Source organism: Trichomycterus rosablanca, chromosome 19 (genome assembly GCF_030014385.1).
Source record: "Trichomycterus rosablanca isolate fTriRos1 chromosome 19, fTriRos1.hap1, whole genome shotgun sequence".
In the NCBI taxonomy this organism is placed as follows: domain Eukaryota; kingdom Metazoa; phylum Chordata; class Actinopteri; order Siluriformes; family Trichomycteridae; genus Trichomycterus; species Trichomycterus rosablanca.
Window position 1 is genome coordinate 27115922 of NC_086006.1, and position 72089 is coordinate 27188010.

At 43.5% G+C, this 72089-nt stretch overlaps 2 protein-coding genes across 3 annotated transcripts; one reads left to right on the forward strand and one right to left on the reverse strand.

Moving 5' to 3' along the window:
* Positions 1 to 9008: 9008 nt before the first annotated feature.
* LOC134333939 (cadherin-11) lies at positions 9009 to 32190 on the reverse strand. The gene is made up of 13 exons (XM_063016106.1): positions 31780 to 32190; positions 25589 to 25883; positions 25378 to 25497; positions 24126 to 24293; positions 20931 to 21112; positions 17372 to 17628; positions 16010 to 16146; positions 12959 to 13080; positions 11829 to 11946; positions 11424 to 11747; positions 10528 to 10702; positions 10183 to 10447; positions 9009 to 9920 (listed from the first exon to the last, which is right to left on the reverse strand). The coding sequence occupies exons 1-13, from the start codon at positions 32188 to 32190 to the stop codon at positions 9318 to 9320; spliced, it is 3177 nt and encodes a 1058-aa protein (XP_062872176.1). The 3' UTR covers positions 9009 to 9317.
* Positions 32191 to 51943: 19753 nt separating this feature from the next.
* LOC134333566 (fibrous sheath-interacting protein 2-like) lies at positions 51944 to 56666 on the forward strand. Of its 2 annotated transcripts, none has more exons than XM_063015598.1 (10): positions 51944 to 52000; positions 52765 to 52866; positions 52982 to 53140; positions 54684 to 54773; positions 54861 to 54976; positions 55080 to 55110; positions 55190 to 55285; positions 55371 to 55944; positions 56022 to 56134; positions 56216 to 56666. In XM_063015598.1, exons 1-9 carry the CDS (start codon positions 51974 to 51976, stop codon positions 56126 to 56128), a joined length of 1302 nt encoding a protein of 433 aa, XP_062871668.1. In that variant the 5' UTR covers positions 51944 to 51973; the 3' UTR covers positions 56129 to 56134; positions 56216 to 56666. The 2 variants fall into 2 exon arrangements, with proteins under 2 accessions (XP_062871668.1, XP_062871670.1); XM_063015600.1 differs by having other exon boundaries at positions 55374 to 55944.
* Positions 56667 to 72089: the final 15423 nt, after the last annotated feature.

The window sequence follows — 72089 nt, forward strand, 5'->3', positions numbered from 1 at the left end:
GTAAACTCCATGCCCAGGAGAGTTAAGGCAGTTCTGGGAAATAATGGTAGCCACACAAAATATTGACACTTCAGGAACTTTCACTAAGGGGTGTACTCACTTTTGTTGCCAGTGGTTTAGACATTAATGGCTGTATATTGAGTTATTTTGAGGGAAGAATAAATTTACACTGTTATATAAGCTGCACAAAGACTACTTTTCATTGTGTCAAAGTGTCATTTTGTCAGTGTTGTCCCATGAAAAGATATACTTAAATATCTGCAGAAATGTGAGGGGTGTACTCACTTTTGTGATACACTGTATGTATATAAGTGTGTGTGTCTGTATGTAAGTGTGTGTGTGTCTGTATGTGAGTGTGTATGTATATAAGTGTGTGTGTGTGTGTCTGTATGTGTGTGTCTGTATGTGTATGTATGTATGTATGTATGTAAGTGTGTGTGTTTGTGTATGAGTGTGTCTGTATGTGTATGTATGTATGTATGTAAGTGTGTGTGTGTATGTATGTGTGTGTGTGTGTCTGTATGTGAGTGTGTATGTATATAAGTGTGTGTGTGTGTCTGTATGTGTGTGTGTCTATGTGAATTTGTGTGTCTGCATGTGAGTGTGTGTGTCTGTATGTGTATATGTGTGTGTGTCTGTGTGTGTGTGTGTGTATGTGTGTGTTTATATGTGACTGTGTGTCTGTATGTGAGTGTGTGTGTGTCTAAGTGCTTTATCCTGGTCAGGGTCACAGTGAACCCAGAGCCAAGTGGAAACAATACACCCTGAGCAGGAAGGCAGTCCATTTCAAGGCATCACATACACTCACTCACTCACACACTCACTCACTTGATGGATCACTTAAACCTAGGGGCAGTTTACAGCCCGTTTGGACCAATGTGGAGCGGGTTCCGTTCCAATTCACACATCTAATTTTGAACCAAAAATAAAATGGTCCTTAATTGGGAACAAAAGAAACAAAAAATAGTGATTTATTCAGCAGAACTAAACGAGGCCAATCAAGCCCTACTTACAAACCAGGCTTACAAACCAAACTCCATTCAGTTCTATAAAAATCACGCATGACGCATCCCTGGTTCCATTTAAACTGGTGCGAGTGTGGGCCGGTTCTCTAAATAACACCATCCTGAATGGAACCAGTCCCACATCCAGAGTTATTCTGGTCCTAAATAAAGAGCTGTAGAGTGGTCAGGGTCAGTCCACCTACTGCATGGTTTTGGAAGGTGCAGGAAAACCAGTGCACTTTGAGGAAGCTCATCACAGATAGTGACTGGAAACAAGGCACAAACCCTGATCTGCAAACACCCACTCTACCAGATGCACCACTTTGGCTCCGGAAATGTTCCTCAAGTACCCAAAATTATTCCCATTTATTTCAGACAGAGAGAGAGTGTGTGTGTGTGTGTGTGTGCATGTCTGTATGTACAGTGTATCACAAAAGTGAGTACACCCCTCACATTTCTGCAAATATTTCATTATATCTTTTCATGGGACAACACTATAGACATGAAACTTGGATATAACTTAGAGTAGTCAGTGTACAGCTTGTATAGCAGTGTAGATTTACTGTCTTCTGAAAATAACTCAACACACAGCCATTAATGTCTAAATAGCTGGCAACATAAGTGAGTACACCCCACAGTGAACATGTCCAAATTGTGCCCAAATGTGTCGTTGTCCCTCCCTGGTGTCATGTGTCAAGGTCCCAGGTGTAAATGGGGAGCAGGGCTGTTAAATTTGGTGTTTTGGGTACAATTCTCTCATACTGGCCACTGGATATTCAACATGGCACCTCATGGCAAAGAACTCTCTGAGGATGTGAGAAATAGAATTGGTGCTCTCCACAAAGATGGCCTGGGCTATAAGAAGATTGCTAACACCCTGAAACTGAGCTACAGCATGGTGGCCAAGGTCATACAGCGGTTTTCCAGGACAGGTTCCACTCGGAACAGGTTTCGCCAGGGTCGACCAAAGAAGTTGAGTCCACGTGTTCGGCGTCATATCCAGAGGTTGGCTTTAAAAAATAGACACATGAGTGCTGCCAGCATTGCTGCAGAGGTTGAAGACGTGGGAGGTCAGCCTGTCAGTGCTCAGACCATACGCCGCACACTGCATCAACTCGGTCTGCATGGTCGTCATCCCAGAAGGAAGCTGACGCACAAGAAAGCCCGCAAACAGTTTGCTGAAGACAAGCAGTCCAAGAACATGGATTACTGGAATGCCCTGTGGTCTGACGAGACCAAGATAAACTTGTTTGGCTCAGATGGTGTCCAGCATGTGTGGCGGCGCCCTGGTGAGAAGTACCAAGACAACTGTATCTTGCCTACAGTCAAGCATGGTGGTGGTAGCATCATGGTCTTGGGCTGCATGAGTGTTGCTGGCACTGGGGAGCTGCAGTTCATTGAGGGAAACATGAATTCCAACATGTACTGTGACATTCTGAAACAGAGCATGATCCCCTCCCTTCGAAAACTGGGCCTCATGGCAGTTTTCCAACAGGATAACGACCCCAAACACAACCTCCAAGATGACAACTACCTTGCTGAGGAAGCTGAAGGTAAAGGTGATGGACTAAACCCAATTGAGCACCTGTGGCGCATCCTCAAGTGGAAGGTGGAGGAGTTCAAGGTGTCTAACATCCACCAGCTCCGTGATGTCATCATGGAGGAGTGGAAGAGGATTCCAGTAGCAACCTGTGCAGCTCTGGTGAATTCCATGCCCAGGAGGGTTAAGGCAGTGCTAGATAATAATGGTGGTCACACAAAATATTGACACTTTGGGCACATTTGGACATGTTCACTGTGGGGTGTACTCACTTATGTTGCCAGCCATTTAGACATTAATGGCTGTGTGTTGAGTTATTTTCAGAAGACTGTAAATCTACACTGCTATACAAGTTGTACACTGACTACTCTAAGTTATATCCAAGTTTTATTTCTATAGTGTTGTCCCATGAAAAGATATAATAAAATATTTGCAGAAATGTGAGGGGTGTACTCACTTTTGTGATACACTGTACATGTGTGTGTATGTGTGTGTCTCTGTATATGAGTGTGTGTGTGTGTCTGTATGTAGGTGTGAGTGTGTGTCTGTATGTATGTGTGTGTGTACATGTGTGTGTGTGTCTGTATGTACATGTGTGTGTGTGTGTGTGTACTGTATGTGTGTGTGTGATTTATATAGAACTGAATGGAGTTTATGAGCTTTGCTAAATGAGCAGAATTGGCTAAATTTAGCCTGGTGTGTAATTAGCGGAGCAATCTGGGTTTGATTGGCCTCGTTTAGTTCTGTGTGTAACGGACCTCGGCACTGTGAGAGAAAATGTTAATTCTCACTAGAAGTATTAATACATAATCAATCACTGCTAAAAAATGTAGATTTGCTTAGGGCATTATTGCCAGTAGTCATATTCCAATAATACTGCTACAGTAGAATGTTAGTGGATTGGTGGTGTATGTGATAAGAAGTGCGTCAATTACATCGTATTACGTCCAAAACCCAGTTCTAGCTGATTTAGACCTTTCCTTTTTTCTGCTCCCGTCTACAGGGGGTGCCAGAGTGGATCTGGTCCTCATACTTGACTTGGCATGGTTTTTACACTGGATGCCATTCCTGATGCAACCCTCCTATTTCTATCCGGGCTTGGGACCTGCACTGCTAGCGAACTGGCAAGTGCACCTCCCAATGGCTGGGCCGTTTCAGCCAATCATGTCCATATGCCGAGATTCGAACCCTGGACTCCTTCTAGCTGATTTAGACCAGTTCCTGTGTTAACTGTGGAATCTTCCACTGTCCTACAAGATCACCAACAAGATAAATAAGGAGTGCTGCACCACCTGAGCCCTGCTGATCAGGATGAAGCAGTTAGTGATGATGAATGAATGAATTTCATCACAGTGTTTAAGTAGTTTGATTCTTTTATTTATTAATTTTATTATTTAGATGCATAACTTTTCACTTTGAACTTTTTTATTCCGTGTGTAGTGTAGTGTGACTTTATAAAAAATACATTTATTATTCTCTCACTCACCCCGAACCTGAAACTTTAAATTTTTAATAAAGATGAAAAGCTTCTATATTCAGATTTCAGAAACACTTTATATTTTATGAATCATTTTTTTATATTTTAATAAATTCAGTGTTGGTGGTTTTGAATCAGTATTTCAGTGCTGAGCTGTTTGGTACTTTTGGCTCAAAGTCAATTATTCACGTTGCTGTAATGGACGATTGTGAAGCTCAAACTCGCCGTGAAATATTAAAGTGTTTGTACGAACTCCACCGTTCTGTTCAATATTCAACACAATTCTGATAAAAGATTCTAATCTAATAAATGAACTCTCATAGACCACTGAAGTCGTGTCGTCATTTTGTAGTCCACGCCATGTTGTTATGCCCATATTTGTTAACCCGGGTCTAAGAGAAATGTTGAATGGGAAAAATGAATGAAGATTTTGAAAATTGCCTCTCTCGCATCATGTAGTCATAAAAAATGTTCCAAAGCTGTTAGGTTTTGTTTTATGGAGATTCTTCTGTCTATTATCACTGGATCCTCTGAATTATGAAGTCGTTAAAGATCACACCGACTCGAAAGACTCCCGATTACAAGAGATCCAGTCGTGTAGTGTGAACCATACAGTGACCCGACGACTTGGAAAGTTGTGTAGTGTGAACTTGGCATAAGTGTGAAGACAGTTTGGTATCAGAAGTGTTTAGACCAGGGGTCACCGACCTTTTTGAAACTGAGAGCTACTTCAAGGTTACTGAGTAATACAAAGGGCTACTGGTTTAATAAACGTTGATTCCTCACAATAATTATTAACAAAGATTTTTAATGATTTTTGTAAATATCTTTCTTGACAGTTTTGTATGTAGGAGAGAATGGAGATGACAACGGGACCATTCTTCTCGTGAAAACAGTGTTTGTTATTATCATCCCAGACCGAAAAGCCTTTCCTATTCTTTATGAAAAAAATGCATCTCACTCCCCATCGCAGCTGCGCTCGCTTGCTTGTCTCAGCAAAGAGTGAGATGGACGTTTGTCTTCAGACAAGATCAACAACAAGAGTTCATATACTCTATACACAAAACATTTTTGTTTTTAAATTTTATATTCAGTATTATCATTTTCAAATCTACATTAATTCAAATGTAAATTATTCAAAAAGAACAGCAACACAAATATAGTTTTTAGACAGAGCTCAATGGAGACTAGTGCTATTTTTAGAACATGCCATGACCAGGTGCCCGCGGGCATCGTGTTGGTGACCCCTGGTTTAGACGTTTCTCTAGATGATACGACATAAAAAAGTGATTCAGACTTTGCTGAGCAGACGGTGAGACTTTAACATTAAAGGAACGAGGAGGAACTGAAGTCCCATGTGACCTTTATTATAAACGTACGATAATTTATGTTCTCGGCTCGGGACTGTAAACGTAAGTTATTAAAAGATAAAATTAATTGTTTCATTAAAATATTAATTGGTTTTAAATGAGCGCAGCAGGAACCAGCAGGAACCAGCAGGAACCGTCACCACTCACTGTAAAAAATTACCTCGAGCGCCTCACGATTTCCTTTTCATCCTTCTTCCCCCTCTGATTAGTGCCGCACCGCTCTCCGTTTTCTACTTTCTTTCTCTGTGTTTGTTTATCTTTCTGCTTTCATACGTTCTCTTTAACATGTTCACTTTGTTCTGAGCGGTAAAACATCATCAAAGTGTGAATATGAGCTGAATCTGCATCAGTGTGGAATAAGAGTCAGATCCAGGGTTACAGCTCCACATGTATCTGTGTTTATCTGGATTCTCCTCCCTGTTTCACTTTTAAACTTGTGTTATAGCTCGAGCTTCTGAGAAATGGTGAGAATCAGAATCAGCTTCTCCCAGAGTCTAAAACTAATAACAAAATAAAGCTTAACGTGGTTTAATGTAGTAAAAAAAAGGAGACAGGAGCACTAAACTTCTCTTCATTATTACTGCTCATAAGTTCCTCCACTAATCACATTCCTCACTCGCTGTTTTACTACAATCAGTCACGTTAGGCGCTGTTTGTACGGCCTGAGTCGCTTTTACCGTGTCGTATCAAACAGTTCGTCTCATTGGAGGAGCTTTGAGAAGGTCAGCAAACAGCAAACTGAGTCAAAGTTTAATCAGGTGAAGCGCTGATTCTTTTTGAAGATCCAGGGCAGTTGTAGCCTAGTAGTTAAGGTACTGGACTAGTAATCAGGTCACTGGTTTAAGCCCCACTACTGCCAGGTTGCCACTGTTGGGCCCTTGAGCAAGGCCCCTAACCCTCAATTGCTCAGACTGTATACTGTCACACTTCCATAAGTCGCTTTAGATAAAGGCGTCTATGTAAATGTAAATGTAAGATCCCTCGCATGTATAAAAGTCACTCACTTTCTTAACCGCTTGCTTATCCAGTCAGGGTCGTGTTGGCGGGGAGACAAACACACTTATAGGGCAATTCAGTGGCTCCAGTTAACCTGACTGCATGTTTTTAGACTGTGGGAGGAAACCGGAGCTCCCGGAGGAAACCCACACAGACACGGGGAGAACATGCAAAGGACCCACAAAGGACCTACACAGAAAGGACCCGGATTGCCCCGCCTGGGGATTGAACCCAGGACCTTCTTGCTGTGAGGCGACAGTGCTACCCAGTGCGATTATTATATATTATTATATATATTATTATTTTTTTGCACTTTTTTATTGTTATCCTCTCTACAGTCCTTCGTCGAAATCTGAACTCGCTGCTTCTGGCTAAAAATCTCCACAATCTTGTGATCCGAACACATTAAACCTTTATTTTCCTCCCGGTCGTTCATCCCTCGCCGTCTCTCCTCACACTGGCATCTATTTCCTCTACCCACTAATCCTGCGAGTCTGGAATCAGGATGCTGTTGCTTTTAAAAGTGCTGCAATCTGCATTTTCTGTTCCGTCGGAGCGAAACGCTTTCAGAAGTCTGAAAAAAAAGAAGAAGAAGTGCACCAAGTTTTTATTTATTTATTTTTGGAAAAGTGTCGAGTGACGTCAAGTGCATTTTCCTCCTCAGCGAGAAATTAGGATGCAGCTCACGAGGTCTCGGTGCTTCCTGGGTACAGATCAGTGTTAGTGAACATGAGGATCTTTATAATATCACAGATAGGAAATCTGTTCTGTCCTTCATCACAGCACAGTTCCTGTGTTTGGAGACATAATTAACAAGTGTTAATCATGTGTAGTGTTTATAAAGCTGCTATAACAACATTGCGCATGTAAAGTGAGCTTCTTCTTCCTCGTCTGCCTAGATCTGATTATTTACCCTCATTTTCCTTTCCTCCATCCTTTAATGCCAAGTTCACACTACACGACTTCGGTTCACACTACACGACTGGATCTCTTGTAATCGGGAGTCTTTCAAGTCGGTGTGTATTACACACTACACGACTGATCGGCGATAGGGGGTTTCACACTACACCATCTATCACCAACTGGAATCGCACTGCAGGTGAGCTTCTCTGCTCTCCCAAACTACGTTCTGTCACGAAAACAAACACGAGAAGTGACGAGGGGTTTAATGATACCACGTCCAAAAATGCACGTCAACAAGTAGCGAGCGATCAAAGTTTCTGCACTGATGTGCAGCGTAAAATCAAGGAGAAAAAATAAATGAATCAGAGTGGATTTGGCAACGCGAGCAGCATGGATTGTTCTATAGTGAGTTGGAGGTTAATAAATATTATTGCAATGCAGCGTGGGTGTTTTGTAGAGAATGATAAGGTCAGAAATACTGTAAAACTGTGTGTGTGTGCTGATGTATTCTGATATAAACTATATTATACCCCTGTCCCACCTTTTTACACTCCTCCCCTGCGTTTCCCCTCACACCGCATCTTGCGTTCTCATTGGCTGTTCGACATGGCACTCATTGCCAGTTGGGCAACTCAGATCCAGATATTTGACATGCTAGATATCTTGCTTCAGTTGCCGCATAGTGATTGAGAGCCGAGTTTCGATCGATGAGTGAACGCCAAGTTGCTCCCGACACAGCAAATCTAGAACCGACCAGTCGGTAAGCGAAAATCAGGGCAAAAATCGTGTAGTGTGAACCAGGCATAGGTATCGCTCCATTCTCTCCTATATTCAAACCATCTTCATCTTTAACCATCATCTGTTTTATTAAACGTCCTCTTTATTATTCTCTCACTCACTCCAAACTTGAAACTTAATTTTTCATAAAGATAAGAAGCTTCTATATTCAGATTTCAGAATCGCTTCATTTTTTATAAATCTTTTTAAAATATTTTAATAAATTCAGTGTTGGTGGTTTTGAATCAATATTTCAGTGCTGAGCTGTTTGGTATCTTTGGCTCAGAGTGAAATATTCACGTTGCTATAATGGACGATTGTGAAGAAGCTAAAAACTTGCCGTGAAATATTAACGTGTTTATACTTCAGCTTTCTATTCAATATTCAACAATTCTCATGTTGGCACAGAGGGATATTCCGCTAGCACACCAGCGCTGAGATTTTGAACACTGCGGTTTGAATCTCAGCTCTGCTACCGGTCGGCTGGGCACCGTCTAGCGGACACAATTGGCCACCGAGTCTGCTGGGTTGGGGAAATGACCAGACTATGTGGGTGGGGTCTTCAAGGGCAAGTGAGCAGCAATATACCCTCCTTTTGTTTCTTGCTAGTCTTTCTGTATTCTTCTATTTGCTCTTGCTGGCACCTCAAGCAGACAGTAGGTGTCACTGTAGCAGCAACGAGAAGGCGATTCGTTATCTGACCGTCCCTCCCTCAGACACATCAACTGTGACTGTTGGGCGCCCAGCCAGCCCGAGAGTTAAAAAAATGCTCTTTTTTACTTGCTGTACCTCCTGTTGTCTCAGTTTTTTGTACCTTTTAGGACACATTTATCTTTAAATTTCTATTTTGTTTATCTTAATTTAATGTGTCGTATTTTTACACCACATTTTTTCTTTTAATATCTATCAATTTGTAAATCATAGATCCTCACTGCTCACCTCTCTTTTCACCATTCTATCTCCTAAATTTCTCTAATTTTGTCTTCATACTATCATTCGCCTTATTTGAACTTGTTTTACTTGCTTTATTATTTTTAATTCTTTATTTTACCACTTCTCTTCACCCTTTATTCACACTCTTTCATTTCAGTATGTCCTCCATTCTTTTCCTTGATTTTACTAAGCAACTTGTTACATTTTATTAGGCTCACATTCCTTTCACCTCACACTATCAACCCCAGTTCCTTGTCTTCTCCTTGAAAATAATTCATTTTCATATTCTCAAATTTTTTACCCTCTCCACCTCATCTCTACGATCCACCTCCCTCCTCCCCCTGTACTTCCCCTTCCTCTTTAATGACTTTGTTTTCTTTTCCCTCTTTATTCTTCTCATCAGCTCTGAGGACCTCCAACAGTTTCTGAAATTTGGGTTCCCACTCTTTAAAAACCTCGCCCTCCATCCCCCCGTCGTCCTGGCTCTCTATGGAGCTGAGCGACGTGGCCTCCGACTCGGCCCCCTCGTACTCGTACATCCGCAGCGAGTCGTACGGAGGCTGCATGGGGTCGAAGGTCACCCAGTCCAGCCTCTGCCGCAGCAGCTCGTCGATCGTTAGGGTCAGCACGCCGGCCCTGTTCTTCACCTCCGGTCTGGTGTGGAGTCCCACAGGGTGCTGAGTGCAGTCCTGTGCTGTTTTCGGATATACAAAAGTAGTTCCGGTCAGTATTTCTGCTCCCGCTCGTAGTAGAGTTCCTTCCATGGTTCTGAACGGAGCCGCGCTGCATCCGGGTGTGGCTCCGTGTGAGGATGTGATGTTCTCAGGAGCAGCAGGTGATGAGACGGAGGAGTGAAGGTGATGGAGTGATGAAGCTGGAGGATCCGCTGGACGGCCGCTGTCGCTCTGGATTAATGAAGCCTACAGAGAGACCGAAGATGGATTAGTGAGCTGCCTCGCTGCCTCCTGCCTACCTGATCAGCTGCCTCAGTAGAGAGGCAGATTCAGTGCTGAGGAGGCGTCGGACGCTCCCTCGTTATTCAGTCAGATTATCACTCAGAATTAAGGCGCCTCAGTAGGAGCATTTTCAGGGATCTGAGGATTTAGACACGCCCTCTTCTCTGGAGTGTAGGATGACATAAAATGTGTCTATGTAAAGAGAGAGATAGGTCTTCAGACAGACCTGATTTTGGCTCGTGGCGACGCCCTCGTCCCCCGGCTGGCTCTCGGCAGAACCGTCGCACTCCTCTCTGGTTCTGTTCTGATTCGTCCTTGTGAGCGCAGAACCGGGTCGTAACGGCCTGGGGTTCAGTGTGTGTCCGCGCGGGAGCGTCTGTGTCAGCCTGTCCCGGTCCGGGCGGGACTCGAAGCGGCTGAACGGACCCTCGTTCAGGGCGTGGATGCTGTAGCAGAGCTGACTGTACAGCGGCGCGGCACCAACACATCGCCTGGAGAAGATAATAATAAATAATAACAATAATAATAAAATATAAACACGACCTGACGAGGTGCTGACACGTTCACTCACGCGTGTATGCCGTGTGGTACGCTTTTTAAAGCGGTGATGTCGAAAGCAGCCGTATCTTCCTCTCCTCCGCCCTCCACGTCATATCTGATGATGTTCTCTCTGATCTCGTCGTTTTCCACCGGAGACAGAGAGTCGCGCTTCCTCTTCCTCGTGGACAGAGACCACGCCACCACTACTGAGAGAAATTACAGGTCATTACGAAATACCATCAACATCACGGCTTCATTACAATACAACGACTTTCAAAGTGACTAAACTGAGCAGAGACAGATTGATAAATTAATGGATGGATGGAGGGTGTCATCTGGAGGGGGCACCTATGCTCTTACATTTATATTTAAAGTAAAAATCGGCAAATTAGCAAAATAAATAATATTTTGTAATAAAAACAATCATAAAAAAGAAAATAATATAAAAAATAATAATTAATAATAAAAATAATAAATTAACTGCATTATAATAATAATAATAATTAGTTGTATAATAATAATAATAGTAATAGTAAAAATAACAATTACAGTAATAATAATAATAATAATAAAAACAATAATCATAATAACAATACAAATAATAAAGATAATAATAATAATCTAATACAATAATAACAATAAACATAAATAATATTTTTTAATAAAAATAATAATAAAAAAGAAAATAATAAATAATAACATTATTGTAAATAGTAAATAATAACATTAATAATAAAAATAATAATAATGCTGATGATTATAATAATACCAATAATATAAAAATAATAAATTAATTAACTGCATAATAATAATAATGATTAATTGTATAATAATAATAATAATAATAATAATAATAATAATAACAATAATAATAATAATTAATAATAATAATAATAATAATAATAATAATAAAAGACTCTGTGGTACCAGCGAGGATGAAGGATGATGCCAGCACTGCCAGCATGACGGCTGAGGTGAAGCCCAGCAGTGTGGATGATGATGGAGGAGAAGAACACACAGCTTGTCTCTCCCACTCCATCATGTCCTCTCCATCCGTCCTCCTCTTCCTGTCCTCCACCCACATCCCTCCATTCTCACAGGGACACAGCGTCACGGTCACGGTCCCCATGCTGCTCAGCGCTGACTCTCCATCCTGCAGGATTATGGGTATTTTGACAGTTTGGAAGGCGGGGTAGGTGGCGTGAGGGAGGGGCTTCAGGGAGGACAGGAGAAGCAGATTGGCCGTGTGATCTGTGGGAGGAGAGGAGCATGTGACTGTTACCAGAATAGCTCCACATCATAAAGGATGAGAATAATGGGAATAGAACTCACCTCCTCTCTCCTGGATGGTGAAGTTCAGAGACACGCCGCTGTTTGATGGCAGACTGAAGCGTACAGGTGAACTGGAGCTGATCTGGTCCCTGTCTACAGCCCGGATCACCTGTATCACCTAACACAAACACACACACACACCTGTATCACCTAACACACACACACCTGTATCACTTAACACACATACACCAGACACACAGACACCTGTATCACCTAACACACACACACCTGTATCACTTAACACACATACACCAGACACACAGACACCTGGATCACCTAACACAAATACACCACAGTGGAATGGGTCTAGGTTTTATAGGCAGTTGATGCAATGCACACAACGTCCTTCTTTATCAAACACGTCTACATCTACTAGGTGGACCAACTAGGTAGGAGTGTCTAATAGAGTGGACAGTGAGTGGACACTGTATTTAAAAACTCCAGCAGCGCTGCTGTGTCTGATCCACTCATACCAGCACAACACACACTAACACACCACCACCATGCCAGTGTCACTGCAGTGCTGAGAATCATCCACCACCTAAATAATACCTGCTCTGTGGGGGTCTTTTGGGGGTCCTGACCATTGAAGAACAGGGTGAAAGGGGGGTAACAAAGCATGCAGAGAAACAGATGGACTACAGTCAGTAATTGTAGAACTACAAAGTGCTTCTATATGGTAAGTGGAGCTGATAAAATGGACAGTGAGTGTAGAAACAAGGAGGTGGTTTTAATGTTATGGCTGATCGGTGTATATACTTGATATAACTGTCCCGTTTGCAGTGAGACTCTGTATAAATTTGTGTTCTTAATGTAATGATGACGACGAACGTTTCTGTCGAACAGACAGCAAACGATCGAGAAACACAATCCAAGTAACGGCAGTCAGAGAGTCAGACAAAGCTCGCTCGATCTGCAAACAGTTTCCGATGAACGAGGTTCACAGGAACGGTCAAAAGTACAAAGCTGGGATCAATATCAGGGATAATCAGTAAATACAAACGATCATATACATGATAGAGAACAGAACTGAAAACGGGTGGGAAACACACACACACACACACACACACACACACACACACGCAGACCAATACGAGGTTCTAGCACGTGATATTTGTAAAAGTTCAAACCTGTCCTGCAGTGCCGGAGTCACACACCGCCGTGTCGTACTGTCTGTCCAGCACAGGCGGGTTGTCATTTACATCCAGCGTCTCTATGGCAACTGCAACCCTGGTAACTTGGTCGGGGCTGTCTACGAGCGAGAGATGAAAACATTGAATTGATAGCATCACGCCCGAGTGGCAGGACTCGGGGATTAGGCGCGTCGCACACAGGCGAACGGATCCGCCCCAAAAGAGGGCGGCTTCGGTGGCGGACCGGATTGAAGGCTCGCGGTTTGGGTTCGTTCGTCCTACAAGATGCCTTATTTGGACAGTGGTAGGCTAATGGATAGAGCTTTGGGCTGCCAATCAAAAGGTTGAGAGTTCGAATCTCGGCTCTGACATGCAGCCACGGTTGGGCCCTTGAGCAAAGGCCCTTAACCCTCTCGGGTCCAGAGGCGCGCTCTGACCCCAGCTTCCAAAATGAGCTGGCATATGCGGCTTTCTATGTATATTCAGTTGTAGCCTAGTGGTTAAGGTACTGGACTAGTAATCAAAAGGTTGATGGTTCAAGCCCTACCTCAGCCAGGTTGTCACTGTTGGGCCCTTGAGCAAGGCCCTTAACCCTCAATTGCTTAAGCAGTATGCTGTCACAGTACTGTACGTCGCTTTGGATAAAAGCATCCGCTAAATGATGAAAATAAAATAAAATATTCTGTTATCAACCGATTATTTCCAACCAATTATTTCCATTATGGATTCACTTCAGCGTGGGTCTACAACATCTGCCACAGATGCTTCACCTGCCAGCGCCCCTTGTGCAGCAACCCATCATTAAAGTGCCATTTGAGCACCCGGTTGGGGTCCTGTAACATCTGGAGCATGAGCACTTTCTAGCAATCATGGATTTTGTCAGTAACTTCGGGCATTCGTGCTGAGAAAGGCAACCGAGTCAAATCGGCTTCCTCAAAGAGGTTCTAGGGCAGGTATGTCCGAAGTCCACGGGCCGTGATTGGATTATATACGGCCCGCATCTTCTGTCTTAAATTGCATTACTTGTGGCCCACCAGCACCATCAAACAGAAAAAAATTAAATAAAAAAAGTTATCATCGCTGTCCGATAAAAAACACGTATCTCCACTTTTAGCGGTTTTCACTTTTTTTTTTACGTGTTAATTGTGGGTCACCACACAAGCACACATACCATGTATAACTCATAACTTGTACAATAACTGTACAGTACATCTCGGACTTATTATTCCAGATTTTATATATTTATATTCATTCACATTTAATCATTTTTGTACATTTGTACATAAAGAGTCTTAATCAATACCTGTATATATTGAACAAATGGTGCCAGTTTTATGTAAATTTTATATAAGTTTTATGTAAGTTAATGTGTATATTTTTTGTATATGCATATCTTATTGTTTAGAATAATGTCATCGGGGACTGTTGGCAAGTTTGGACACCACTGCTCTAGGGGGTTCCTGAGATTTTGGATAAACGCAGCACCTCAGAGAAAATGCAGAAGATTTTAGGCGCGCTGAGAAAATGAATAGTTCCGAGGGAAGTGGGTATGTTTAATTTAAAGAAGTGTAAAAACCTTTCCATTAGGATTATAACCTGGTGAGTGAAGTAGAAGTCGACAAAATCAAAGTTTACACGACACTGTGGACGATATATCATCAGTCACTCAAATAAGAAGGAAGTGGAATCGTTAGTAATAAGAAGCTCAGTTCTATTTTTATTTCTTTTATTATAAAAGAGTCTGTGGGTCGCTCAGCGGTAAAACACGCTAGCACACCAGAGCTGGGATTTCGAATACATCGTATCGAATCTCAGCTCTGCCATCCGGCTGGGCTGGGCAGCTACATGAACAACGTTTGGCTGTTGTTCGTACGGGGTTAGGGAGCTGGATAGGAACCTCATAGGGACCTCTGAGTAGAGGACAGAGTCAAGGAATAATGCTGATCAGGGTGTGGCTCTCCATGCACAAAGCTGATCGGCATATTAACTTGGCTGTGCAGGTGAAAAAATGCAGTCGGCTACTGCACACGTGTCGGAGGGGACGTGTGTCAGTTCGCTCTCCTCAATCATGGGGCGGGGATCGGCATCAGTAGAGAGGAAGCATAACGCTAAAAATCGGGAGAAATACATATTATATATAGAGTATATATATTTATATGTTTATATATTTATATTTATGTTTTTATATATTTTTGTTTTTATGCATTTTTTCCCTCTTTTCTCCCTTTTTAGCGCGTCCAATTGGCAGATTGCATCATGCTTCCTCTCCACCAATGCCGATCCTCGCTCTGGTTGAGGAGAACGAAGCTAACCCACGCCCCCTCCGACACGTGGGCAGCAGCCGTATGCATCTTATCACCTACACTTTGACGAGTGCAGTGCAGCTCAGCATTGTGTATGGAGAGACACACCCTGAGAGCACTCTTTTCTCATCTCTGTGCAGGCGCCACCAATCAGCCAGCAGAGGTCAGAATAGCAGCAGTCATGGGAGAGAGTCCCTATCCGGCTTAGTCCCGCCCATATCTGAACAACAGGCCAATCATTGTTTATGTGGCCGCTCATATGATGTATTCGAGATCCCAGCTCTGGTTCCAGCGTGTGTTTTTACCGCTGTGCCACCTGAGCGACCTGTGGTTGTGTATTTTTACTCCATCTAAACCCCAACAGTAAAAGTTTGGACCCTGCTTAAACCCGATAAAGAGTTCAAGCTTCATCACCACTAAGCGGTCACTACTGGGCACCTCATTAAGGACCTTTGCTCTCAGTTGCTTTGCTGAATGTAAATTTTGACCCTGGACCTAAAGAAGAGTTCCTCACAGGAGCCCATTGACCCTAAGGAACACTGTGAATACCCCTACTGACCTTCCAGCACACACAAGCAAGATAAGGAACATCTACTTAGGACCATGCCAATCCTGGAGATCCAGCATCAGAGGAGAAATCGAGCTGAGGTGAAATGATTTTTCTTGATACACTAATCACGAGCTCAGAGCCTCAAACGTCGCGCCTCATTCGTAACGATCGATTCAGAGTGTGATGGAGCGATACCTCTCTGAGACGCGATGACGGTGATGTTGCGCCACTGCTCGCGCTCCCGGTCCAGCTCGATCATGGCGGTGATGAGCCCGCTAACGGGAGAGATACGGAACGCAGCGCTGGGATCGGACGCCGGGTCGATGGAATACCTGAGAGAGATAAAGAGGAAGAGACGGGACATGAAAAACGAGGTGAGGACGAAGATTAAGACTGACAGGTGAATAACGAGGACCAGAAACAGGATTAGCCATAACATTAAAACCACCTCCTTGTTTCTACACTCACTGTCTATTTTATCAGCTCCGCTTACCATATAGAAGCACTTTGTAGTTCTACAATTACTGACTGTAGTCCATCTGTTTCTCTCTATGCTTTGTTAGCCCCCTTTCATGCCCCTTAGGTGGTGGATGATTCTCAGCACTGCAGTGACACTGACATGGTGGTGGTGTGTTAGTGTGTGTTGTGCTGGTATGAGTGGATCAGACACAGCAGCGCTGCTGGAGTTTTTAAACACCTCACCGTCACTGCTGGACTGAGAATAGTCCACCAACCAAAAATATCCAGCCAACAGCGCCCCGTGGGCAGCGTCCTGTGACCACTGATGAAGGTCTAGAAGATGACCGACTCAAACAGCAGCAATAGATGAGCGATCGTCTCTGACTTTACATCTACAAGGTGGATCAACTAGGTAGGAGTGTCTAAAAGAGTGGACAGTGAGTGGACACAGTATTTAAAAACTCATACTAACACACCACCACCATGTCAGTGTCACTGCAGTGCTGAGAATGATCCACCACCTAAATAATACCTACTCTGTGGTGGTCCTGTGGGGGTCCTGACCATTGAAGAACACGGTGAAAGCAGGTTAAAACAGTATGTAGAGAAACAGATGGACTACAGTCAGTAATTGTAAAACTACAAAGCACTCATATATGGTAAGTGTTGCTGATAAAATTTGCACAGGGTACTGTTTTTATTTAAAAATTTCAAATTGCACAACGTCTGTAACTGCACCTTCAGCCCCCCCCCCCCCCCTTTTTAGTTTCTTTTGTTCTTGTCCTGTTAGATGTTTTTATATTATATTATTATTTTTTATATTATTTTATTTTATTTTCTTCATATATGTATATTTTTAGATTTTATATCTTACTTGTATTTACATTTGTACAAATTTTTTGATTCTTTATTTACCTCATTGTAATGTCACTCTGTGATGTTTTTTGTCATAATTGTTATTGCTGCTGCGACACCACAATTTCCCTTCGGGGATTAATAAAGTACTCAATCAATCAATCAATCAATCAAATGGACAGTGAGTGTAGAAACAAGGAGGTGGTTTTAATGTTATGACTGATCAGTGAAGAGCGTACGTACTCTACATTGGTGCTGAGTCCTGTATCGGGGTCGACGGCATGAACCCGTCCCACGCTGCACGGCGCTCTGCAGTTCTCGCTGATGTTCAGATGGTATCGCGCGTGAGTGAACTGCGGCGGCTCGTCTGCATTCAGGACGGTGATCCTCACCACCGCTTCGTCCCTAAACACCCCGCCGCGGAGGAAGCGCACGTCCAAGCGGGGGTTCTGAACCTCCACCGAGAGCGTGTACGAGCTGTGAGTCTCAAAGTCCAACACCTGAGAGGACACACATGGAGAGGGTCACACTTATTTCTGCATGTTCTCCCTTTTTCTTCTAATTTAGTCATAGCCAATTACTTTTACCCCTCTAAAGACCCTGATGGCGTCTGAGGAGGGTATATTCTCCCGACACACATGTGCGTGCTCCACCGACCCCTCTTTATTCGCCCGTACTTCGGTGGATTGGCATGTGAGGTCAGTCTTGCACATGGAGAGTCACACACTGATCTCTACATTTCTCCACTCCCGTACAGGCACCTCGGGCTACTAACCAGGGTCCTTACAAAGCATCAAAGACCCCGCCCACTTTGTAGTCCAACTTTTTCCACCCAGCAGCCTGTTTTGTCCGCTGCACTGTCTGCACTGCCGATTGTGCCTGCTAGGGACGTTGTAGCCTAGTGGTTAAGGTACTGGACTAGTAATCAGAAGGTCACCGGTTCAAGCACCATCACTGCTAGGTTGCTGTTGTTGGGCCCTTGAGCGAGGCCCTTAACCCTCAATTGCTGAGACTGTATACTGTAACAGCACATCTGCTAAATGTCAAAAATGTGAATGTAGGCGGCGCCCAGCCGACCGGTAGCAAGGCGAGAGTTCAGAGTCCCAGCGCCCGTGCACCACCGCATCAAGGGGCAGTTTAAAGTAGCCAATCCAAGACAGGGCTTCAGCCTGCCTGTGTAGATGCCCATCCGGCTGATAGCACAGCTGAAATGTGAACCTGTTTTTGCATGAGAAGTCCTGGCTCACAATCAAGGTTCCAATTCTTCCTAAAGGTGTTTAATAGAGTTTAAGGTCACGGCAGTTCAGACCACCGAAGCCGGCTCATCAAACCATGTCTTTATAGACCTCACAGTCATGTCAGAACAGGAAAGAGCCTTCCCTAAACTGTTCCCCCAAATTCAATCATTATTCACTCACTCAACTCAATCACACCAACTCAATCGCTACAGACCTCCAGACTTCATGTGGCCTTCAGATGAGCTCAGGAACAGTGTGTAGAGCTTCATGGAACGGGTTTCCATGTCCGAGCAGCTGCATCCAAGCCTTACATCACTGCTGCGGTGGTGTAAAGCACGCCGCCACTGGACTCTAGAGCAGTGGAGACGTGTTCTCTGGAGTGACAAATCACGCTTCTCCGTCTGGGTTTGGCGGTTGCCAGGAGAACGGTACCTGTCTGACTGTATTGTGGGGTGTTTTTCAGGAGTCGGGCTCGGCCCCTTAGTTCCAGTGAAAGGAACTCTTAATGCTTCAGCATACCGAGAGATTTTGGACAATTTCATGCTCCCAACTTTGTGGGAACAGTTTGGGGATGGCCCCTTCCTGTCCCAACATAACTGCGCACCAGTGCACAAAGCACAAGCTCCATAAAGACGTGGATGAGCGAGTTTGACCTGCCTGCACAGAGTCCTGATCTCAATCCGATAGAAAACCTTTGGGATGAATTAGAGTGGAGACTGTGAGCCAGGCCTTCTCGTCCAACATCAGTGTCTGACCTCACAAATGCGCTTCTGGAAGAACGGTCAAAAATTCCCATAAACACACTCCTAAACCTTGTGGAAAGCCTTCCCAGAAGAGTCGAAGCTGTTATAGCTGCAAAGGGTGGCGACATCATATTAAACACTATGGATTAAAAGTGGGACGTCACTGAAGTTCATATGCGTGTGAAGGCAGGCGAGCGAATACTTTCGGCAGTATAGTGTAGCTGATTCCTCCTCCTCTGTGGTTTTGTACCCACATGCTGCTGAGTTTGGGTTATTATTCACTTTCATGCCTCGTCTCCCTCCTCGTCCTCTCCTGCATTATGTTATCAGCGCTGCGTGGTTCCCTCTTATCATAAACTCCTCCGACACACACACACACACACACACACACGCACGCACACACACACACACACAGCTGTCTCTATAGGCGCTTATCAAAGCGGTAAACAGCTCGGCTCATTCTGCATGGCGTGTATTTTTGTGGAGGTCTGAACTCGCCCCCGCTTCTCACTCGCTTCCAGAGGAATTAGGGTCGCATCGCTCACTCGCGTAAAAGCCGATTCATCGTCGGCGTGACTCGGTACGGAGCGACTTACAACTGTGACCATGTACGATCAGAGCGACTGAGGGTTGAGGGCCTCGCTCAAGGGCCCGACGGTGCCGACCTGGAGGGTGCAGGGCTTAAACCTCGTCTTATGCACTCTGTCTAAACTTGAAACGAACACAATAGCACGCACTACTACAGTTGTAGTCTAGTCGTTAAGGTACTGGACTAGTATTCAGAAGGTCGTTGGTTCAAGCCCTCCCACTGCGAGGTTGTCACTGTTGGGCCCCTGAGCGAGGCCCTTAACCCTCAATTGCTTAGACAGTATACTGTCACAGTACTGTGAGTCGCTTGGAAAAATAAGCGTCTGAAAAATGCCGAAAATGTAAATGTACTACACATTTGCTCATTCATTTCTGCTAACCACTTCATCCTGATCAGGGTCGCTGTGGGTCAGCGCCAGTCGGGAATACACCCTGGACAGGTCGCCGATCCATCACAGGGCAACACAGGCTCACACATTCACTCAGTCAGATCTAGAGTCAGTTTAGAGCAGCCAATCCACCTTCCAAGTGTTTTTAGATGCAGAGAGAACATACCAAACTCCTCTATTACTGATGGAGTTTAGAGCAGCCAATACACTTTATAGATGCAGATAGAACATACCAAACTCCTCTATTACTGATGGAGTTTAGAGCAGCCAATCCACCTTCCAAGTGTTCATAGATGCAGAGAGAACATACCAAACTCCTCTATTACTGATGGAGGACTGATTCCAGGTTTGTAATGGACATTATCATCCCACAATGTACATGTAACATTCCTACAATGTAACTAAGTGAAGGATAGGGACCTTGCTTAGGGGCCCAACAGTGAAAACCTGGCAGAGATGGGGCTTGAACCAGCAACCTTCTGAATACAAGTCTGGTATTCCATACCAGTGTATTAACCATTAGCAGAACATCTAAAGTATCAGCCTGTGTGGGTTCAGCTCTGTCCCTAATATAGATGAACACTCCTTTTATTTGATTTCATTTTCCTCATCGCTGTGTGTGTCCTGGTCAGGGTCGTGGTGGGTCCAGTTTCACCGGGAAACGCTAGGAAACCACAAGGCAGAAAGTTCTGTACTGCCGAGAAACTTCGGCTCTGTTTCTGTTCCCAAATACCACCTCATTTTATACTGGTCATTTCTTTAAAAGGTCAGTCAGACCTTTAAAATACCGCAATCACGGTAACACACACACACACACACACACTCACAGAGCTTTCCCTCTCACCTGGTTGAGTAGAATCACCCCCTGCTGCTTCAGGCCACTGATGTTGAACACTTTCCTCCCGTCTCCGTCCGTGATGGTGAAGACCAGCTCAGCGTTCTCTCCAACATCAGCATCAGAGGCGGAGACGCGACCCACCTCGACCCCGGGGAGGGCCAGCTCTGATACTGAGAACACCCACAGACCTGAGAGAGAGAGAGACAGAGAGAGAGAGAGACAGAGAGAGAGAGGCAGAGAGAGAGAGAGAGAGACAGAGAGAGAGAGACAGAGAGAGAGAGAGACAGAGAGAGAGAGAGGCAGAGAGAGAGAGAGAGAGAGAGACATAGAGAGAGAGAGGCAGAGAGAGAGACAGAGAGAGAGACTTCAGGTCTCCTTTATTTAACAATAAAATCACCTGAGGACCCGTTAAACCAAAAGTCTGAGAACAGCAGTGAAATTGCTTCTATAACACACACACACACACACACACACACACACACACACACACACACACACACACACACACACACTTTAATATACTAATATTTCTTATGAATACTAATGAATCTCCTCATTATGACCATCACATGTTCAGCTGTAATAATGGTGTATAATGAGTGTAAAGATCTACAGCGCTTTGATCTCACATCACTCTTTCATCTTTCATTATTCATTATTATCATCATCACCATCATCTTCATCATCACCACTGTCACTATTGACGCAATCATTACATCATCATCATCACAATCACCATCCCACCATCATCATAGTAATTATCACCATTATCTTCATCAGCACTTCTTCAACACAATCATCATTACGATTAACACAATCATTACCATCAACATCTTTATCATCTTAATCAACACAATCTTCATGATCATCATCACCATGATAATCATCATCATCATCATCACAATTATCACAATCATAACCATCATTATCTTCATCACCATAATAATCATTATCATCATCATCATCATCATCACAATTAACACAATCATTACCATCATAACCATCATCATAATTATCATCATCACCATCACAATCATCATCATCATAAAAATTGTCATTATCACAATCACCATCATAATCATCATCATCATCATAATCACCAATATCACCATCATTATCATAACAATTAACTCATAAGTCATTGATATCATCTTTATCATCATCATCATCACAATTAACACAATCATAATCATCATCACAATCATCATCATCATAAAAATTGTCATAATCACAATCACCATCATAATCATCATCACAAGTAACACAATAATCACCATCACCATCATCATCATCACAATCAACCCAATCATCATCGTTATGATCACGATTATATGATAATAATAATAAAAATCATCTTCATCACCATCATCATAATAATACTCATCTTCATCACCATCATTTTCATAATCATCTTCATCATCACGAGTAACACAATCATCATCATAATTAACACAATCCCCATAATTATCATGATAATCATCACCATCACCATCATCTTCACCATCATCATCTTATCATCATAATAATCATCACCATCACCATCATCACCTTTGTCATCATAATAATCATCACCATCACCATCATCATCATCATCATCTTATCATCATAATAATCATCACCATCATCACCTTTGTCATCATAATAATCATCACCATCATCATCTTATCATCATAATAATCATCACCATCATCATTATCATCACCTTATAATCATAATAATCATCACTATCACAATTATCATCAAAATAATCATCACTATCATCTTCATCATAATAATCATCACCATCATCAACTTCTTTATCATCATAATAATCATCACCATCACAATTATCATCATAATAATCATCACCATCACCATCATCACCTTTGTCATCATAATAATCATCACCATCACCATCATCACCTTTGTCATCATAATAATCATCACCATCACCATCATCACCTTTGTCATCATAATAATCATCACCATCACCATCACCATCATCACCTTTGTCATCATAATAATCATCACCATCACCATCACCATCATCACCTTTGTCATCATAATAATCATCACCACCATCATCTTATCATCATAATAATCATCACCATCATCATTATCATCATTTTATAATCATAATAATCATCACTATCACAATTATCATCAAAATAATCATCACTATCATCATCATCATAATAATTATCATCTTCATCATAATAATCATCACCATCATCAACTTCTTTATCATCATAATAATCATCACCATCACAATTATCATCAAAATAATCATCACTATCATCATCATAATCATCATCACCATCATCATCATCATCTTTATCATCATAATAATCACCATCATCACCATCATCATCATCTTTATCATCATAATAATCACCATCATCATTATCACAATCACCATCATTATAATAATCATCATCATTATCACAACACAATCGTATTACTATTATTATTATTACTATAACTATTACTATATTTATTATCATGTGCTCTGTTGCAGGCTAACATTAGGAGCACTTTAAAGCACCTGAGTTCTGTTTAAACCCTCCACATACATGGTGGGTTATGAGTCAATAAGCTAAATGTTAAGATCTTGATTCTGATTGGTCAGATGATGAATGAGGGAGCAGCTTCACTCAGGAAGCAGTTTTAGTTACATGCATCAACACTTTGACCACTGGGAGCACCAGGACCACCAAACCTACCATCTATCAAACCCAACCCCACCCCGTCCAACATCATTACTTTGCTGTAACAATAAAAAAAGTACAATTTTAAAACTTATTTAGGATAAACTAAGCTGTTTCTAACACAAACTACACGGTCGGGTGTCCACATACTTTTGCTGTAATAGTTCATGGGGTGACTTGTTGTGATTAAGTGTTTGATGTGTGTAAGTGATTGAGTTCAGCACAGCACCACATTTTATGTTACATCACTTCAAAGATCACTCAAGAATAAGCTGTAACCTTTTACTACACTGCTCTGCCCCCCTCCTACACACACACACACAAACACACACAGTCACACACACACACACTCTCACGCACACACACACACACAATGAAGTGTGTGTCTGGGTTGATTTCTTAGAGTTACATCACACCGACCGCAACTAGTACACTTGGACTGACAGGAACAGACTAGGACTGAGTGTGTGTGTGTGTGTGTGTGTGTGTGAGTGTGTGTGAGAGAGAGACTCACGTTGAGTGAAGCGTGGTGGGTTGTCGTTGACGTCACTCAGGTTGACGGTGATGGACGTGGTACCTGTTAGACCCCCCTGATGTCCTGCCATGTCTCTCGCTTCCAACACCAGCACGTACTGAGCCTGCACCTCGCGGTCCATATCGGACGTGGCGGTACGAACCACACCTACACACACACACACACGTACACACACACACACACACACACTGGTTCAGTACTGGTTCAATATTCACCCCATTACTGGTTCAGAACTGGTTCAGTTTTTCTCCTTACTAGTTCAGTACTGGTTTAGTATTCCTCTCTCACTGGTTCAGCACTGGTTCAGTATTCCCCACTCACTGGTTTAATATTCCCTCTCACTGGTTCAGTACTGGTTCAGTATTCCCTCTCACTGGTTTAATATTCCCTCTCACTGGTTCAGTACTGGTTCAGTATTCCCTCTCACTGGTTTAATATTCCCTCTCACTGGTTCAGTACTGGTTCAGTATTCCCTCTCACTGGTTCAGTATCCCCCCCTTATTGGTTCAGTACTGTTTCAGTATTCCCCACTCACTGGTTTAATATTCCCTCTCACTGGTTCAGTACTGGTTCAGTATTCCCTCTCACTGGTTCAGTACTGGTTCAATATTCCCCACTCACTGGTTTAATATTCCCTCTCACTGGTTCAGTACTGGTTCAGTATTCCCTCTCACTGGTTTAATATTCCCTCTCACTGGTTCAGTACTGGTTCAGTATTCCCTCTCACTGGTTCAGTATCCCCCCCCTTATTGGTTCAGTACTGTTTCAGTATTCCCCACTCACTGGTTTAATATTCCCTCTCACTGGTTCAGTACTGGTTCAGTATTCCCTCTCACTGGTTTAATATTCCCTCTCACTGGTTCAGTACTGGTTCAGTATTCCCTCTCACTGGTTCAGTATCCCCCCTTATTGGTTCAGTACTGTTTCAGTATTCCCCACTCACTGGTTTAATATTCCCTCTCACTGGTTCAGTACTGGTTCAGTATTCCCGCTCACTGGTTTAATATTCCCTCTCACTGGTTCAGTACTGGTTCAGTATTCCCTCTCACTGGTTCAGTATTGGTTCAGTATTCCCTCTCACTGCTTCAGTACTGGTTCAGTATTCCCCCCTCACTGGTTCAGTATTCCCCCCTCACTGGTTCAGTGATGATGTGGTGGAAAAGTGTTAAACAGTTCAGGATTTTGGCACTGGTACCGGTACCATGCTGTGGTAAAGTGTGATGAGTGAGACCTGTGTGCGGGTCGACGGTGAAGTGCTGCTGCCCCTGAACCACGGAGTAAACCAGCTTGGCGCTGTTGCCATAGCTCTGATCATCGGCGTCTGTAGCCGTCACCTGAATCACAGACGTTCCTGTAAGAGAGATGAAACACTGACTGAACACGTGTGTTCTTCCATCCACAGGTGTGTACTCTTCATCAGTGTGTGTGTGTGTGTGTGGTACCAGCACTGGCTCTCTCGGGCACGCTGGCGCTGTAGTGAGTGTGTGTGAACTTCGGAGGATTGTCGTTGATGTCCTGCACTCTGATGATGAACTGCGAGGAGGCCTCGAGGGCGTGGCCCGTCCGTCCGTCTGTTGCTGTGGCGACAAGCCGGTACTGGTCCTTTTCCTCCCGGTCCAGAGGCTTGGTCACGTGGATGTTTCCGGTTTGTCCGTCGATCACGAACACTGAGCCCGCCCCCTCTCCGCTCAGGACGTACAGGACATGCCCTTCGCCCCGGTCCAGACTGGAGCGCAGCTAAACAAGAGGGGGGGGAAAGTGTACCCATAATGCACTGTGCTTTCTCCTCTAGTGACCTCTGATCAGGTCAGAAAAGAAAATGAAGGCCCTACACACTCACTCACACTCAGTAGCAATTACAGCTGCCAGTCCACCTACCGGCATGTGTAAGTGGACTGTAAGCAAGGCTGAGGATTCAAATCTGGGTCCCTGGAGCTGTAAGGCACTTATACTACCTACTGTGCCAAATGTTTGTGGACACCTGATCATTAGCTCCCATTTTATAACCACTGGTATTAATAAGGAGTTTCCTCCCATTTGCAGCGGTAACAGCCTCCACTCCTTTCACAAGGGTTTCCATCAGATTTTGGAATGTGTCTGTTGGAATTTGTGCATGTTTAGTTAAAATGCATTCGTAAGTATTCCCCCCTCACTGGTTCAGCACTGGTTCAGCTCCCCCCCCCCCACACACACACACTGGTTCAGTACTGGTGATGATAACATGTTTCCAGCTCATCACCTCTCTGTCGCGTCTCTCTGAGCCACCAGGGAGGTTTCAGACTCGGTGATGCATTAATGATGTGAAGCCTGAGACGGGGAGTATATTTAGATCAGAGGATTAAACCCACACACACATCTTTCCATTTTACGAGGTGACACTGTGAGTGATGAGGAGGACAACGGGGGAGGACGAGGGGGACGAGGGGGAGGACGAGGGGGACGAGGGGGACGACGACGCGAGCCTAACAAAACTGTCAAAACAAACTTTTAAACTGAAGGGAGCTTTGAAATGCCTGCAAGAGGTGGATTGGAGCTCAGATTTACTTTATTGTGTGTTTGTAAGTGAACCAAAATCTCCAGGTACCACCCTGATTATACCAAAATCTTCAGGTATCACCCCTGATTATACCAAAATCTCCAGGTATCACCCCTGATTATACCAAAATCTCCAGGTATCACCAAGATTATACCAAAATCTTCAGGTATCACCCCTGATTATACCAAAATCTCCAGGTATCACCCCTGATTATACCAAAATCTCCAGGTATCACCCTGATGATACCAAAATCTCCAGGTATCACCCTGATTATACCAAAATCTCCAGGTATCACCCCTGATTATACCAAAATCTCCAGGTATCACCAAGATTATACCAAAATCTCCAGGTCTCACCAAGATTATACCAAAATCTCCAGGTATCACCCTGATTATACCAAATTCTCCAGGTATCACCCTGATTATACCAAAATCTCCAGGTATCACCCTGATTATACCAAAATCTCCAGGTATCACCCCTGATTATACCAAAATCTCCAGGTATCACCCTGATGATACCAAAATCTCCAGGTATCACCAAGATTATACCAAAATCTCCAGGTATCACCCCTGATTATACCAAAATCTCCAGGTATCACCCTGATTATACCAAAATCTCCAGGTATCACCCTGATTATACCAAAATCTCCAGGTATCACCCCTGATTATACCAAAATCTCCAGGTATCACCCCTGATTATACCAAAATCTCCAGGTATCACCAAGATTATACCAAAATCTCCAGGTATCACCCCTGATTATACCAAAATATCCAGGTATCACCCTGATTATACCAAAATCTCCAGGTATCACCCTGATTATACCAAAATCTCCAGGTATCACCCTGATTATACCAAAATCTGCAGGTATCACCCTGATGATACCAAAATCTCCAGGTACCACCCTGATTATACCAAAATCTCCAGGTATCACCAAGATTATACCAAAATCTCCAGGTATCACCCCTGATTATACCAAAATCTCCAGGTATCACCCTGATTATACCAAAATCTCCAGGTATCACCAAGATTATACCAAAATCTCCAGGTATCACCCTGATTATACCAAAATCTTCAGGTATCACCCTGAATATACCAAAATCTCCAGGTATCACCCTGATTATACCAAAATCTCCAGGTATCACCCTGATTATACCAAAATCTTCAGGTATCACCCCTGATTATACCAAAATCTCCAGGTATCACCCCTGATTATACCAAAATCTCCAGGTATCACCCTGATGATACCAAAATCTCCAGGTATCACCCTGATGATACCAAAATCTCCAGGTATCACCCTGATTATACCAAAATCTCCAGGTATCACCAAGATTATACCAAAATCTCCAGGTATCACCCTGATTATACCAAAATCTCCAGGTATCACCCCTGATTATACCAAAATCTCCAGGTATCACCCCTGATTATACCAAAATCTCCAGGTATCACCCTGAATATACCAAAATCTCCAGGTATCACCAAGATTATACCAAAATCTCCAGGTATCACCCTGATTATACCAAAATCTCCAGGTATCACCCCTGATTATACCAAAATCTCCAGGTATCACCCTGATTATACCAAAATCTCCAGGTATCACCCTGATTATACCAAAATCTCCAGGTATCACCCTGATGATACCAAAATCTCCAGGTATAACCCTGATTATACCAAAATCTCCAGGTATCACCAAGATTATACCAAAATCTCCAGGTATCACCCCTGATTATACCAAAATCTCCAGGTATCACCCTGATTATACCAAAATCTCCAGGTATCACCCCTGATACCCCTCTCCAAGTTAACTGGAGATACTAAAGCCCCCCTAGGTGTGTGTGTGTGTATCCTGTGATGGACTGACGACCTGTCCGGGTGTTTCCAACCTTTCGCCCAGTTAATCAGACCTTGATTAGGATAAAGCGCTGATTATACAGACACTGAATGAATGAATGAATGAATAAATTTAAATCAGTTCTTTTTATTTCACTGCACACGGCAATTTCTCCCAAATGTTCTCCTCCGTTGTACCCGCCCCCCTCCCCCCGAGAATGCCTCCTCTAGCACTCCGACACTTAGAACATTTTTATGATGCTAAACTGGTTCTTATAAACCTCCATTAACTCCATCTGTTTCTGCACATGCCTCCATCTCGAAATACACCCCACCCCCACGAACCCCCAACATCCCCGCCCACCCCCATACCCGTCCTCGTCCCCCACCGGTCCTAAATATTCTCACAGCACGAATTACATTAACCCAGTCTATAAAAACAAAAGAGCTGCTCACTGAGCGAAACGCTGCACACACACACAGACACACACACACACACACGCTTACACACACTCCTTCACTGTGCCATCCAGCTGTTCTCGTACACATACATCTGCCTTCGTGTGAATATTTTGGATGCTGACAAAATATTAGACACCGTTTTTTATTATCTCTCCACATGAGCGCTAGTACACCGCCTCTGAGATCTGGGTTCAAATCTTAGCTGTGCTATCGGCCCGTCAAGGGGTCGGGGGTACGTCCGAGGCGCTGCAGCCCTGACCAGCATGGAGAGGTTCATAAAAAAAGAAATAAAATTAAAATATGATGCTAAACTGGTTCCTATAAACCTTCATTAACTCCATCTCGAACCCCCAACGCCCCTCCCACCCCTATCAGGTGCTGTTGTGGTCTGTTACGCTAGCCCACCACCTCTGAGACCCTGGTTCAAATCTCAGCTGTGCTATCAGCCCGCCAAGGGGGTGGGGGATACATCTGAGGCACTGCAGCCTTGACCAGGACGGAGAGGTTCATGAAAAAGGAATGAAATTATAATACAATTATATATGGCTTTATCCTGGTCAGGGTCGTGGTGGTTCCTAGACAGGGTGACCAACACACACTCACCCACTGACTCTTCTACTCAGTCATTCATTTACTTATTTACATTTTAAAGGAGAAAATGGAATACCCGTAGGAAAACCTACACAGGAAGCAAACGGAGCCGAGGATCAAACCCTGCTGTCAGTCGCAATAATGTAGAAATACAGAATAAAGCAGTTCTCTGCCCCGACCCAAAACATCAGAAAGCGCAGATAAAACCGCAGCCATCGGTCTTTATTTTAACCCAATAAAATATTAAACTCAAGCGTCTAATGCCGGGCAAACTTCAGAGAAGCTTTTCATGCTCGTATAATCCGAGCCACGCCGAGCGCCGCCGACGTGAAGACGTGAGGGTGGACAAAAATGTAGAAACGCTGAGAAATGACATTTCAAACGCATTCAGCCGCAATGCAGAGTTTCACTGTTCACGCTCAAAGTGGCTGGAAAGGAAACGTGGTGCCAAAAATGAGCTGCTGGAACCATACTGAACAGCTTTAGGATGAATTGGAACACTGACTGTCCGACATTACTGCCTGACCTTACAAATACAGAGACTCTCTCTCAGAGAGAGTTATAGACACAAACACTGAGTAACTCCACATTATTGGCCACAATTTTGAATCAGCGTGGTTGGTTTGATTATTGGTGTGGTTGGATTCTCAGACTGGCAACTAGTATCTTCAAATGGAGATAAATGGTGGTGAATCTCCTCAGGAGTCACCTAAAACAGGGGTTTTTAACCTGTGGGGCAGTACCTGTCCAGGGGGGCGTGACATTACGAGATTTCTTTACTTCTAAAACTAAAGCAATTCATTTTTCACTCACAGGAGGCATATTTGATTAGTCTCGCTGTGCTGACCACGCACACACGTTAAATGCTATCCAGCTCAGTCTAAATAAAATACCGGTGGCTAGCAGTGAAGATAAATTGCTGACAAAAACAATGACTGCGTGTTCCAGCCCAGGACACCACTAGCAAGGCCGCCCATTCCAATAGCACCGATTCATTAAGCCATCGATATCATGTTGCTTGCCAAAAAAAGGAAAACCCCTGATCTAAAGAACTCAAGTCATTGGTCATGACTCGATATAAAAAACTGTCTACAAAATGGAATTCATGGGAACCCCTAATCTTCCCCCTAAAATGATGTTAGATATGGAAACAACTCCCTCTCCACTATCTGTGAGGCACCAGTGGGAAACTGACCTGCAACTTACTCTCGATGATAAAGACTGGGATAAAATTCTCCACAGGATTTACACTAGACACAATCTAATCCAGCTTAAACTAGTACACCAGGTATATTCCACCAAAACTAAACTAGCCAAAATCCATCTAGACCTTGATCCCACCTGTGACAGATGCCATACGGCCCCTGCTACACTAGTTCACATGTTTTGGGACTGTCCCGCCATCACAAACTACTGGCAATCAATCGGTTATTGCTTTTCTAACATTTTGGACAAACCCATCAAACCCTGCCCCATGGTCGCTTTGTTCGGACTATCGCCCAGAGATGTTTTACTCTCTGCTTCGCTATCTAATGTAGCAGCCTTCTCTACACTCTTAACGAGGCGGAAACACGCCACTCCACCCACATATAACCACTGGTTAAAGGACGCCTCACAATTTCTCTATCTAGAGAGAATTTGGTGCACAGTGAGAACCAGCAGGAGGCTTCTCCCATACTTGGGGGATGTTCCTGAACATCACTTCCCTTGATATTCCAGACATTCCTTGAATTATTTACAGTACTACAGGTACAGTACTACAGGTACAGTACTACAGGTGGTGTGGTGGCCTTACGTGCAAGCAAATGTAATTTCATGATTTCATAAACAATGCATTCCTCTGTCTGGAAATTCTTAAGAAGAATGTGAGATCATCTGTCTGTGAGCTGAAGACGAGGTGTTATGGAGCACGACAGAGATCCAACATTTAATTTGAGTTACAGAGTCGAAGTCCTGATCTGAACCCAGTAGAGATGTGGTGGTGAGACCTGAAACGATCGGATCACGTCTAATAAAATCAACTTAAATCAGTGTTTAGTTGTGCTCATTGCTGCTTAAAGTGATGCAACCAGTTTTTAATACGGCAACCAATTTTTACAGGGGTGATATGTGTGTTGCATAACTTTGTCCCTTAAATAAATTCACTTACTGAATTAAATCTGCAATTTCTGAGTAAAATATGCAAACGTAAACAAAACCACATCGTTCGTCTCGTACCCGTCCGATCAGAACCGGCTCCGGCCCGCTGTACTCCTCGATCACGAAGAACTGGTTCCAGATCCAGCTCCTCCGCCTCCTGGAGGGTCGTTCAGGACCGTCCGCCACCCCCTGGAAAACTGTACCGCTGTTCGGAGTGGTGTATTGTGGGAAATCGGTGGAATTAGGATGCGGATCCAACCCTGTATGAGAGTTCTTTATAAGATCAGAGTCGCCGGATTTTCTGCCGCTCGGAGGAGTAAAAAGTGCGTCTGTGGAACCACCCTGCCCTGTCTGTGCCGACTCTGAACTCTGAGAGGTCTCCGAGATGGACGACGCGTTAACAAGTGGATCTGTCGACGTTTCCTCCGTACACGCGCACACACACATCCACAAGCCGAGGACGAGCAGTCCGGACCTGCTCATCAGCATGATTTACCGGATCAGCCGCTCCAGCAGGAGAACCGAAAAACGACTGACGACTGTGCTCCTGCTTCGCTCTGAGATTTAAATCATCCACGCTCCTGAATTTCTCTCCTTCTCATTTCTCTGTAAAGTCCATCGGTCGCTGCCTCCATCTCTCCCGGCGTCCTCCGGTCCTGATGCTGAGTGAATATTCAGAACATGTGCGTCTCCTCCGGAGTCGCTGCCTATATTCATCTCTCTGTGTTTACCCCCTCTCTCTCAGCTCTCTCTCAGCTCTCTCTCTCTCTCTCCACCTCTTTCCGTTTCTCTTCACGCCTCGACTTGCAATCACAGATTAACACTAAATCCCTCGGGGCATTTTTGGGGCACGGTTGAACTAATCCACCGTCTGTCTGTGTTCGGGAGGTGCAGGGAAACACACACAGCGACAAGAATCAAACCCGGGTCACTGAAACCCACATTGCTTTGCATCATCACTTTATCCTAATTGTTATTGGATTTGACATTTGTTTTTTATTTAAAGGCTACCAGGCGTGTGCCCGGCGTCTCCTGGTGGCGTTGGAGCCACCGTGACCCAGAATAATCAAAATATTTAAACATATCCTGACACTCCTGAAACTGGCACAGCCGGTGGTGTGGGTGCCTCACAGCAACTCAGATACTGGTAAGTAGGTGGAGTGGGTATTGCCCTGACCTGCAAGGATGAAAGAAATTAACCCAACCCAAAAATGGGCTCATGGGTGGCACTGTTGCCTCACAGCGTGAAGGTCCTGGGTTCGATTCCCAACTGGAGCGCACCGAGTCCTTCCTGTGTTTCCTCCCACAGTACGAAGACATGCAGTCAGGTTAATTGAAGATACTGGCGACCTGTCAGGGGTGTTTCCTTCCTTTCGCCCAGTGAATTGCACCCACCACGACCCTGAACAGGATCAATACAATGAATGAATGTATAAAAAAATCCTCAGCCTGAAGTGGAGAGAGGACAGAAGTGACCTTAGTGCCAGCTACTCGATCCACCAGTGGGTGACAGCTCAAGTTCTCGACAAAGAAGTAAGATTGATGCCCATCGATTGACACTGCTTGCGTCCAGCTTGGATTCTCTTGAGGGATCTGCAAACAGGGGTGCTACCACACACCTCTGGAGACAGCTCGCATCCAGGGAGGCTCTCATGTGACGCCAAAAAGCACCGTAGCCAAAATACAGCCACATCAATGGCTGATTCCACAAAAAGAGATTAAGAATGTCGGCATAAGCGCCAGCGGAAAAGACCTGGCATAACAGAGAAGCTGGTAAACAGAGAGGCTGGAATAAAATGAAGCCTGTATTGAAAGGAACCCCTCCAGCTTCAGCGTATTAATGCCTAATTATGTTTACATTTTCAGCATTTATCAGACCATTTTACCCAAAGCGACTTACAGTACTGTGACAGTATATTCTCTAAGCAATTGAAGGTTAAGGGCCTTGCCTAAGGGCCCAACCTGTAGCAACCTGGCAGTGATGGGGCTCGAACCAGTGACCTTTCGATTACTAGTCCAGTACCTTAACCACTAGGCTACCTATTAAGCATCATGATCTATCATTGGAAGAAAAGCTGGCTACATATCTGGCTACCGGTTTGAGATATATAGCTTAGACTTATAGCTGGCTTTGGAACACCTCAGAATCCTCCACGAGGAGCTGGAAACTGTGGCCACGATGGAGAATTATAATCTTATCTTCTCAGCCGGCTGCCACTATGACCATCACAAGAAGAAATCAATGTAGGATGAGATAAGACCAAGGTAACATAAAGTTAACTGCTGTATTATGGTTCCTACCACTTTCAGTCAGGAGGAACACGCTGATCTGATCTAGTGAAGAATGATGGAGGGTTAGAACCCACCACTGAGAGCCGTACGAGCCTCCGTATCTTTATATAAATCACGTTGAGAATGAACACAGTGCTGCTCTGAGAAAACCAGCCGTGATTTAAAATCTATTTAATAATGTAAGATATTTATACACCGCCAGCACTTACTTACGCCACCGGACATTTTACACCCATGCTGAGTCTGATATGAGCAGCTGGTGGTGATAACAGCGTTCTCTCAGCGTTCTCCAGCTTTATTCCACATCAACAGCTCAATAAAAATCCCTCCTCATTTTCTCTCACTCAGATACAAGAGCGCTGAGCAACACGTGAAACACGTGTAGGAATAAACACCCTCCAAGGGAACCAGCAACCAGCAAAACATCAGTGGCCACCGAGCCACAACCACAAACGTCTGACAGAACCGAAATCATAAACAGACGTCCAAAACAAAATCACATTTAGCCATCCAGGCCAAAACCATAAACAGAACCTGCTGTGTAACAAACACAAGCAGCCAAACACATTTCAATCACACACAGTCAAAACAGAACCTACCAAGACCCAACCTACCAAGTCAGAACCAGAAACAGAACCTACCAAGTCAGAACCACAAAAAACCAACCAAGTCAGAATCCCAAGCAGAACCCACCATCAGAACCAAAAACAAAAGCTGCAAAGTCAGAACCACCAATATTCAACCAAGTCAGAACCACAAACACCTCACCAAAACAAAATCACCTACAAAACCTCTCAAGCCAGAACCACAAACACAAAAACCACAAACATCTCACCAAACCAAAATCAAGTACAGCCAACCAAGCAAGACCCACAAACAGAACCTGATATGTCACGAAAACACAAACAGCCAAACACACTTTAGTTACTTACAGAACCTCCCAAGCCAGACCCACAAACAACCAACTAAGTCAGAATCCAAACAGAACCCACCATCAGAAGCACAAACCACCTAGCCAATCCAAAATCTCATACGGAACCCCTCAAACCGGACCCACAAACAACCAACCAAACAGAACCCATCGTCAGAACCACAAACACCTCGCCAATCCAAAATCTCTTACAGAACCTTCCAAGCCAGAACCACAAACAACCGAGTTACAATCCCAAGCAGAACCCACCATCAGAACCACAAACAGAAGCTGCCAAATCAGAAGCACCAATATTTGATAAAGTCACAACCTCAAGCACAAAAACCACAACCACAAACATCTCACTAAACCAAAATCATGTACAGAACCTTCCAAACCAGACCCACAAACAAACAAGTCAGAATCCCACACAGAACCCACTAAGTCACAACCACAAACAAAAGCTGCCTTGTTGGAACCACCAATAGTTAACCAGGTCAGAACCTCAAACACAAAAACCACAACCTCAAGCCAGAACCATAAACAACTGACCAAGTCAGAACCACCAATAGTCAACCAAGTCAGAACCTCAAACACAAAAACCACAACAGCCAACCAAGACAAACCTACAGACAGAACCCGCTATATCACAAACACACTTTAATCACATAAAGAACCTCCCAAACCAGAACCACAACCAACCAACAAAATCAGAATTCCAAACAGAACCCACCAAATCGGAATCCCAAACAGAACCTTCCAAGCCACAACCGTAAATAGACGTCCAAATAAAAATCACATACAAAACCCCCTAAGCCAGAACAACAAACAACCGAGTCAGGATCCCAAACAGAACCTTCCAAGCCAGACCCACAAACAACAACCGAGTCAGAATCCCAAACAGATGATGATGCCAAAGTTCAATTCGTCACCACAAACCTGAACCTGTTTACCTGAAGGTGGTCAGAACGAGTCTGAGAATTGAGAGTTCACTCAAAACAGATTTCTGCTCTGTAATTGATTCAGATCCGGGACGTGGTTAATACGATCTGATCGTTATTAATTACTGACGTTTCTTTTTTAATCAATGAGCAGAGACAGAAGCTGATGGATGGGAGCGTCAGATACACACAGTACAGGTAGTTTATTAGGAACCCGACTCTAATACCAGGTCGAATTTATCTCCTTGCTCTCAGAAAAGTCTCGGTTTTTGGTGTTATTTAGGCATTCTTCTGCTTCCACATGACTGACTGATGGAGAATTACATACCTGTGAGGGTATAAAACTAAAGATCATCTTTTTTCGTACCTTTTCACCTTCCTGAAGCGCCTCAAACTTGTTTATTTTGAACGATCATGATAAATCTTATTTCGAGTCTCCGGGGTCGAGGATTCTGAAGGCTGGACTTTTGACTCACTGTGGTTGCGTTTATTTTTGGCCTCAGATTCTCTAAAGCCCAGAAGTTTATTTGGACCAATTTTCCGGCTGGACGGGCAACGTTGGTAATTTAAAAAAAATCCTGCGGGCTAAAGGCTAAAGAGGTTGAAGCACAGGCTGATTTGAAGCTCTGCCGGAGTGTCTGGATGGAACAAAACGTACTTTTTAATAAAGCTGCTGAAAATGTGTTTGTTTGGGACTTGAGGAGGAGATTTGAGGATAAGATGGTTTAATTATTTGCTTTGTAACACTAATGGAACCCTGTTTGGTGCTTAATAGAACCATTTTTCAAAGCTATGTACACTATAGTACCTTTCTGGTGTTCAAAAACGGACCACGTTTCATATATTTTTTATATATTCCTGCTTTGCGCCCCGGTGGTTCCAGGAGTCACCAAACCCACTATATAAACCAGTTAATGTCTCACTAACACAACATTCAGAATTTGTGTGTAACCCCCCCCCCCCTTCCCAATGTAGGGGTCACCACAGCTTTACTGGTCCACATACCAGACCTAGGCAATAAGTCTTCCACCAAATGCGTTCAAGGAGTCCCAGTCCCTCAACCCCCACGACTGCTAATCAGGATCCTTTCACAGCGTTTGAAGACCCCACCCACTTGGTCCGGTCTTTTTCCACCAAGCAGACTCGCTGGCCGATTTTGTCTGCTGCAGACGCTGCCAGTTGTGCCAGCTGGATGGCGCCCGGTCGACTGGTAGCAGAGCTGAGATTTGGACCGGGGAGTTTAGGGAGCGGAGTCCTGGGCACTCAGCATTTTTAAAAATATTTTCTTTATGTATTTTCTCCCAACTATTTAGCGCGTCCAATTGCTTCCTCTCCACTAATGCTGATCCCCGCTCTGATTTGAGGAGAACAAAGCTAACCCACGCCCCCTCCGACACGTGGGCAGCAGCCGTATGCATTTTGTCACACAATAGGCGAGTGCATATATGCGAATCAGCACTGTGTACGGAGAGACACACCCTGATCCGCACTCTTTCCCTGCCTCTGTGCAGGCACCATCAATCAGCCAGCAGAGGTCGTAGTTGCATCAGTTATGAGAGAGTCCCTATCCGGCTTAATAACCCACCCCTATATGAACAACAGGCCAATCACTGATTATGTGGCTGCTGTACGATGTTTACATTTTTACCGCTGCGCCACCTGAGTGGCCAACCCCCTTATTTTTATCCAGGCTTGGGACCAGCACTAAGAGCGCACCGACAAGAGCGCCTCCCAATAGCGAGACTGTTTCGGCCACCGATAGACAATCATTGCCAATCTGAGAGAACCCTGGATCCTTAAATCTCAGCATTAGTAGGTTAGCGCAGTGGTTCACAACCGTCATTTATTACCGAGCTTACGACTTCCATCATTGGTGAGTTGTATTGTTATACATGTTGTTTATTATTATGCTCAGCATATCATTTAATTTTAAACCCTCCCGGCCCTGCTGGTCCGTGAAATTATATCTTATATGGACCGGTCCGTGAGTTAGCATACTTTACCGCTGCACCAACCGAGCTCCCTCTCGTGTAATTGTGACTAACACAGGTAAGTAAATTCGATAAATATCATTTTCAGTGTACAAACAGAACAGAATAAAGTGCTTTTTAATGCGAAGCGTCTCCGTCTGTCCTCTCTCCTTCTCTCAGAGCACGAGGAGCCGGGTTGTGGAACAGACCGGTAATGGAGGTGATAAATCCTTTATGTGACCCGCTGCTCTGGATCGATGCTGTATTTCAGCAGAGCGTTACACACTCGGGGTGCCTCAATAAAACACCGAAACCGAAGTGCACCGGCGACCTGCACTTACTCCATCAAAAAGATCCGGGCGGGTCTGCAACAGAGAGGAGAACGCGAGGCGTTAAACGTCTCTATAGAGCATTTACATCCCACTCGACCTACGCTCGGCTCCGGAATGATCAGCACCCTCGGTAAAGGTGCTAAAAAGCATCATAAAAATGCATTACATTCATTTTACCGGGGTAAAGATTTACATTTGTGGTCTTTCACAGACACTTTTATCCAAATGTGGGTGAATATGGTGCAAGCAATAAAGCTAAAGGCTTTGCTTAGGGGTCCAACAGAGAATGGACGACCCTCTGGTCATTAATTCAGGACCTTAAACCTGGTGCTGGTGTACCTGCTGGTGTTTTATGATCTTAGCCAGTGCCAAGGTCTCGTTTGGGCATCACGAGGGAACGGCCCTGGCTCCGCTTTCCACTCGCGTCTTTCATTTGTCACTTTATTTCTGTTATTTTGGCCGCTGCTTTTATTTTGCCCTATTGAGGCACCAGGTGAACTGAACATGAACCAAGGTTGCAGGATGCTTAATCAAGGTAGAACAGTGATGAGACGCGATCCGCCCTGTTACAGAGGTGCCCTATAAATATTTGGCGCTGGATGGCATAAAGACAAGACTGTGCTAGCCTGCTGTCTTCCTTTGCGAGCAACAGAGGTAAACTGTGGCCAAAAAAATGTGGACACCTGACAATGAGCTCGCTGGACATCTCATTAAATTGTTTTTGTATTAAAACAGAGTGACCTCTATGTGATCTCTTCAGAGAAGGCTTCTCACTTCTAACTCAACGTCTCCGTAACTCAAAATCTTTGAGAAATTTGTTCCCTTAAACTCAACGTGTTCAGATTGTTTTTAAAAAAAATATTTATTTAATTCCAAATTAAAAATGGACAGTCGCTTTGTTCAGCGCTCGGCTTGAGCGGTGCAGTAAAACATCATCAAAGTGTGAATATGAGCTGAATCTGCATTAGTGTGGAATAACCATCAGATCCAGTGTTACAGCTCCACATGTATCTGGATTTTCCTCCTCGTTTCACCCCCGCCCCCTCTTTTTCCCCCAATTTTAACCATCTAGTCATGTTCAGTTACCCTGAATGCGTCCTCTATACTGAATCAACCCTTCACCGCTGACTGAGGACGCCTCTCAACTGAAATACACCCCTCCGGTACGTACAGTCAGTACAGACTGCATTTTTCACCTGAACGAGTCGAGTTCATACACCGACGGGCCACACCCCCATCAGCATTATTCCTCAGCCCTGTGCAGGCGCCATCAGTCAGCCAGCAGGGGACGCAGTCGCACCAGTTATGAGGACCTATGATCCGACTTTTTACCCCTAACCCTGAACGAGAGCCGATCGTTGTTCATGCAGCCGCCCAGCCCAGTCGGAAAGGCAGAGCTGAGATTCGATACGATGTATTCGAAACCCCAACTCTGGTGTGCTAGCGTACTTTTAAACTTGTGTTAGAGCTCGAGCTTCTGAGAAATTGCGAGAATCAGCTTTTTATTTCAGAGTGTTTATATTATATTTGTGTTATTTTCAGTGTATAAGAGTCAAAAACAACCTCATTATTTTACATGAGACTAAAATATATGCGGTTCCACGGGACCATGGACGCATTAACAGGTTTCCCAAACATCCTTATGGGAGAAAATACCTTGAAACTCAACGTCTTTTAAACTCAACGCCAGTCCCAGAACTGACTGACGTCGAGTTTTAAGGTACCGCTGTATGTCTGTGGGAATTTGTGCCTTTTCAGTCAAAATATGGCATGATTTGTGTGGCTGGGCACTGATGTCCATGTTCAGGTTCATTCCAGGACTCATATATAGGCATATAATTTCCCTTATGTAGTTGATTTATTACATCTGTTTGCAACTGTCAGGGCTGAAACACATGAATTTAATAATTAGAAGCCGTGTCCCAATACTTTTGTCCAGGAAACAAAAACAAGAATAAAATGATTATTGCAGAACTGCTGTATAATCTGTAAACAGAGGAAAATAAAAGAACAAAACGAGTAAACCAGAAAACAGTCGTTTATCTTTCTCTCTCGCGTTGTTTTGTTTAAGAGGAATAATAAACCCTGGATCAATTCTGCATTTCAGCAGAGCTGCTCTTCCACACGGCGTCCGAACTGAATCTATATTTATTTAAAAACAGCGGTGATAAATGTAATAAAGCGTTATTAGCTCCGGGACTTCATTTTCCATCAGCATTGTTTGTATTGATCAGCGCTGAGATGAAGTGGAGATTGATCGCGGGCGGTAAAGTGAAATGTTAAATTCATCAACACGTTTGGTAACCACCTCCACAATTTTTATAGGTCTGGAGTAAAACAAGCGCTCGTCCGGGTCAGTTGGGACGTCCGGTTTTTGAGTCAGAATTGTCTCGTCCCGTACTGGACATTTACATTTTCAGCATTTAGCAGACGCTCTTATCCAAAGCGACTAACAGTACTGTGACAGCTTTGCTCAAGGGCCCAACATTGGCAAACTACAGTGGTGGGACTTGAACCAGTGACCTTTCGATTACTAGTCCTGTACCTTAACCACTAGGCTACAACTTCCCTGGACCATATCTGTTGTTCATCAGTAACAGTCAGACTCAAGGAAGATCTGCGCAGAACTCTGGGCGCTCAGGTGGCAGAGCGGTAAAACACGCTATCACACCAGAAGTCGTCGGTTCCAATCTCAGCTCTGCTACCGGCAGGCTGGGCGCCTACACGAACAACGATTGGCTGGTTGTTCAAGGGAGGGTGCCGGAGGAAAGTTCCTCATAACCACTGCTGGCTGATCGATGGCGCTGCACAGAGACGAGGGATAATGTGATCAGGGTGTGGCTCTCTCCGTACACAAGGCTGATCCGCATATGAACTCGCCCCGTGCGGCTACTGCACACGTGTCAGAGGGGGCGTGTATCAGTCACGGCTCTTTTCGGTCAGGAGTGCAGGTCAGCATCAGTAGAGAGGAGGCGTAGTGCAATTGGGTAACTGGATATGACTAAATTGAGAAGAAAACTGGGGGAATATTTGGAGCCACAACATTAAAACCACCTCCTTGTTTCTACACTCACTGTCCATTTTATTAGCTCCACTTACCATATAGAAGCACTTTGTAGTTCTACAATTACTGACTGTAGTCCATCTGTTTCTCTACATACTTTTTTAATCTGCTTTCACCCTGTTCTTCAATGGTAAGGACCCCCACAGAGCAGGTATTATTTAGGTGGTGGGTCATTCTCAGCACTGCACTGACACTGACATGGTGGTGGTGTGTTAGTGTGTGTTGTGCTGTTTTTAACAGTTTTTAAATACCGGGTCCACTCACTGTCCACTCTATTAGACACTCCTACCTAGTTGGTCCACCTTGTAGATGTAAAGTCAGAGACGATCGCTCATCTATTGCTGCTGTTTGAGTCGGTCATCTTCTAGACCTTCATCAGTGGTCACAGGACGCTGCCCACGGGACGCTGTTGGCTGGATATTTTTTAGGTTGGCGGACTATTCTTAGTCCAGCAGTGACAGTGAGGTGTTTAAAAACTCCAGCAGCGCTGCTTTGTCTGATCCACTCATACCAGCACAACACACACTAACACACCACCACCATGTCAGTGTCACTGCAGTGCTGAGAATCATCCACCACCTAAATAATACCTGCTCTGTGGGGGGTCTTGACCATTGAAGAACAGCATGAAAGGGGGTAACAAAGCATGCAGAGAAACAGATGGACTACAGTCAGTAATTGTAAAACCACTAGGACATTATTCAGGTCTGATTTTCTACTGACGTGATCCTGACAATCTGAAGCCAGAAAACTCAGCCCGGCCGTCCTCATCATTCATCATAACGAGTCCTGATTGTGATTCTGAGCTCAGACTTTGTTTCTCTCCTTTAAACAGCACTAATCATTAATGTAATCATTAAACACCTCTCTCACTCTCTCACTCTCTCACCCTCTCACTCGCTCGCTCCCAGTGATAAATCGTCCCGTAAACACAGTAATTAATTTCTTTAACGAGCCGAGCTTCATTTGTATTAACGTCAGGCAGTTATTGATCTTACACGTGTCTCAGAGGGAACGAGCACCGTCACTGCTCTAATGAGTGTGTAATTATACTGCGCTCAATCAGCCTGTCTCACTCGCTCTCTCACTTATTCACTCACTCACCCACCCGCTCGCTCACTTTCTCACTCACTCACCCACTCACTATCTCACTCATTCACTCACTCACCCACCCGCTCACTCACTCACTCACTCACTCCTCTAATGAGTGTGTAATTATACTGAGCTCAATCAGCCTGTCTCACTCGCTCTCTCACTTATTCACTCACTCACCCACCCACCCACCCACCCACTCACTCACTCACTCACTCACTCACTCACTCACTCACTCACTCACTCACTCACTCACTCACTCACTCTTCTAATGAGGGTGTAATTATACTGGGCTCAATCTGCCTGTCTGGATTATACATAACTCTGTTTATTCACCCATTCACTTACTCACACATTCACTCACTCACTCACCCATTCACTCACTTACTCACCCACTCACCCATTCACTCACTCACCCATTCACTCACTTACTCACCCATTCACTCACTCACCCATTCACTCACTCACTCACTCACTCACTCACTCACTCACTCACTCACTCATTGGACACAAACCATGTCAGTAAAACACACACACACACACACACACACACACACACACACACACACACTATGAATATTTGTTATAATTCATTTAATTTTTACCATAAATGTTCCTGTTTTTATATCATATTTAACAAAAATCTCATTATCATTCATCCTTTAGAGAAAAGCACATTCCATCAAACCTGAAGAATGAAATAGTACCGAGAGAGTGTGTGTGTGAGTGTGTGTGAGTGTGTGTGTGTGAGTGTGTGTGTGTGTGTGTGTGTGTGTGTGTGAGTGTGTGTGAGGTGATAAATCAGCTCATCCAGTTTTGTCTCTGTACTCACACTCTGAGGCTGCGATATGAGATGTGAGTTATTTTTACCAACAAAGACTCAGTGTGTTACCACTTGGGATACACACACACACACACACACACACACACACACACACACACACACACACACACACACACACACGCTGCACAATACCCCACAGTACATTATGCTATCCAAACCCAGAACAATCCATATTGTACCTAATGTGCTGCTGTTTTCTGCTAATTGCTTCTAAAACTGTTCTAGTAAACACAGGAAGAATCACTGAAGGTGAGACTCCATCTATCCCTCCGTCCGTCCGTCCATCCGTCTATCCATTCCTCCTTTCCTCCGTCCGTCTGTCTGTCCATCTATCCCTCCCTCCCTCCCTCTATCCATCCATCCATCCATCCATCCATCCATCCCTCCTTCTGTCCGTCCGTCCATCCATCCATCCCTCCGTCCATCCATCCATCCCTCCCTCTGTCTGTCCATCCATCCCTCCCTCTGTCCATCCGTCCATCCATCCCTCCCTCTGTCTGTCCATCCATCCATCCATCCATCCCTCCCTCTGTCCGTCCATCCATCCATCCATCCCTCCATCTCTCCGACCGTCCCTCCATCCATCCATCCATCTACTCATCAACCTATTCCTCTATTATCACATTTGTCCATCCACCCGTCTGTCCATCCATCCCTCCGTTCGTCCGTCCGTCCCTCCCTCCCTCCCGTCCGTCCCTCCCTCCCTCCCTCCCTCCCTCCGTCCGTCCGTCCGTCCATCCATCCATCCATCCCTCCCTCCATCTCTCCGACCGTCCCTCCATCCATCCATCCATCTACTCATCAACCTATTTCTCTATTACCACATTTGTCCATCCACCCGTCTGTCCGTCCATCCATCCATCCCTCCGTTCGTCCGTCCGTCCATCCATCCGTCCATCCATCCCTCCATCTGTCCGTCCATCCATCTATCCATTCATTCGTCCGTGGTGTTTAATTCTGGAGACCGTGCTGGTCGTTCCATGATTTGAAGCCTACCATGGTGTTCTTCCGTTGATGTAGATCTGATGTAGACTGAAGGTTTGTTTTGATGTAGATCAGATTAAATTTTAGGATTAAGGACTCAGATTAACGGTAAGTAAACACTTTTGAGCTGATGTTCTGTTGTGTGAGGGAACGGCGATGATGTTATTTTTATTCTCCACACTTCCTGTGTGCCCGGACTGTAACAGAGTGAGAAAACAATTTCATCAGCGCTCCTGATGCATTCCATCACTCCAGCTTGCTTATTAGGTAATAAAAAAGTGTTTTGTGGAGCTGATAAGTAGCTTTTCATGCGCTGGTAGCTGAACTGTCTAAACGCTGCCACCGCGCCATCAGTCATAACGCGCTCGCCCTGCGCTGTGCTTGGGTTCGAGAACGCGCTGAGGTGTGAATATTACGACTCAGAATTGAATGTGGCAGATGCACACGGCTACAGAACGTTCAGTAAAAGCACCAGGATATTAAGAGGCTTAACACTGAATTAAGGTCGACTTAATCTCCTCACCAGTCAGTGGGCACAGGGGTGCACAGGGGGCGCAGTGAGGGGTCCTACCGAGCCTCCTTCACACTCCAAATTCTCTTTAGCTTCAGCCATGTAGCTGTGATTTTTACATGTGTTCTTCTTACATAACAAAACAGCTTTTTTATTCTTGACAGACGAGTCAGGACTGATCATGTAGTGTTCAGAACTTCAACACGCCTCCACACAGAGCTAACGTTTCTGACAGTGTTCTGATTTATCCGGCTGTTTATTTACAACCATTATTATTAACATCACATTATTTTTAACTGGTGCTTTAATTCTGTCTTCACGTCCTGTTAGCTCCTGTCTTTAAAGCTTTGACTCCTGATTTAGTCCCTAACTTATGGAATTTGACCAACAATTGGTTAGTCTCAGTCCTATGGACACTACATCCATCCATCCACCAAACAAACACAAACTCACCCACCCACCAAACACAAACCCATCCACCCACCAAACAAACACATCCCCCCATCCACCCACCAAACAAACACATCCCCCATCCACCCACCAAACAAACACATCCCCCCATCCACCCACCAAACAAACACCTCCCCCATCCACCCACCAAACAAACACCTCCCCCATCCACCCACCAAACAAACACAAACACATTCACCCACCAAACAAACACAAACACATTCACCCACCAAACAAACACATCCCCCCCCCCATTCACCCACCAAACAAACACAAAATTATCCACCCACCAAACACAAACTAACCCACTCACCAAACAAGAAAACCCAAAACCACTTACCTCACCAAACTACTCTGAAATAACCAAACAAACTCACCCAGTCACCAAACAAACTTACTCACCAAACAAACAAACTCACTAACCAAACAATACCCAAAACTACTTAACTCATACTAAAAGAACAAACAAACAAACTCACCCAACAAGCTAGTCTCCCCTGAATTATCCTCAGCATGGTCTTCGTATACATTGTGCAATCCTCACTCCATGAGGTTCAGCTGTGGCTCATGATCTCAACTGTCCAATCAACATGAAGAGGCATCAACTTGAAACCCCAAACAAAACCACCCAAACCATGTGCTCCTGGAGACAGGGGCGTGGCACATACACAGTGGAGTTAAAAAGCATTTTCACCACCATCACCAAACCACCAAATGAAGAGCAAGATTTTGGAAGAACAGTGTTCCACAACACCTTCAGTTTGCTGATCGTCTGTATGGACGTGCATGTTTATGGTTTCTTTTAATTCACAGCTTGCCTTCTTTACCAGGCGGTCTGGGATCTTCATCTAAAGCTAAGTATACTCTCGCTGTTACTACGGCTCCTGTAGGTGCTCTGTACTCCAACTCCTTTTTACTTTAAGTTTTACTCCCTGCCGCTACTCTCTGTAAACTGATATTTTGACGATTCCACATTGTAACTACATCTTCTGTTTGTTTACCCCGAGGTGGTTCTGACGGAGACCTGTTTCCCCTCCCGAGGTTGATGACTGCGGATCGAGACTGCAGGGCCAACGGTGCTGCTCCTACAAGATGGGACGGTAACCTGGAGTGCCCCAACTAGATGGGATCGGAACCTAGTGTGCCCCTACTAGATGGGACGGGAATCTGGCATGTTGCAACAAAAATGTCCAGAACTTATAATGTCCAGGTCTTCTTCAAAGACTGGATTCAAAAATAAAGAAATAAAGAAAGGCCACCCAAGAATGACGGGGGTCCCTGCTGAGTCTGGTTCCTCTCAAGGTTTCTTCCTGTAATTTTTAAGGGAGTTTTTCCTCGCCACTGTCGCCCTCGGCTTGCTCAACAGGGGAAAAGTTGATTTGAGACAATGTTCATTGTAAGAAGCTTTATATAAATTAGTCTGACTTAACTTGACTGATACACATAACTTATCTACCTCACCATTATTTACTCAGTACCATGTACTGACCAACAATTGTCTCTAGTCTTGTCTTCCTTTATTTATTTTAGGCATTCTTGTACCATGTTGCACCTTGGACCTGGAGGAACGTTGTTTCATTTCAATATGTACTCATATACAGTGTATCACAAAAGTGAGTACACCCCTCACATTTCTGCAGATATTTAAGTATATCTTTTCATGGGACAACACTGACAAAATGACACTTTGACACAATGAAAAGTAGTCTGTGTGCAGCTTATATAACAGTGTAAATTTATTCTTCCCTCAAAATAACTCAATATACAGCCATTAATGTCTAAACCACCGGCAACAAAATTGAGTACACCCCTAAGAGACTACACCCCTAAATGTCCAAATTGAGCACTGCTTGTAATTTTCCCTCCAAAATGTCATGTGATTTGTTAGTGTTACTAGGTCTCAGGTGTGCATAGGGAGCAGGTGTGTTCAATTTAGTAGTACAGCTCTCACACTCTCTCATACTGGTCACTGAAAGTTCCAACATGGCACCTCATGGCAAAGAACTCTCTGAGGATCTTAAAAGACGAATTGTTGCGCTACATGAAGATGGCCAAGGCTACAAGAAGATTGCCAACACCCTGAAACTGAGCTGCAGCACAGTGGCCAAGATCATCCAGCGTTTTAAAAGAGCAGGGTCCACTCAGAACAGACCTCGCGTTGGTCGTCCAAAGAAGCAGAGTGCACGTGCTCAGCGTCACATCCAACTGCTGTTTTTGAAAGATAGGCGCAGGAGTGCTGTCAGCATTGGTGCAGAGATTGAAAAGGTGGGGGGTCAGCCTGTCAGTGCTCAGACCATACGCCGCACACTACATCAAATTGGTCTGCATGGCTGTCACCCCAGAAGGAAGCCTCTTCTGAAGTCTCTACACAAGAAAGCCCGCAAACAGTTTGCTGAAGACATGTCAACAAAGGACATGGATTACTGGAACCATGTCCTATGGTCTGATGAGACCAAGATTAATTTGTTTGGTTCAGATGGTCTCAAGCATGTGTGGCGGCAATCAGGTGAGGAGTACAAAGATAAGTGTGTCATGCCTACAGTCAAGCATGGTGGTGGGAATGCCATGGTCTGGGGCTGCATGAGTGCAGCAGGTGTTGGGGAGTTACATTTCATTGAGGGACACATGAACTCCAATATGTACTGTGAAATACTAAGCAGAGCATGATCCCCTCCCTCCGGAAACTGGGTCGCAGGGCAGTGTTCCAGCATGATAATGACCCCAAACACACCTCTAAGACGACCACTGCTTTATTGAAGAGGCTGAGGGTAAAGGTGATGGACTGGCCAAGCATGTCTCCAGACCTAAACCCAATAGAACATCTTTGGGGCATCCTCAAGCGGAAGGTGGAGGAGCACAAAGTCTCGAATATCCGCCAGCTCCGTGATGTCGTCATGGAGGAGTGGAAAAGCATTCCAGTGGCAACCTGTGAAGCTCTGGTAAACTCCATGCCCAGGAGAGTTAAGGCAGTTCTGGGAAATAATGGTGGCCACACAAAATATTGACACTTCAGGAACTTTCACTAAGGGGTGTACTCACTTTTGTTGCCGGTGGTTTAGACATTAATGGCTGTATATTGAGTTATTTTGAGGGAAGAATAAATTTACACTGTTATATAAGCTGCACACAGACTACTTTTCATTGTGTCAAAGTGTCATTTTGTCAGTGTTGTCCCATGAAAAGATATACTTAAATATCTGCAGAAATGTGAGGGGTGTACTCACTTTTGTGATACACTGTATACCTGAAATGACAATAAGCCTCTCTTGACTCTCTCTCTTGAAAAGAACCGCGGTCCGTTTTTTAATGCACCCATAACGGTCCTCTCAGCTTCAGCAATCAGTATAATAAAAACAATGGATGGGTGCGTTTTCCTCCGTTTTTGCAGCGTCCCAATTTGGATATTCAATTTTCCTGTGCACCGGGGTGAGCTCCACCGCACGACACCCTCGGCCTCGGCGTGTTCTCACCACGCTTCTCTCTCTGTACTCATTAAACGCTCCTGCCTGCATCTCCACCGAACAGTAGGAGTCTCGCAGCAGTGATAATGAAAAACGTAGCTCACCGACCTCGACAGGGCTGAATAAAACGGAATAAAAACATCCTGGTCAGCAGGGAATGGAAATTAGTGCTACTGTGCACATGTGAATCTCATCACTGTAGTGCTTTATTCTAATGTTTGACTGCACATGTACAAGTTTCTTCTCTTCATGATGCACCAGACATGTTCAGTACTACACAGATCTGGACTGCAGACAGGCCGGTAAAGCACATGCACTCTGTGTCTCTGAAGCTACACTGTTGTAGAACGTGCGAGATTAGGCCTGCCATCGTCTTGCTTAATTTAATCACGATGTTTCGGGATAGGTATCGCCCCCATGGCAGAATATGTCTCTCACAAATTCCAAAACATGCCTCCATGTGAACCTTACCTTCACACATTAGTAATTTAGACATACTGTAGGCACTGATGCACCCCTGTATCCTGACAGAAGTTGGCTTTTGCAGATTTTGATGCCCTCCATCCATCCATACCTCCTTTCCTCAATTCCTCCATCCATCCCTTCGTCCATCCATCCATCTATACATCTCTCCATCTCTCCATCCATCCGTCCGTCCGTCTGTCCGTCCGTCCATCCCTCCATCCGTCCCTCCCTTTGTCCATCCATCCATCCATCCATCCCTCCCTTCCTCCGTCCATCCATCCATCTATCCATCCATCCATCCATCCACACATGCAGAATGATGCCTACCATCGTCTTGCTAAAATAAGCACGACGTTTCGGGATAGGTATCGCCCCCCATGGCAGAATATGTCTCTCACAAATTCCAAAACATGCCTCCATGTGAAACTTACCTTCACACATTAGTAATTCACACATACTGTAGGCACTGATCCACCCCCGTATCCTGACAGAAGTTGGCTTTTGCAGATTTTGATGCTAACATTTACATTTTCAGCATTTAGCAGATGTCTTTATCCAAAGTGACTTACATTACAGTTACAGAGGGTTAGGGGCCTTGCTCAAGGGCCCAACAGTCGCAACCTGGCAGTGGTGGGGCTTGAACCTGCGACCTTTTTGATTACTAATGCAGTACCTTAACCGCTAGGCTGCGGCTACAGTTTTTGTCTTTGGCACAGAGAACTCAAGGTCCATTTCCTTTCCAAAAACAAGCTGAAGCATGAACATAGTCCATCTGAGATGATCATGGGTCCAGAAAACACAGGTCTGTCCGAAAACTTCATGATCTCTCTACACAGACGCATTTTACGTCATCCTACACTCCTGAGAAGAGGGCGTGTCTAAATTCTTAGATTCCTTAAAATGCTCCCACTGAGGCGCCTTAATTCTGAGTGATGATCTGACTGAATAACGAGGGAGCGTCCGACGCCTCCTCAGCGCTGAAGGCAATCCCAGAATTCAGTGCGGCACGACTTTTATCACAAAAAATGACAAACATGCCGGACAAATGAATGCGGAGCAACCAACAGAGATCTCTTCAATTTATATTGTAAATAAATTCTCATTGATGTTTAATTTGTATAAAGGTGTAATTATAAGTGTCGTTTATTTGTACATTCTGGCTCGTCAGGGACAGTTTAACCGTTTTCGGTACACGGAGGGAGACGTTAGCTGGCGTGCTAGCGGGTTGAACGGCCTGACGCTGACTGTGTTAGCTTAGTAGGCTAAAATTGCGGTGACATTAGCAGTGCGTCTAAGTAATCTGCCTCATGAGTTCCAGGTCTTATTAGAATCCTCTCTACTGAGGCAGCTGATCAGGTAGGCAGTAGGCAGCAAGGCAGCTCACTAGCCTTTGTTGAATTCACCTTTTGTACCTAATCATGACACCCTCACCTGTTCCCGAATCACCTCCTTGTGTGACTTTATTAAATAAACTTTCACTTGTGTTTTGCCCTGTCATAACGTTTTTGATTGTTTTGCAGACATAATATAAACAAAACTAGTATTTACAAGTATAATAAAACTGGTCAGTGAAAACATCGTTAATATTCTCTTTATTTCTTAACTCCTTTTACTTGGAACATGAACTAAACCTGATTTTAACTACTGGTGTCCAAACTTTCATGATGAAACTGTGATGCTCAGTGCTGCTGTGAATGTGGATCACTGGCGCCATCTCGCAACACAATCAGGAACTGCAGGAAGATCTGAAGCAGGATGCAGCAACATTTTGAATACATTACTGTTTACATTAAATGATGGATTTACAATTATTGCATATTTCTGCACAGTTTCTAAATAAAAAGTGATTTATTGTGCAATAAATAGATCACTTACTAACAGATAACAGTTTGTTCTGCCGATGTTCACTGAAACATCAGAGTAAGGTTTAAGAAGCTTTGAAGAAGCTTTTTTTTTTATATACTGTATAATAACAATGGTCAGTGTTGTATAAAGTACCTGAAAGCCACACTTGAGTATGTATCTTACCAGAAATGTACTTTGATAGAAGTAAAAGTCACCTTTTAGGATATAAAGAGGTAAAACATTACACATTAATACATTACACAACTGCCATACATATATATGTATAGTTACAGTTATTTAGCAGCGTCCTTATATAGTAATAGTTACAATTGTATAGTTATTATTTACACATATATTTTATTATTATAATACGTACGTGACTAATCCCATTTTTATTCATATGCTTATTATTATTATTGCTATTATGTGTATACTACTATGTACATGAATATAATTCCATATATGTAAATAGCTATAGTTATAACTATATATCATATATCATAAATCGAGATATATGATATACATTTTTGCAGATGCTAACTGTACCTGTACTGATCTATCTAATCTATCTATCTATAAAAGTCTTATATAGTATAAAAGTCAATATAGTATCTGAACTATATGGTTCATACTGTATAAGATGGAAAAAGAGTCAATGTAAATGTTAGAAACACTGCATCTATTTTTAATTTATTTTATACTGTCCCAACTTATTTCTGATTTGGGTTGTACATTCAACCCTCAAGAAAGTTTACCTAAACGTTTAGCATTTGGTTGAGCTTACTTTCAGTCTTAATACATACAGTAAAATATTTGTAGAAAATAATAATAATAATAATAATACATCTTCTCAGATATTTATTCCATAAGGAAAATGAATGGACATAATGCAGTTCATGACAGGTAGATGAAGGGGGCGGAGCTAAAGCAAAAAAAGCAGTGGTAGGGGGCGTGGCCACAACCTATGATAGTAGCTGCACAGATCTACAGAAGATTCTAAAACTGTGACGTCACAGTAGCCGACGGTACCTCAACGCAGGCTTCAGTCACACTGAGTTCATTTCACACCGACCACGACGGAGATTACACACACACTTCATTTACTCTCAGCATGTTTCAGCAAAGAAACAAGAGAAACGTAAGTTGCACCTCATTCTACTTCTGCTGACTTATAATAAAACACCTTCTCTTAATAAACATCTATAGAATTAAATAGAAATAAAATAAAATAAACAATCACAAGAGCTTATATAATAACAAAACTGAGATCCTGCAACGATGCTGCCTGGATCCATAATCATATTAATCATAAAATAGTAAAACAACAATTACAACAACAAAAATGCTCAGGTAGGGCACCCAGGTGGCGCATATTCCACTAGCACACCCTGGTTCGAATCTCGGCTCTGGTACCGGTCGGCTGGGTGCCATCTAGCGGGCATAATTGGCAGTCCCTGCAGCAGACAAAATTGGCCTGTGAGTCTGGTGGGTGGGAAAGACAGGGCTAGGTGGGTGGGGTCTTCAAACTCTGTTCAAGAACCCTGGTCAGTCAGAGGCGCCTGTGCAGAAGCACGGACGAAAAAGAAGGGGTTGAGGGATGCGTCAGAAGGGGCATGGATCGGGCAAATGTACCCTCCTCAGAAAAAATGCTCAGGTGGATCAGTGGTGTTACTGTAGCTCACAGCTGCTGAGATCTGGGTTCGAATCTCAGCAGTGCTGTCAGCCGACCGGGCATCTACACAGACATGGTTGGCTTTGTCCAGGGTCCCCAGTGGAACAGAACCCACTGTGACCCTGACTTAGATAAAGCAGCTAATAAAATGAAATAAAATAAACGTTTATAACAGCAAAATGTATTTGGTTTGTGTGTGTGTGTGTGTGTGTGTGTTTTGCCCTTTCTAGATGGCAAACGCCAAAGTCAAAGACACCAAGAGAAAACCAGAAGATTGTAAGACGCCTGCTGTGAAACAGGCTCGATACTGCAGGGGTAAACTGGGTCAAAAAGTGAGAGTCCGAATTATTAATTCTATCAAATCATTTCTGACTCACCTTCAATCCAGCTGTGATGATTTAATAAACATTTCATATTTATAATGAATGATTAGATTTTTCTTTACAGCTGTTTGTGGAAACGCCGTATTTCGACCTGTCCGACCCCAACATGCACGTGACGGATACAAAATACAACAACCTTCACGATCCTCACCTGAGGAAGTTCTTTGATCGGCAGAGGAGAAAGAAACTCGTCAATCACGGCCTGATCACCAAAGATAATAAAGTACAGACACACCATCTGAAATAAAACACACTACATTTACATTTATGGCATCTTAGCGGATGCTTTTACCCAAAGCGACTTACAGTACTGTAAGAGCATACAGTCTGAGCAATTAAGGGTTAAGGGCCTTGCTCTGGCAGTGATGGGGCTTGAACCAGTGACCTTTTGATTACTTGTCGAGTACTTTAACCGTTAGACACAAGATCTGATCAGTTCACTAAACAAAACACAGAATATTTCTATACGTTTCGCTTTCGGCATTTAGCAGATGCTTTTGTCCAAAACGACTTACAATTATCATTAAATTCAATTTGAGCAATTGAGGGTTAAGGGCCTTGTTCAGGGGCCCAACAGTGACAACTTGGCGACCTTCTGATTACTAGTCAAGCACCTTTATTGCTGAGCTACCACTAATAATAATACTAGTAACAATATTATTATTAATAATAATAATACATTTTATATTTTTTTACCTAACAGGGTCTTACAATTGAAATAATATAAATGGTGGGGCTTGAACTGGCGACCTTCTGATTGCTACTCAAGCACCTTAATTGCTGAGCTATCACTAATAATAATACCAGTAACAATAGTAATGATACTAAATTCAATTGAGGGTTGAGAGCCTTGGTCAGGGGCCCAACAGACAACTTGTCAGTGGTGGGGCTTGAACTGGCAACGTTTTGATTTCTAGTCAAACACATTAACCACTGAGCTACCACTAATAATAATATAAGTAACAATAGTAACAAATAATAATAAATTTTATATATTTTGACCTGAAAGGGCCTTAAAATTGACATAAAATAAATGGTGGGGCTTGAACTGGCAACCTTATGATTACTAGTCAAGCACCTTAAATTCTGAGCTACCACTAATAATAATACTAGTAACAATAGTAATAAATAATAATAATAATAATACATTTGATATATTTTTAACTAAAAGGGCCTTAGAATTGAAATAAAATAAACGGTGGGGCTTGAACTAGTGACCTTCTGATTACTAGTCATGCACCTTAACAACTGAGCTATTACTAATAATAATACCAGTAACAATAGTAATGATACTAAATTCAATTCAATTTGAGCAATTGAGGGTTGAGAGCCTTGGTCAGGGGTCCAACAGTGACAACTTGGCGGTGGTGGGGCTTAAACCGGCAACCTTCTGATTACTAGTCAAGTACCCTAACCACTGAGCTATCACTAATAATAATACTAGTAACAATAGTAATGATAATAATAAAAAATAATTTGACCTGAAAGGGCCTTAAAATTGAAATGAAATAAACGGTGGGGCTTGAACTGGCAACCTTCTGATTGCTAGTCCTGTACCGTAACCACTGAGCTACAACTAATAACAATACTAGTAACAATAGTAATGATAATAATTACAACAATAATAAATGTAATATATTTTGACCTGAAAGGGCCTTACAACTGAAATAGTATAAACTGTGGGGCTTGAACTGGCAACCTTCTGATTACCAGTCAAGTACGTTTTATTTATGAAGGTCAGTTTCTGAACGAGCTCTGTGTTTTAGGTGCTGTGTTCCCTGAAGGAGTTCAACCAGCACCAGAGATACAGAGAAACAACGATGCACAACTGGGAGAAGAACTTCCTCCAGGAACAGGTAACAGGAGCACTGGGAACACTGGAGACTGGATTAACTGGATTCAAAGAGACTGGGAGCTCTAACACACTGTGTTTCCTCTTCTAGAAGCTGCAGATGAAACAATTCATGGAGCAAAAAATGACCGAAGGAGCTTTAGAGACTCCAAGTGAAGAGATGAAGGTCCTGCTGATGGACAAGGCGAGGATCAGCTTCAGGAAGGTGTACGTACCCACGCAGAAGCACAACATCTACAGTTACGTTTATTAAAAATGATAATGAAATTATTTATGACTGATTTTGTTTATTTTTGTTTTCTACGTAAAGGTGCCGTAAATTTTCTTCTGCTGATGAAGTGGTAAGATGATCTTACACGTATATTTATATGGATATTTAATCATTTACTTCCTTAATACGAAATTAATGTATTTTTTCAGGCATGGGTGAAGAAGTACAAACTCCAGCTGGAGAAGATGGAGAAGGAAGTGATGAGAGAGCTCAGACTGGAACGTAGATTTAAAATGGATGAGAAGGTCCGTCAGTAAAGTTAATTCCTTTATAAGTGCCCTAATTATAAAAACCTCAATCATTTAATGCTCGAAAGTTTTTCATTTAAAGCAGGAGAAGAAAGCAAACATGATGGAAGCCTCGGTGAAGAGATCAGGTTCTCCAGTATTCACAGCAGCCCCATCATCATCTGATGAGGTTCAGATCATAAACTTGGCCGATCTTGAGGTTTCGTCCAGCGTGTCACCGTCACCTTCCTCAGAACGAGACGAGACGTCGGTGATGGACATGATGGACCAGGAAACGTCTGAAGAACGAAGTTCAGCTTCAACATCCTCCGAGACTTCAAGCTTACCCTCAGATGAACCAGCGGTGAGCGGGGTAAGTGAGGAGTCTGTTTTTTCAGATGTAGACCGGGCAGCAGGTCACTCGCTACAAGTACTCGCTACGATACTTGAGGAGTCTAGTGAAGGGGAAGCTGAAGACCTGGAGGATCTGGACCTCGAGGATCTGGAGGATCTGGATCTGGAGGATCTGGAGGATCTGGACCTGGAGGATCTGGAGGATCTGGATCTGGATCTGGATCTGGATCTGGATCCGGACCTGGATCTGGACCTGGAGGATCTGGACCTGGACCTGGAGAGTTTACCAGAGAAACCTAAGGAAGATCAGACAAAGGTGGAAGGTGAGTAAAATCACTCAGACGTGCCTCGTTAATCAGGTTGTAGATGTAACAGATTTTATTCTTTCTATGATACAAAGGCACTAAATTAAAGAAGAAGAAGAACCGAATGAGAGCCTTCTTCCAGAGAGCATGGAGGGCGATGAAGCGAACCTTCTGCTCCAAGAAGGTCTTCCCTATTGGATAGTTTCTGGTAAGGATTTAATTCACCGTACAGCACGTACACACACGCTCTAATTCAGTACCTACTGAAACTACTTCTTATTTCACGTAGGAAAGAGAATAAACGGAGGTGAAGGGAAGGAAGAGGAAAGAAAAGAAACGATTGAGGGAGTTAAGAAATGAAGGAAGAAAAGAGAACGACAAAAGAAAGGAGGTTCAGCTGAGAGGAAATAACAGAAGGAAGAGGAAAGAAAAGAAACGATTGAGGGAGTTAAGAAATGAAGGAAGAAAAGAGAACGACAAAAGAAAGGAGGTTCAGCTGAGAGGAAATAACAGAAGGAAGAGGAAAGAAAAGAAACGATTGAGGGAGTTAAGAAATGAAGGAAGAAAAGAGAACGACAAAAGAAAGGAGGTTCAGCTGAGAGGAAATAACAGAAGGAAGAGGAAAGAAAAGAAACGATTGAGGGAGTTGACAATGAGGAAAGAACTGAAGGAAGAAAAGAGAACGACAAAAGAAAGGGAAAGAAAAGAAGAAGGAAGAAAATAAAGGAAAAAGAAAGATGTTTTTAATGAATTGATTATTGAATTTAAAGAGAAAATAATCATTTGGTTATTGATACCAAATGTGGGGTGGTTGAGTATTTTGGCTCAGGAATTTAAACAATATAAAGACTAGCACACACGTGTCTGACTTAAAAGACATATGATTGTGTTAAAATACTCATCATCAGTAAAATCATACATAAACTGCAGCTCCCACAATGCATGCCGAATTTGTTTCCCGCGAAGTGAGCGCATCACGCCACTAGATGGCAGTGTTTCCACAGCAGCGTTTAACTGAGACGGTTTTCCAACAAGTGATGCTGAGAAATATTTACAAATAATCCCAAAATGTACAGGAAGAGAACATTTAAGCAGAAGGAAGAGAATTTAATAAATGATGGGAAAGTAAAAACAAGTTTGTGCTTCAGGAAGAGAAACCGGTACGTCTCCTGTGTTATGAGGCGTGTCTGTGGTGTAGATATACGTACATTATAAATATACAGAATAAATTTGGCATAATTTAGCCTCCAAGAAAAACATCAAATTGTCCAAGACTTAAAAGGCAGAGAGCAATCAGAGCAGGATACGTTACAATCAACCCTTTGAGGGCCACCATAATGCAGATGTGACCCTAAGTGAAAATGAGTTTGACACCCCTGGACTAGAAATAGCCAGAACAATTACAGAAAGTACAAAAGCAAGTGACAGAAAAATAACAAATAAATGCTGAGAATTAAAAAACACAGGATGGAAAAGAGGTGACAGAAAAGAATCAATAGGAAAAAAAGAGTATTTATTTATTCATTCATTCATTCATTATCTGTTTTACCACCACTTTATCCAGTGGGTCTGATTTACTGGGTGAAATTCAAGAACCACGCTGGACATCACAGTACACACTCACTCACACACACACTTAAAGAAGTGTAGAAGGAAACGGGAGCACCCGGAAAGGACCCGGACCGCTCCACCTAGGAATTGAACCCAGTGCTCCCCACCCAGCCATTTCAGTTAAGAACAATTCCTATTTATATGGGCACTGGGAAATGATGATTAGCTGTAAATTATGGACACATAAGCAGAAGACCCAGTTCATTACTAGACTGCCATGACAAACCTGTCCATAACATGTTCACATGAACTGGATATATTTATATCACATCAGCAAATCATCACACCAACACTGTTATCACCTTTATCTCTATATGTTCCATTTCTACATTACAGCACAGCTTTATTATTACTCTATAATAATACTTTTAAACCTCTGATTTAATTTTATGACATGATTTGTTAACTGGCTCTAGTAAAGCTCTGTGTGTGGATAAAGATAAGCACTAGATGGCGCTGTACAGCCGAGTTATCCACGCACCGTATTGTAAAATCTCCTCACACTAACCCTCCCAAAAACCAAACCCAAATCTAGCAATACCCCCAACACCCTACCTATCCTTACCTTAACACTCAAATATATCACTAAATAATCCCGAACATCCAACCCCGACCACCAGTTTAAATACAACAACCTAAACACTGACTAATCAATAGCAGAATAAATGAATGAGTGAATAAATGAATGAAATAATAAATAAATGAAAAATAAAATAAATAAATGAATAATTAAACTAAATAAATGAATAAATAAATTAATAAAATAAATAAATGAATAATTTAAATAAATGAATAAATGAATGAATAAACAAACAAATAAAGGAATAAATGAACGAACAAATAAATAAATAACTGAATAAATGAATGAAATAAATGAATGAATAAATTAATTAATAAATGATTAAAGAAATGAATGAATAAATGAATGAATGAATGAACGAATGATCTCCTGTAAATGCCATATTGAGTCAGAAGGTCGATGCCACGTCTCTTTTTTGATGCCAAGACATAAAATGTGATGTTTGTGGGGGTGAGATTCCCACACACACACACACACACACACACACACACACACACACCGCGTGATCTGTATTTAATATTCATCCATTCATGCCATCGGTTCATTTCCTGATTGTGATCAGTGTGTGTGTGTTTTGGTTTGTTGTCTGTATCTGGGTGAGCGGTTCAGATGACGGTCAAACCCACGAGTGTGAAATTGAATTTTAGCAGCATTTGATTTTCACCCTCTCACCCGCCTACCTGCTCCTCTTCATTCATTCATTCATTCATTCACTCAAGCTCTGAAAAGGTTCTCCTGCGTCCTCATGAAAGGAGGGAGGAAGAAAAGCTCACAGCAAAGTGAATCAACACACCGAGCTCTGATCTAATGTCCCTCCGGTTCATCTGTTTATTAGAAATATCTGTCATACACGGGGGTGTTTTACTTATTTGTATTTATTTATAAACTGTCAACATTCATTCATTCATTCACTGTCTGTTTTATCACCACTTTATTCTGGTCAGGGTCACGGTGGGTCTGATTCACTGGGTTAAAGGCAGGAACCACCACCACGTTAGTGTCACTGCAGTGCTGAGAATGATCCACCACCTAAATAATACCTGCTCTGTGGGGGGTCCTGTGGGGGTCCTGACCATTGAAGAACAGGGTGAAAGGGGGCTAAAAAGAAACAGATGGACTACAGTCAGTAATTGTAGAACTACAAAGTGCTTCCATATGGTAAGTGGAGCTGATAAAATGGAAAATGGACAGTGAGTGTAGAAACAAGGAGGTGGTTTTAATGTTATGGCTGATCACGTTGCTTCTGGTATGAATGTTGGGTTGCATTTCGGAGCAGGAGGGTAAAAATTCATGTGTTTAAATGATTTATTAATCAGCTGACAGATCAGATAAGGTAAATGTGGTAAAATACTGAAGTATTCAGTAGCGAGTTCTTCTAAACCTGGAGTTCAGATCCCATGAGGAGGATTTATAATTTACTGTGTAAGAACTATGTACAGGATGTAAAACGCATAAAACTCTCCGCTCTGATGTTACAGCTACACTACATGGCTAAAAAATATGTGGACACCCCTTTTAATGATTCAATTCTGTTCTTCTAATGTTGGGGCAACAGTTTGGGGAAGTCCCCTGTCTCTATAAGTCTATAGAGACGTGGTTTGACCACACAGATTCCTGGTGAAGAGAACACTTGACCCAACTCATTGTGAGTCAGGTCTTCTCTTCTATTCTAACATGCCCAACCTTCTTATAGAAAGGTTTTCAAGGAGACTGGATGGTATTAAAGCTACAACACAAAAATAAAGCTACACTCACTGTACATTTTATCAGCTCCACTTACCATATAGAAGCACTTTGTAGTTCTACAATTACTGACTGTAGTCCATTTGTTTCTCTACATACCTTTTTAGCCTGTTTTCACCCTGTTCTTCAATGGTCAGGACCTCCATAGGACCACCACAGAGCAGGTATTATTTATTAGGTGGTGTGTTAGTGTGTGTTGTGCTGGTATGAGTGGATTAGATAAACACTGTGTCCACTCACTGTCCACTCTATTAGACACTCCTACCTAGTTGATCCACCTTGTAGATGTAAAGTCAGAAACGATCGCTCATCTATTGCTGCTCTTTGAGTCGGTCATCTTCTAGACCTTCATCAGTGGTCACAGGACGATGCCCACGGGGCGCTGTTGTCTGGATATTTTTGTTTGGTGGACGATTCTCAGTCCAGCAGTGACAGTGAGGTGTTTAAAAACTCCAGCAGCGCTGCTGTGTCTGATCCACTCATACCAGCACAACACACACTAACACACCACCACCATGTCAGTGTCACTGCACCACCTAAATAATACCTGCTCTGTGGGGGTCCTGTGGGGGTCCTGACCATTGAAGAACAGGGTGGAAGGGGGCTAACAAAGCATGCAGAGAAACAGATGGACTACAGTCAGTAATTGTAGAACTACAAAGTGCTTCTGTATGGTAAGTGGAGCTGATTAAATGGACAGTGTAGAAGTGTAGAAACAAGGAGGTCAGGGCTCTGTCTTTATAGAGCTTGATCATGCTGGAACAAGGCAAGGGCCTTCCCTAAACTGTTGCTGCAAAGTTGGAAGCATGGAATTTCCTTTATGTGATTAATTTATTATACCTGTTAGCAACTGTTATGGCTGAAACATATAAATGTTGTCCATATAGCGTCTGTACCCTTGAAGGTGCCCCCTTGAGTCCACAAACTGTTCCTTTACCCGTTGATTTCATATTTTGGAGAGCACAAACACACCCAAGCATCTTCCTCCGGTACCAGACGGTACCAACACGCATGAGTTCCTTACATTATTTATTCTGTACATAATAAATCGAGCCACGCCCGCGCTGCCAGGATTAAAGACGACGGGTGATAAGCATATGTTGAGGCGTAGTCATCTCCCGAACCAGGTCTGATAGATCACCGCTGTCAGCTCACAGAAATTCACGGTTTGGTCCTGATTCTTGTCATGGTCTAAAGCATCGTACCGTAAATCCTTACACATCGTCTCAGGTCACTGGGTTTAATGGGACCCATTAGATGACCCGGGATTATTAAGAACGAGTCGATACGATGTGGGAGCTTCAAGCAAACATGCATGTTCATCTTTGCAAGTATGACGTGGCGCATGTGCTAAAGTGAGTCACGTTAAAAGTCAAGTCCCTCTGCAATGCCGTTTTGGTTGGCAGAGGGGGCACGGAGTCACAGATCAAGTCAAGTCAAGTCACATTTATTTGTATAGCGCTTTTTATAATAGACATCGTCTCAAAGCAGCTTTACAGCATCCAGGACCGACAGACCGAAAACCCCTGTTGAGCAAACCAAGGGTGACAAGGAAAAACTATAGAAGATTTCCTATAGATCATGGTTTCTCGCTTTTTTCTGAAGCTGTGATACTGAACCTCTTGATCTTGGTCCCCTGGTGCACGATGCCAGCATTCTTTAGCATTCTTGGAACTCTGGGGCCTCACTATGGAACAGTCCAGGAAGATTAGACTGCCTCAAGGTGCACCAGTTGTTGGGTCCGGGTTCTGCTCGTGCATGGCTGAACCGGCAGGTTCTGAAAGTTCCCTGTTTTTCCGTTACGAGAGCTGGCACAGAGGCCGGTTGCACCACTGAGAAAGAAACCGTGATAAATAGAATACACTTCCATCTGGAGCAAACAAACGCTCAATGAGGCGACAGCAAGTGACTGTCGGTTATGAGGAATCAAAACGTCATTCATCTGTGCCTCCGTGCACCCTCTGCTGGCCAAAAATGTCAAGAAAGAGGGACATAATTTTTGGAGTGTGTGAATCTCTTTCATTCTATACACTGACCTCTCCTCAAACTGACCTCTCCTCAAATACAATACACACATTTGGGATGAACTGGAATGCAGATTGTGAGCCATGCTATTTTGTCCCACCTTGCACATGCTGGTTTAATTAAATGGGCACTAAATATGTGGAAAGGGGGCATGTGTGATATATATTGTTTGGAAGCTGGGGGTCAGAGCGCAGTACGGCGCTCCTGGAGCAGACATGGTTAAGGGCCTTGCTCAAGGGCCCAACAGTGGCCGCATAGCAGAGCCTGGATTCGAACCGACAGTCTTTCGACTGACAGCCCAAAGCTCCACCCACTACCCACAGAACACATAGTGACAAACTGCATGGCGTCAGTTCAGTTAATTGATTAAATGCTCATTATCTCCCTCAGCTGAACTGATTTATAAACATGACAGTGTTTTTATTATATCGCTCCAGAGGATTTTATATTTATTTCTTTATTTTTTTGGCTCCGGCATTTAATTTAAAGAAAAGTGGAACTACACGGCTGTAATAACAGAGCAAACAGAATTACACCGCTCTAAATTTGCATTTTGATTTAAAAAGAGCCCGGGGCGGGGCACTTGAATGAGAGGATCGCTTAGCTTAGCTCTGGTGAGTAGAAGAAAGTGTGTTTGTGAGCCAAAATGAGTGTTAATAATATAATATACACCGATCAGCCATAACATTAAAACCACCTCCTTGTTTCTACACTCACTGTCCATTTTATCAGCTCCACTTACCATATAGAAGCATTTTGTAGTTCTACAATTACTGACTGTAGCCAATCTGTTTCTCTAAATACTTTTTTAGCCTGCTTTTTTTTAAAGATTTGTGCCCACTTTACATCCATTTGGAATAAAATCACTTGGCTTGCAACACAGATCCCAATTCATTGGAACAGCGTTCATTGATGTTCAGAGATCCAGGCAACTGAAGAACAGGACCTGCCGCGACCCTGACCAGGACACAGCGTTTAATAAAAATGAAAAAATAAAATGCAAGCTGTAAAGAAAAAAGTCCACACATGCTCACTTCATCCCCGTCGGCAAGATTTTTAATTAAGTGCTTCTTTTAAAACCAATTTTCACGTCTGATCAAATTCCAGGACAGAATGTATTAACACCGATCACAGTTTCTCACGTTTACTTCAGAAAACATCACGTTCAAGCACCTGAGAGGATTGAATAAATGAATAAATAAATGAATGTGTGTAGGGTAGCACCGTCACCTCACAGCAAGAAGATCCTGATCCCAGGTGGAGCGGTCCGGGTCCTTTCTGTGTGGAGTTTGCATGTTCTCCCTGTGTCTGTGTGGGTTTCCTCTGGGTGCTCCGGTTTCCTCCCACAGTCCAAAGACGTGCAGTTAGATTAATTGGAGATACAAAATTGTCCCAAGTGTGTGTGTGTGTGTGTTTGCCCTGTGATAGACACCATACACCCAATGAATTGTCCCCACTGCAACCCTGACCAGGATAAATTAGTGGTAAAACAGATAATAAATAAATGAATGTGTGTATTGATTGGGCGATGCTTTACTACTTTTCTCAAGTGACCCACATTTTGGGCGTCTATTATTTTTACGGCGGCCCAGACAACACAAACGATGCATCAAAACAAAATGCTAAACAAAATATACTTCATTAATAAAAATGGTCGTAATCTGGTCCCACTGTGGTTTACAAGGTGTAACGTAAAGCCTCCACAAGGGGGCGTTCGTGCATATTTACTTATGTATTTTATTAGGATTTTTAATGTTATGTCTTACACACTGGGACTGGAGGAAATCGGAGCTCCTGGAGGAAACCCACGCAGACACGGGGAGAACATGCAAACTCCGCACAGAAAGGACCCGGACCGTCCCGCCTCAGAATCGAACCCAGGATCTTCTTGCTGTGAGGTGATAGTGCTACCCCTCGAGCCACCGTGCCGCTTCTGCGCTTGTGTACAAGCTCCTGTTAAAATGATCGATTTGAATAATTAAATAACATTTATTATAATAATATTATTATTATTATTATTATTTCTCTGAGACCAACCCAAGGGTCACGACCCAGGGTGTGAAACTCAGCTTTACCACACTGGTGTGTGTTCTGCTCAGTGTTGGAGTGTTGCTTCCGATAGCTGCGCTTGTGTCCGGCTGTATTAAAACCCATTGTATTAACGGTTTGCAAAAGCATCATGCGTTTGTATCATGCGGGACCGGTTTTGGAGAATCGTTAAACCTCTGCACCCCCAGGCCTCTTGAGGAGTCGTGTTTGTTCAATAACTTCGTTGTATTTGTTTGCAGAGTCTGTGCTTTAGCTTCGGTCTGGCCTCGGGCTAACGGCGGTGAGGAATAATCGATGACGTGGTTCTGGAATAGTCCAGACTAACAAGGTCCTTGATGTAACACACCGAGTGTGGATTTAATTGACCGACGGTGGGTTCATTTAACATTCAGACACTGGATAGCAGCTACGCCTAAGGGCTGTTCATCTCATCCAAGGTCTTATTCTTCTATTTGATTAAGTACAATTATAAAACACATATTATTCAGGTTTATATTAATCCTCTGTGCTCTGGAGAGGAGAGGCTCAGATTAGCACAGCGGGCCCGGACACGTACGAGAGATGGAGCTATTTTCACTTGATCTCTCCGCCACACGTGCTGACGCCTCAACCACACAGCAGAAGCTGATGTTGCAGTTATATCTGGGATCCCAGGTGTAGCGGTCCTAGGTTCTCCCCATGTCTGTGTGGGTTAAATGAATGAATGAGTGTGAGTTTATGTGTGTATTTGTATGTGAGTGTAAATGTACAGTATGTGTGTGTATGTAAGTGTGTGTTAGTTTGTGTGTGAGAGAATGTGTGTATGAATATGTGTAGGTGAATATGTATGAGTGTTATGTTAGTGTGTGTGTGTATGTAAGTGTGAGTTTATATATGTAAAAGTGAGTGTGTTTGTGTGTGAGTGTGTATGTGTGTGTAAGTATGTATGTAAGTGTGTCAGTGTATGTGTTTGTGTGTGAGTGCATGCATGAGTGTGTGTGTGTGTGTGTGTGTGTGTGTGTGTGTGTGCATGTCCATCAGTATAGACTTGAGTTGAGTGAACTTAAGAAAACTGAGCGGCACCACATCAAATAATATTGAGATCTGAACCTCTGGGTATAGACAACTGTTCCACCTGACTGAAAAAACCACAGGTATCCTTTGGCATACAAATGATCTTATTTTTCATGCTAATAAAGCTTTTAAAGGTCGAGCTTAGTTTGATATTCACTCCTCACTGCTCCACATCGGTCATCGGTCAAGTTTCAGGAGACAAAGATCACGCTGAGGAGCATCACGGACCGACTGAGTAAATAAAACTCCTCAGTCTGCACAAACCTCACAGACTCACGACCGACAAAGAAGTTACAGAGCGTTTATCAGATGATCGCCGCCAGGCTGGACGCTAATCACAGCTCACCGCAGCGCTTCAGCCGGTCACATGATACACCATACACAACACTGACCCACAGTACTGACGGTCTGTTCACACGCAGTCAGTGGTTGTCGTCTGGAGATGTGAGCAGATTTTTAAAAAGCCAGAGAAATAATAAATAGACGAAATAAAATGTTAATGTTTTATTAATCGGAGGGTGAATTTAATCATATTAAAGAGCTACGAACCCACAACCAGTGATTCCAGGATGAGGAAACGTAGGATTGACATCTATAATCCATTTACATCTTTTGACTTTTATCTACAGCGACTTACAGTAAACAATCTAAGCAACTGAGGATTAGGGGACTTGTTTAAGGGCCCAACAGTGGCAACCAGGCAGTGGTGGGGATTGAACCGGCGACCTTATGCTTTCTAGTCCAGTACCTTAACTGCTATCACAGCATCACAGCTCAGTGATGGATTTAGGGTCGGATTGAACATTCATTCATTGTCTGTTTTACCACCACTTTATCCTGGCCAGGGTCACGGTGGGTCCATTGACAGGGCACCAGTCTATCACTGGGCAAACACTAATTCATTAACCTGACTGCGTGTTTTTGGACTGTGGGAGGAAACCCACACAGACACGGGGAGAACATGCCAACTCCACACAGAAAGGACCCAGAACGCTCCACCTTGGAATTGAACTTAGGACCTTTTTGCTGTGAGTTGACAGTGCTACCCATCGAGTTAGTAGTGGGGCTTGAACTGGCAACCTCATGATTACTAGTCTAGTATCTTAACCACTGAGCTACCCCAGCATTAACACACTCGGCGTGGGGTTCAGTACCTTGGACGTGAATCAGCACCCTCACATATATAGAAAGTCTCTAATAATCAAATTATATAAAGGAAATGATGCTTCCAGCTTTGCAGCAACAGTTTAGGGAAGACCTTCTTTTATATAAATCTGATAAAAATATGTATAAAAAAGGAGAACATTTTACTTTTATTAGCCGATGTCTACAAATAATGCTTGATATCCACAGAACAAACAGCTTTACCTTCACTAGCTCAACAAAAATAAAAAAAGAACTGACAAATCGTTCATCTGCGCCTCCGTGCCCCCTATGCTGGCCAAAAATGGCAATGCAGAAGGACCCGACTCCAACGAGGCTCCCTGCCGAACTCTGTCAGCGCCTGATCCACGTTCCAGCCTCAGCGTTCTTCATCTTTATGCACTTTAAATGACATGAATACCCAAATCTTCAGCACGTCCCGAGCGTTGCTCCGTACCGCCGCCGTACTTCAGAGAAAAACACTGCAGGTCACAGAAGATCAGACGTACCGAATTCTACTGATCCCGCTCACGTCAGCCGCCGCCGGTCCGGTTCCTACCTCCTCCACCGAGCAGATTAAAGGATCTTCTCACCCAGGGCTTCAACTCAGGAAGCTGACGAACTCCCGTCTGATTCAGTTCAGCCGCTGAAATGAAGTCATAAAAAGTAAAGAAGGTATAAAAGAAGATACCGAGCTTAATTCTAACACTCCCGATCTTTTGATCTTTTGATGTCGAACCTCAGGGTGAATAAAGTCGCTCCTCGCTAACATAAAAGCTCTTTTACTGAGCTAACGCTACCGCTAAAGCTAACGCTAGCTCAGTGATTAGTGTGCTGGTTTTTATAACACTTTGATCTGACTGACGCTTCATCAGTCACGGAGAGAAGTTAATAGATTTAAACACCACAGGAGGCTGAACTATGATATGAGTTTATTTTCGGGAGGGAGTGGGGGGGGGGGGGGGGGGGATGGGGGTTCAGATCGGTGCTGGAGTGGGGTATAAAAACACCTTTGAACTTTGTGTATTCCCTTAATCACTCAATCACTCACTCACTCATTCATTCAGACTCACACATATCCTCACTCATTCATTCATACATTCATTCAGTCATTCACTTACTCATTGACTCACTTGCTTACTTACTCACTCACTTGGTCACTCACTCAATCACATGTTCACTCACACACACTCACTCAATCACATGTTCACTCACTCACTCACACACTCACTCAATCACATGTTCACTCACTCACTTATTCACTCACTCAATCACATGTTCACTCACTCAATCACATGTTCACTCACTCACTTATTCACTCACTCAATCACATGTTCACTCACTCAATCACATGTTCACTCACTCAATCACATGTTCACTCACTCACTCACACACTCACTCAATCACATGTTCACTCACTCAATCACATGTTCACTCACTCACTTATTCACTCACTCAATCACATGTTCACTCACTCAATCACATGTTCACTCACTCAATCACATGTTCACTCACTCACTCACACACTCACTCAATCACATGTTCACTCACTCACTCACACACTCACTCAATCACATGTTCACTCACTCACTTATTCACTCACTCAATCACATGTTCACTCACTCAATCACATGTTCACTCACTCACTTATTCACTCACTCAATCACATGTTCACTCACTCAATCACATGTTCACTCACTCAATCACATGTTCACTCACTCACTCACACACTCACTCAATCACATGTTCACTCACTCACTCACACACTCACTCAATCACATGTTCACTCACTCACTTATTCACTCACTCAATCACATGTTCACTCACTCAATCACATGTTCACTCACTCACTCACTCACTCACTCACTCAATCACATACTCACTCACTTATTCACTCACTCACTCACTCACTCTCACTTATTCACTCACTCAATCACATGTTCACTCACTCACTTGCTGGCTCACTTACTCATTCAAGCAAAACAATTTTAAATAACTGATTTATTACAATGTTAGGAGTTGCTGTAGCATATTTTTTCAAATACTTTTGTCCATATACTGTTTATATTTAACGGTAAAATATTTGTTTTCTCGCTGTTCATAAATCTTTAATTATACATTTTTTAATCTCGGCTCTTTCTGCTTCTCCTCGGCCGCCGCTGCTTAACTTCAACGTCGTGGTGGAACAATCAGATAAACGATAAAGATTAAATGTTAAAGTTAAAGCTCTTAACCAAAAAACTTAAAATCATAATTCATTATAATCTCATCGACATGATGTGTGAACTTCACTGAACAAATTCACTCTCACAGCCAAGAAACTCCGAGTTTAATTAAAAATTTAATGAACTTTATAAACAATTCAATATTTAACTATTAAACACTATCAGTGCTTTTCTTATCAGCGTGTGTGTGTGTCTAAAGTGATAAGTAAAGTTAAGTATTCATCCTGCTGTTTTCAGACCCGGTTTTTAAACATAGTAATATTGCCATAAGACTTTTTCATCTTTTAAAAGAACATTGTCCCAGAGTGTTACGGACCATGCATATAATATTTATATTTTGTGTTTTGCTAAGAGTAGACGAAGCAAGCAACATCGCCTCCCCAATCCATAATGCTTACTCCACCATGCTTCACAGCTAGGAAGAGGTCCGGGGGAGGATGTTTGCTGCAGGTCTTCTATTGTTACTTCTCGTCTGTTCACTTCCTTACATCATGAATCAGAGTGCTTTAGGTGTAACTTTGCAGAATGTCTTATTGTGAATAAATATTGAATTCATCTTTCTGTTCCTTTCCATGTCCTTTCTGTGCAGAGTTTGCATGTTCTCCCCGTGTCTGTGTGGGTTTCCTCCGGGTGCTCCGGTTTCCTCCCACAGTCCAAAAACATGCAGTCAGGTTAACTGGAGACACTAAATTGCCCAGTAGGTGACTGGCCTGTGATGGACTGGCGCCCCAGCCAGGGTGTTACTGTGTGCCTTGCGCCCATTGAAAAGCTGGGATAGATATTCATACACCCGGCTAATTTTATCATCAACAAGTCAGGGCGACTCGGTGGGTAGAAAAGAAAAGAACCGCTTTACTGAATGTTTTTGGAATGAACTGGAACGTCAACTGTGAGCCGGGCCTTCTCGTCCAACCATCGGTGTCTGATTCTACAAATGCCCTTTTCACAAAATGTGAATGAATTCTCACAGACACACTCCGAAATGTTGGTTTATGGTTTATTTAAGGTCAAATATATCTCGCTCTGCTGCTCCTGAATTATTTAAATACAGTTTGTTAATGAACTCTCTCTCTCACACACACACACACACACACACACACAGTGTTATCTTTACTGCTTAAATTCACTCTCATCACCAAGACACACTGAGTAAATTTTTAATGAGCTATATAATAATTAAAACATTAAAATATTACCCTAAGTATCTACCAGTGTGTGTGTGTGTCGCTCTTATTCACTTTTCTTTTTCCTCCTTTTTTCTTTTCTTCATCTTTGCTAATATTTAATCTCACGCTTGTCATTTCACTTCGGTGTTTCGTCCACGTCCGTCCCATCAATCCTCCTGTTCAGCGGCACAGGCGACGACAGGCGAGAGAACGGCCTCTGTGAACACCAGAGGTGAGGAGGAGCAGATAACAGAAGTGAAACGAGAAGAATAAAGCACCTCGGATTAAAGGACAAGTGAAACAGGGAGAAGGAGGGAGAAACTAAAGTACAAAATTGAATCAGAAACGGCTGCGGAAGAAGAGGGTACGGGTACTGGACTGGCCTGCCTGCAGTCCTGCCCTGTCCACAATTGAGGATGTGAGGAGAATTTTGAATCCCCGTACTGTTGAACACCTAATAACACAAAATAAGATCTCAGTGCCAAAACGTCTTTTAATTGTTGTGAGAAGGAACGACAGCATTACAAAGTGGTAAATACTTTACCGTCCCGACTTTTTTTGGAACGTGTTGCAGGCCTGAAACGCAGGAATGGATGCATATTAACAAATGAAATCAAGTCGACCAGACAGAACATGAAATATTGTGTATTTATATAAACAGCAATGATATATCCAAAACGACTTACAATTATGACTGGATACAAGATGAGCAATTATATACAGTATATATATATTGTCCTGGTCAAGGCTGCAGTGGGTCTGGCTTCACTCCAAAATCACTGAGCACAATGCAGTAACACACTCTAAAGACAGATCTCTTAGATGTAAGAGATACCAGCTTCTCTATCACAAATCAATGCATTCAGTCCCAACAGTCGAGAGTCTCACGGATAGCCGTATAGCGCACGGAGAGCGACGTTATGAACTCTGCGTACACCCCAAATCCTTCAATACTCAGGCAGGAGCCTCGACTGTACAGCAGAGGGTGCTGTTGTGCAGTGGCAATAAAGCTCCCTCGACCTCTCTCTCTGTTTGGACACCCGGCCAAGCCGACAGCACTCGGGTTCGATGTCTCAGTGACGGTGGGGTCACGGTTTAGGTTGTCGTGCCAACCGAGCACGACAAATTGTATTATATGTGATATTAATGACTATTGGAGGAGATAGAGAGAGAGAGCGAGAGAGAGAGAGAAGAGAGAGAGAGAGGAAGGGAGGCGACAGATGAGAGTTGGAGCAGAAAGAGAGATGCATCAGTATCAGACGGCTTCCAGCACCGAGTGTGTACTGTGTGTGTATGGCGTTTATGCCAAGCTGATGCCACACACTCTCTCCCTGGCACCCTGGCGTCTCACGCCTCCCACCACGCGTCCTCTCATCCACTCTCGTCTCCTGGTCCTCTGAGATGATCCCGGGATCTGCTCCTTGTCGGCTCGCCTGCATAATGCCTGGCATCTTCTCTCTGTAAGGTAGGCACCGCTAGATCTCTGGTCTCATGCCCAGCGCCCGCTGTGCTTCAGCGTGCCCTCCGGTCTGAGAGGCTCCTCGTGCAGCTGGGCGTTTGTCCATGTTTATTATTGAAGCACTGTTTTTAATGTCTGCATGCACTTTTGAGGTTTTGTGAGATACGAGGTTGCGAGAGGTTGCAGGTTATGAGGTTCATTCATTCATTCACTGTCTGTTTTACCAGCGCATCATCCTATTCAGGGTCGTAGTGGGTACAGTTCACCCAGCGAAAGGAAGGATACACACCGGACAGGTCGCCAGTCCATCACAGGGCACACACACACACACAGGACTTGTGGGAGGAAACTGGAGCACCCGGAGGAAACCCACACGCACACATGGAGAACATGCAAACTCCTCACAGAAAGAACCCATATGGTTCCATCTGGGAATGAAACCCAGGATTCTCCATCTAACCGGACTGTATGTCTTTGGACTGTGGGAGGAAACCGGAGCACCCGACGAAAACCCACACTGACACAGAGAGAACATGCAAACTCCACACAGAGGGGAATTGAACCCAGGACCTTCTTGCTGTGATGTGACAGTGCTACCCACCAAGTCACCGTGGATTCTCCATCTGACCTGACTGCATGTTTTTGTACTGTGGGAGGAAACCGGAGCAGCCGGAGGAAACACACACACACACACACACACACACACACACACACATGGAGAACATGCAAACTCCACACAGAAGGGAATTGAACCCAGGACCTTCTTGCTGTGATGGGACAGTGCTACACACTGTGCCGCCCTGGATTCTCCAATTAAACTGACTGCATGTTTTTGGACTTGTGGAAGGAAACTGGAGCACCCGGAGGAAATCCACACACACATACACACACACACACACACACACACACACGGAGAACATGCAAACTCCACACAGAAGGGAATCGAACCCAGGACCTTCTTGCTGTGATGTGACAGTGCTACACACAGAGCCACCCTGGATTCTCTATCTGACCTGACTGCATGTTTTTGGACTGTGGGAGGAAACCGGAGCACCCAGCGAAAATACACACTGACACATGGAGAACATGCAAACTCCACACAGAAAGGA

Coding starts and splice junctions, on each gene's coding strand:
- LOC134333566 (XM_063015598.1), top strand. CDS start 51,974: ATGTTTCAGCAAAGAAACAAGAGAAAC. Junction 54,774..54,860: donor AGAACTTCCTCCAGGAACAG/GTAACAGGAGCA, acceptor TTCCTCTTCTAG/AAGCTGCAGATGAAACAATT. Junction 54,977..55,079: donor AGGATCAGCTTCAGGAAGGT/GTACGTACCCAC, acceptor TTCTACGTAAAG/GTGCCGTAAATTTTCTTCTG.
- LOC134333939 (XM_063016106.1), bottom strand. CDS start 32,190: ATGCTGATGAGCAGGTCCGGACTGCTCGTCCTCGGCTTGTGGATGTGT. Junction 25,884..31,779: donor AGCCGGTTCTGATCGGACGG/GTACGAGACGAA, acceptor CCTCTTGTTTAG/CTGCGCTCCAGTCTGGACCG. Junction 11,748..11,828: donor CACCATCCAGGAGAGAGGAG/GTGAGTTCTATT, acceptor CTCCTCCCACAG/ATCACACGGCCAATCTGCTT.